This window comes from Cricetulus griseus, chromosome X, assembly GCF_003668045.3.
Source record: "Cricetulus griseus strain 17A/GY chromosome X, alternate assembly CriGri-PICRH-1.0, whole genome shotgun sequence".
In the NCBI taxonomy this organism is placed as follows: Eukaryota; Metazoa; Chordata; class Mammalia; order Rodentia; family Cricetidae; genus Cricetulus; species Cricetulus griseus.
The window spans coordinates 78,402,757-78,474,845 of NC_048604.1; the positions used below are offsets into that span (position 1 = coordinate 78,402,757).

Sequence of the window (72,089 nt, forward strand, 5' to 3'; positions counted from 1 at the left end):
TTATGATTCAGTTTGTGTTTCCCTAATGAGGAATGACTCTGATCACTTTCTATATACCTGCTTGCCGTTTCTATGTCATCTTTGAGAAACACTCATCTGCTTTTTGTGGATTATTTGTTGTTTTCTGTCAAGTTGTCTGAATTCCTGTATATTTTGGAAGTTAATCCTTATTAGTAATAAGTAACTTCTTGCTAGCTGTTTTCTTCATTACTTCAGGTATTTGTCTTTGTTTTTTCATTTCCCTGTAAATTTCTTTAAATATTTTCAGTTTTGGTTCTTACATTTAAGTCTTTTATCTATTTGGGTTAAAATTTTATATTAGAGAAGATATGGTCTTGTTTCTTCATTCTGTATATAGACATTTATTTTCTCTGAGCCATTTATTGAAAATACTTCCCAATGCTGAATGTAATGGAGCTGAACTATATTAAAAATAGGTAGTTTATTAAAGGGATAGTACTCACACAAGGGCCAGTGACCAGCTTTACGCCAGAGCTGGAGTGACCCGCTAAGCCAGGCATGAGAGAGAAAAGAGAGAAAAGAGAGCCACATGCCTCTCTGCTACTTAAACCCTTGCTACGTCCCTCTGACCACACCCAAGCAGGCATGGTCAGCAGTACCTCTAAATAGGATTATCCCCTACAATTCCCCTTTTAGTCTAAAGAGGATTTAAACTTAACAGTTTAAGTTATCTATAATTATCATAAAGGAGAATTACAAGAGCATATAATAAACTACTAATATCACATCTTAACTATGTCTATTCCAACTAGACCCTAAAGTCATCTGAATGAAATGTCCAAGCCTGAACACCTCCTTCCAAACCCAACCCTAAACAATAGGAAACTAGCCCTAACTAGGTGTACATTATCCTTAGAGACAACATTGGAGAAATGGGCCTTAGTATTCTCCAAATTGCTTCCTGCTGAAAAGGGATGACAAAAGCTTCGTGGGCTCCTGTAGGAAGAAACTGTTACTGTAGTGAAAGTCTTGAGTGTATTATATCCAGTCTGTGTTTGATGGGAGACGCTTGATTGAAGATATAGGCTGAAGTACTTATCGTGATTGAAGTTTGTAATCCAAGCTCTAGTGAGGCAGAGGCAGGAGGACCGATGTGACTTCGAAGCAAGCCTGGTCTCCAGATCGAGTGCCAGGATAGGCTCCAAAGCTACACAGAGAAAAACCCTGTCTCAAAAACCAAAACCATAACCAAAACCAAAACCAAAACCAAAACCAAAACCAAAAACAAGCTTGTTTTACATGCCAATCCCAGTTCCCCCTCCCTCCCATCCTCCCTTGCCCCCTCACTCCCTTTCTGCTCCCCAGGGAGGGTGAGACCTTCCATGGGGCATCCTCAAAGTCTGTCATATCATTTGGAGCAGGGCCTGGACTCTCCCCTCTGTGTCTAGGCTGAGAGAGTATCCCTCTATGTGAAATGGGCTTCCGAAGTCCATTCATATACTAGGGATAAATACTGATCCACTAACAGAGGCCCCATAGATTTCCAAGGCCTTCTCACTGACACCCATGTTCAGGGGGGATCTGAATCAGTCCTCTGCTGGTTTCCCAACTATCAGTCTGGGGTTCATGAGCTCCCCCTTGTTCAGGTCAGCTGTTTCTGTGGGTTTCACCAAATACCAAGCAGAAACCAAGAACCAGGAGAGATCCTCAGATGAGTACCATTACACTCATAATTAGGTGGAAACCTAGGCACAGGTAGGTCAAACTCTAACTATGGCCTATGTCAATACCAGATTTGAGGGAAAGTGCACTTATTTCCCATAGTGTAAGGGAACCCATAGTTGTGCTGTTAGACTCATAAATGCAGCTCAGCTCAGCATCAACCATGGAAGCCAAATGACACTCCTCTGCACTTTCCAAAAATCCTTCATCTGCACCTGGCTATGATCACAGGTGAGTCTTGAGAATAAATCCAGTGCCAGGTACACATTTGCATCATGTTTCAGTGTACATTATTGCCAGTTGTTCTGTAGACCCAGTGTCTCCCTGCCACTGTATAAGCTTCATGGGTCTGAGATTATTATAAGTAGACCTAGCTTAGCTTAGTGTCAGTTATCATTAATGGCCAAGGGACTGAATTTACTCACACTAACCCCACCTCAAGTATCACATTATAGACCAGAAATACTATTACAAGTAGATCAGAACAGAAAGATGACAGTCTAGAACTTTCAAGAACCAGCTAGAAATGTGTGCTATAGTGGCATGTACTTTGGTTTAAATCTGCCTTACCACTAAGTGCAAGGTTTTATTTAGCTACTCCTTAACTGTGAGTTCCAGCAGGAGAAAATAACACTGCAGTTGTGTTAGAACACATTTCCCATAGAGACCTACAATCCAAGATAAGATAGTGGTTTATTCTCTCAGGTAAAAATACCTGATCTTGATAGAGTTTGTCTTGTTCTTCCCTTCTCTACAGTAGTATATCAGCTTACACAGTGATTCCATGAGATGAATGGATGTTAGCTTTACATTCCACTCAACCATAATTCTGGATCCATCTGAGAGATTATTGCTTCATGTGGTGATTTGGACCTCTGAACTGTAATACAGCCCCAATTAAATGTTTTGTTAAAGAGTTTCTATGATCATGGTGTCACTTTATAGCAACAGAAAACCAAAGTAAGAAACAAGTTGGTACCAGGGACTGGAGTATTGATGTGATAGACCAAACCACACCTTTGTTTGGAGGAATCTGTGACAGTTTGGGGATTTTGATTAGAAAAGCATTTGGGCAATTTAAGTAGGACTTTATGTGCTATATAAGTAGGATCACTGAAGAAAGTGGTGTTTAGGGTGATTGAACTGTAGGGGTCTGGCTCAAGAGGTTTCAGAGAAGAAGAATATTTGTATGTGGTCTGGAGACTTGTCATATTTTGGTGAAAAATGTGGCTGTGTTCACCCCTTGTCCAATAAAACCTGTCTGAGGCTAAATTGAAAAGTTGTAGATTCACAGCTTTGGCAGAGGACATTTCAGAACAGCCTAGTATTGAGTGTGATGTTTTGTTATTAGTGGCCATTATAATGAAAAGGAGCAAACTGAGCAAAGTAAAACTACAAAATGTGCAGTTGGAGGAGAAAAGCTTCACTAGGGAGTATAAAGGAACTAAGTCCTATGTACAAGGACTTAAACAGAATAAGAAAATACTGATGCTAAATGGAATAAAGGAAGTGGTGATGTCAGGGCAAGACCCCAAACAGTTAAGCTTCCAACTTGTGAAAAAAAATTAAAGTTTAGGGCTATAGTTGCATGCCTTTAATCCTAGTACACTGGAGGCAAAGGCAGGCAGATTTCAGTGTCCAAGGCCAGTCTGGTCTACAGTGTGAGTTCATAATTATGCAGTAAAGGAAATCATCAAAAGCAGAAAGCTGTTGAAAAAAATTTTTTTCGGGTGGGGGGGTTGTTCCATCCTCAGAAAGCAGCAGAAATTGTTAGTTTTGGCCACATGGTTCTGAATTTATACTTAAGGTAACAAGAAAGTGTTAATAGAATCTCTTTCCATGACTGAGGAAAGCTGCTGAGTCAGGGTGTGTAGCAGGGAGGCCATGTTCCAGCCCCTGTAAGCAGAAGAACTTGGCATCTTTGGACACATGGTTTGGGATTTAAGGATAGAAGAAAGGGGCTATGGAATTTGCCCTCAAGACTAAGGAAAGCCTCTGAAGCCAGACATGTATCAGGGGTGTCTGTTCGTGGAGGGTCAGAGAGGCCATGGAGTGAAGATGTGAAGGTGAAGCCTGGATTGCCTTGGAGACCCCAAGATGTTGGAGATGTACAATTGTATATTGGAAGTGTGTGATCTGTTTTTTTTATTTTTATTTTATAGGGATTACAGTTAAGAGATTGAGTGAGTATCAGAAGAGACTTAGAACTTCTGACTTTTAAATAGTGCTGATACTGTGATAGATTGGGAATTGAATGCATAAATAAGGTCATTAGATCTATGGGATCAGGGAGTACAATGTGGAGGTTTCAATGAAAATATCCCCCATAGGCCAATAAAGTGTGTCATAGTTAGGTGGTGTGGCTTTGCTCGAGTAGGTGTGGCCTTGTAGAAGGAGATGTATAGCCAAGACTGAGTTCTGAGATCTCACATGCTCCATCTGTGTGGCTCCAGTTATAGAACTCTCAGCTACTTACTCAGCACCTTGTCTGCCTGCATGCAGACATGCTTCCTGCCCTGATGATAATGGACTAAAAATTCAAACTGTAAGCCAGCCCCAAATAAATGTTTCCTTATAAGAGTTGCTATGGTTATAGTGTGTTCTTAGCAATAGAAACCCTCTCCATAAATAAGTAATACAAACCATAGAGTTTCATTCAAATCTTCTTTGGCAAACAAGCTATTTTACTAAATGAAAATTTACTTTACTTAAAAATGTTTTTCCTTGTATTTTTCTTCTCATTATCATTTACACAAAAGGAATAACTTGAAAAAGTAGAATTTTATTGATTGTATATAAAGTAATATTCTTGGATATGCTGCAAGGATAGGTCCTGAATATGCAGAGACTTCCTAATGACTGTGAATCTCTGTGACTACAGTCAAAAAGAAATGTTCAAATCTTTCCTTGGGGAGAAAAATCTGTAGGTTATGAAATAACTGCTTATTAATTTGTGTTTACTGCCAGTTGCATGGGAGAACAAATCAGAATTTCTGATTTAACAGCTAGTCAACTCACTAACCAATTTAGTAAAATATGTCCAGTAACAGTATTCTTCATTTGTGTATTAGTAAAAAGAAAGAGAATGATAACCAATTTATAGAAATTCACATTTGCATATGCTAAGTTATAATAATGTTAAACCTTTCATGAAAATATCTATCATCTTAATTCATTTTCCTTTTTCAAGTTCATTTTAGGGACAAAAAATTAAAATAATCACACGTTGATCATAATTATATTAGGTGGAACTGTGGACTATAATGAAAATTTAGACAGTTTTCCTAAGTACCATTGTAGAAAAAGTCTGTATTTTTCAGGTATATCTTAAATAATCTGATAAATATTTCCTTATCAAGATCAGAGTATGGGACATGTGAGGTCATTCAGCATATAAGGCTGTTTTATGCCAAGCCTGAGGAACTGAGTTTGATCCTTGGTAAACACATGGTAGAAACAGAATATTTAATTAGTTTTCCCCTGACCTCTACTTGTTCACTGTGGCATGGGTAGGCTCATACATACACATACATTCACACAAAAATAAATAGGATCTTAGAAATCATTTTAAAACTGCCAACATCCAGTTATGCCAGGACCATTTGTTGAAGATGCTTTCTATACATTGATAGAGGGAGACATTATAGGTTTAAAGAGAAATCTGGCACTAGGGAAATGTCCAGAGATCTACAAGTATGACCCAAACTAACAACCTGAGCAATAGTGGAGAGGTTACCTTAAATGCCCTTCCCTAATAATGACATTGATGACTACCTTATATACCATCCTAGAGCCTTCATCCAGTAGCTGATGGAAGCAGAAGCAGACACCCACAGCTAAACACTCAGCCGAATTCCTGGAATCCAGTTACAGAGAGGGAGGAATGATGAGCAAAGGGGTCAACACCAGGCTGGAGAAACCCATAGAAGCAGCTGACCAGAACAAGGAGGAGCTCATGGACTCCAGACTTATAGCTGGAAAACCAGCATAAGAGTGACTGATCCAGACCCCCTGAATGTGGGTGTTAATTAGGCCTGGGCCATCTATGGAGCCTCTGGTAGTGGATCAGTATTTATTTATCCCTAGCATAGTAATGGACTTTGGGAGCACATTCCACATAGAGGGATACTCTCTCAACCTAGACAGACAGGGGAGGGGCTAGGCCCTGCTCCAAATGATATGACAGACTCTGCAGATATCCCATGAATGACCTCACCCACCCTGGGGAGCAGAAAGAGGATGGTATAGGGAGTCATTGGGGGCAGGGGAGGAGGGGATGGAGAGGGAATTAGGATTGACATGTAAAACAAACTTGTTTCTAACTTAAATAAAAAACACAATGTCACAATAAAGAACAGATCCTTGGGCTGGAGAGATGGCTCAGCCTTTAAAGGCTAGGCTCACAACCAAAAAACCCTGAATAGATCCATGGTATTTTATTCTCTTGTCAATATTAATATAGCACACATTACCTAAATTAATTGGTTATCACAATACACGAGCATTCCTTCACTTCTAATGATATAACCACATTTTCTAAACTGAGTTCCCAAAGACTGAATGCTGCAGAAAAATCATACAAATATTAATATGACATTTATTATCATTATTATACACATCAAAGTTCCTCTATATTTTCATTGCAATTAAAATCTCATTCACTTTTATGACCTAATGTTTCACAGATATACATATTTTCTAAGCAGAAAATCTATGTTAAATAAGGTAACATTTCTTCTGTGACACTATTTGTGGGGAGACATGAATATTTGCTTACCCCAGGTAGGGAGCTAATGGCAGACAAAAGTATACATACCAGCAAAGTCTAACTTGGTAAATCATTAAGTTTTGTTGGACTTACTTAAAGGGATATAGGTGAGGAGTTACTTACAGTAATAGAAATAGCTGAAAGACAGCTGTATCACCTAAAAGCCCCTACCATCATTGGTGACATTTCATGGAATATACAAACCTGGAGCACAATATGCAATCTACAGGTGGCTAAAAAGACTGAAGAATTTTTTTCAGATAGCTCATCTTGTATCTGTTTCTTCCAGGAAGCTTGGCTGTCTTGAAATTGTTTCTCAGCAGTCCTACTGCATGTATATTCTTGGGGAAGGTGAGGCCTGGGGAATCTGGTCATTTTCAGGGACTTCCTGAAGGCTTTGGAGTGTTTACTTCCTGAATTTAATGAGGTTCCCTGCGGGTTAGAATGTTTTACTTTCTGTACACCATTTTGTGTCTTAATGATCTTCCTTGAAAGATGGACTGTTTCACCTCTGTTTAAAGCTTCTAAGATGGGCAGTTTTATCTTAGAGGAAATTACTACATAACAATTTCTCTGTAAACTACACACCCCGATTGAGTACTAATTTTCTTACACAGAAATTTTAACTGTATTGTTTCCACTCCTATCAATTAGCATCAAGATGAGTGAGAGTTGCATAATTAATAGGGCTAGGTATACAGAAGCCATTGGGGGAAAAGCATTCTCTCAAACTAGCTGATTACATATGGTTCTCTTGAGACTTATTTGGTAAACTGGAAGGAAAAAAAAGATTATATCAGCAAACCACACAGTGTTCCTCAAGTATTACTCTGTCCTGACAGGGTCTGTTTGATCCTGTGATGAGCTGTAGTTGAGTTATGAATGAGTAAAAATTACAGCAATAACTGATAATAGAAGGACTAAGCTCAAACTATCATGGAAAATGACAAATAAATTTCCAGAGCCGGGAACAACTGAATTCAATTTCTCCAGGGTGGTCATTACTGCTTTCTACTTCCAATCAGTAAAACTGAAAGAAGTGAAAGAATCCCCAAGTTCACCACATCAAAGATAAGCCTGACTTGAAGATGACAAATAAATACAAAGTAACAGTGACTTGAACAAAAGACTATATTTTTCTTTCAAATAATATTCCAGGCAGATGTCTCAGACTATGCAGCAACTGGAGAACCTATTTTGCTGTGCTTACTTTCTCGCAGGTGACTTTCTCTTTGTGGTCAGATGGCTGTTCTAACACAAACCATCTTGACTGCCTTCCATTTGAAAAGAATTCCATTTTCAGGGATGGATTCCTCTTTTAGTGATATATTCCAGGATTTTGGGGCATTAATGAAGGCAACATAAAGAATGTCTTAAAAACCTGGAATGCAACTGCATTGGTATTATACTCATACTTATCTTCCAATATAAACTTAATAGCCCAAGACCTTTAACTGCATGTACTTAGCAACCTGTTGGCAAATTGGGACCCCCATCAGAATCAGGGGGCACAGTATATCTGCTTTAAACAATGGAAATAATTATTCCACTGAACAACATCTTCATAAAATTCCATTTTCATCCAAACACATCCTGGAATGAGTCTAGGAACTATGGACAATGGACCAGAACAGGTTTGAGGTGCATGTGCTATAACGCACAGTGTATAAGTAAGTGTTTAAGGAGAATCTCTCATGCCGATTCACTACTGGACATAAATTATGGTTAAAAACAAATGTATTATGAAAAGGCACATTGTAAAAGCAAAGTTTGTATAATTTAGCCTATTGATCAAAGTAAAGAACCTTCTGCACTGAGCCCCTAAGCAATCAAACTCCTTTTCTTGAACCACATAAAGGGAAACCCATAACAGTCCTTGGGACCCTTGAATATCTTCAATTAAGTATCCTGCCTTCACATATTCCCTTCAAATATATGCTATCACTTTGATTTGAATGAAGTATTCCTGTTATTTTTGCTATCTGAGCCTTTGAATAAGAAGCCAAGAACCTGGAAATGCCTAGTCTTACCCTGAACCACTGGTAACAGGAGGAGTGTTAACAGTTCTAGACCACCTTGTAATACACACAAAAACACTGTGAAACAAACAAATGAAGAAATTAGGCATCACCTGCTTGAAATAAAGTTCACAGAATTAATTCCTGTTGTTCCAATAGTACCTTTCATTGTTCAGAACTAATGCGACCATGCCTAGCTATAAAGACATAAATATAGTTGATTATATCTATCAATATTAATAAGTTTTACCAGTATAAGAATGTGAATAGCAGTCTTTGCTGCAACCAAAAATATATAAAATTGCTGTGATTTGTTTTTGAGATCAAGACAGTATTATAGCAGCTGTATAATGCAATTTATAGAAGTTTATAGGCAGAATACAGCAATACAGAACAAACATGGAGCATTTCAAGGGAAACATCATTTTTCCTTAATGTTAAGCAGTTTGCAATATTTTGATATTAAACCCAATGCAATTACATGTGGAAGTTAACTGTCATCTTTGCATAATTAGTAGGAAACAAAACAAGACTTTAAGTAAGTTTCTCTTTCAAATTGCTTAAATTTTGCCTTTTAATTTTAACTTCCTAGAGAATTGTACCTTAGGATTTATTTTAATGAAGATGTGCTTTGAAAATCATATATGTAAACAATTTGAAATTTTCAAACTATAAAACTTCAAAGGTTTTTAGACTGTAATCAATAGCATATCTGAAGTATAAGCATCTGTGTGATGTAGATGGATGTTTCTGTCCCACCTGGGCCTGTAGCTGTTCAGTCCCAGATAATCAAACGAAGACTTATATTAATTATAATGTGTTTGACTTTCTCAGGCTTATTACTAACAAGATCTTACAATTTAAATTAACCCATAATTCTTATCTTTGTTTAGCCACCAGGCTTGATACCTTTTCTCAGAAAGTCATTCTCATCATGCTTCCTCTGCTTCTGGCTGGCGACTCCTCTCTTCCTTTTCTCTTACCATAATTCTCTTAGTCTGGTAGCGCCACCTATACTTTCTGCCTAGCTACTGGCCAATCAGTGTTTTATTAAACCAATATGAGTGACAAATCTTTACAGTGAACAAGAGCATTATCCCATATCAGTGTGATTAAAACAATGGCATTTCTTCCTTAATGAGTTGATCCTTTTTTATGTAACTCCCTTTTTAAATCTGCATACATATGCTTTCAAACCTACTGGCTCAGCCTTCATCCAATTGTAATCTGTCCTAAAGCATGGGATCACTTTTGAGTCCCATGTTCATTGCTGAAAAGAAATATCATTTCAAAATATATAAAATAGAAAATAATAATCACATACTACCTTGCCCTATAAAAAAATATATGTTTGATTTTAGTCTTTAAACTCTGCAACATAATTTTGTTCAAAATTATATTTCTCCATGTCCATAAAGTACTTTAGTATAATTTCACTGGAATTATTTTATTTAGTTTATTCTTCAACATAATTTTAAATTTTACAAAATCTGATTTGGTGATTCTATAAGGTGGTGTCCATAACACCACACTATAATTTACTTGAAAAATATGTCCACAGTTTCCTATTGAAGGTGTTTATTAAAAATTGACTCTTGTTAATTATACTTGATATCTCTCTACAAACCATGATTATATATTACCATAAATTTGTACTAATAGAGTTAATTTCGCAAAATATATAGTGTCTTAAAAATAATTTTAATGATTCATCTAAAAAAATCCATCTTCCCTAAAATTTTAATAATTGATTTTAGCAACAATGCAGGTCAGTAAGTGACTGATAAAGAGTTTCCTCATAAATAGCATGTATAAGCATTAATTAATAACGTTCCAATTTGATATTTGACAAAGTAATATTCTATTCTTACTTCAATTGACATTTAATTACTAGTCTTTTACATATGCTTAAATGTATCCTATTGTGAATTACCTTTTAAAGCTTATTCTCCTTCTCAATGTTGAGTATGTAATTTTATTTTGGATTTACATGATAATAGTATGCTGTATTTTCCAGTTGTAATAACTAATAAAGCACAAAACGTAGGTGTCATTATTAAGTTTTCTACTCTATAGATAAAGGTTACAGAATTGATAAAGAAAATCCTATGTTTATCTTCAGTTTGAGTTACTAAATAATAGACTTGCTTAGGCTATAGACATAAAAATTAATGTATTTTGTGCCTAATAAAATTATGCCTTAAGAAATTTGTATTAACTTATAATTTCCAAATATGTTGAATTACTTGAATTGTAATCAACTGAGTCTTTATATAATCAAACCCAAGCATTTGGTCAATAAAGAACTTAATAATGCATATTTAACACTTAGACTATAGAAAATGTGTCTGGATAGGTGTCTTAGGGTTTTGACTGCTGTGAAGAGACACTATGACAACAGCAATTCTTATAAATTTAAAAATTTAATGGGAGGTTTAGTTCATTGTTATCATGGTGGTACATGGTAGCATGCAAGCAGAGAGCTGAGAGACCTACCTTGATTGTCAGGCAACAGGAAGTGGTCTGAGACACTGAGAATTGCTTGAGCATATATAAAACTTCAAACCCTGCCTCCACAGTGACACACTTCCTCCACAAGACCACATCTACTCCAGAAGGCCACATCTCCTAGTAGTAGCATTCCCTTTGGGGGCCATTTTCTTTCAAACCACCACAATAGCTCATAATGAATTTGATACAATATAAATATATTTACTATCTATAGTTGGAATGAAGTTTTTAAACATGGAATTTTATTGATGGTTTAAAATGTATTAATAATTCTTCACAAATATTTAACTATGTACTCTTTGGCTACTATAGTGCCTTTGATAGAGTCCTATTTCATGTTTCTGGGCTGTGACCTCTGTAGGGGTTTAGAACAATCTTTCAGAGACTTTACTTTACACAGAAATCATCTGGTGATCATTCTGAAGTTGTTCTTGCTTCCTGGATCTGCAGTGAAATCTGAGGTACCTGATAATGATTAGTTTTGTTTTGTTTTATTTTGCTTGTTCATTTATTTGTTTCTTTGACCAACATTTGAATAGTAACATGCTAGTGTACTTCTAACAAATAGGACTCTATAAACTTTTTTGAAAGTTTTTAATAAAATATTATTTCTTATTTTACATACCAGCCCCCCATTCCCTCACCTTCCCATCCTCCCATGCCCGCCAATGGCCCCCCAACCCATACCCATCCACTCCCCAAGGATAATGAGGCCCTTCACAGGGTATCTTCAAAGTCTGTCACATAGTTTGAGGGAAGGCCTAGGCCCTCTTTTATGTATCTGGGCTGCAATAGTATCCCTCTGTAAGGAATGGGTTCCCAAAGTCCATTTGTGCACTAAGGATAAACAGTGGCTCCACTGTTAGAGGTCTCATAGACTGCTCAGGATTCCTAGCTGACACCCAGATTCAGAGGTATTGATTTAGTCCAATTCTGGTTCCTCAGCTTTATGACTAGGGTCTCTAGTGGGTTTCTCCAGCACAGTCTTGGCTCCTTTGCTCATCCCTCCTCCCTCTATACAACTTGATTCCAGGAGTATGGCTTTGTTTAGCTGTGGGTGCCTGTTTCTGCTTTGATCAACTACTGGATGAAAGCAACCAGGGTAGTCATCAATCTCATTATAATCACTAGTTTTAAAACCATTACTGTTCTATTATGTTTCTAAGTGTTTTGTCTGCATGTACATGTATGTACTGTATGCATGCCTGGCACCCACAGTGGCAAGAACAAGGAGTCAGATTCCATGGAATTGGGGCTATTGGCTACTTTAAGTTGCAAGTTGGTTGGGGAAACCAAACCAGTGTCCTATGCAAGAACATCAAGTGCTTTTAACCCTTAAGTCATCACTCTTATCTCCTGTAACAAAACTTTGCTCTTTGAGGAACTGAAGTCATTCAGTAATGTAACCAAATTCTTTAATTTCTTCATAGAAATAAGCTAATACAGTATTATAAAATTGCACCAGTATTGTGTTTGACATAAAAGAGTAATTTAGTTTTTTTTTTACTTCTGTGAGCAATATTTTAAAATAATAGTGTCTTATTGTTATAACCAATGAAGCTATTGAAATACTAATACCAGGTGATTCCTAGTCATGTATATTTTTGAGTTTTTAAAATTTTAAGTAGTAAATAATATTTGTACTCATTTAATTGATGGAGTGGGAGTGTGATGTTTCTGAACACAAGTACTGTGATTAAATTAGTATAATTAGCAAGCCCATGTATACACCAACCCCACCAACACATCAAGTTATTCAGACTGATTGAGAAGAAATGTAGCTAGTAATGTCTGGGACATAGATATTTAAAAAGATGTTATACTCAGATAACCCAGATTTAAACCATAACACAAGAGGGAAGATAACATCAATCCTTAAAGGTTAGGAACAAATTCAGTATTTGTTTTACTGTTATAAGAGTGTGAACATAGTGCCTATTTATGTTTTGATGAAAGCAGTTTAGTTTCCTCTTGATAAAACATTTTTATTAATATAATAACAGGAGATGTTATAGACTGTGCTGGTAGCCAGGTGCCAAAGAAATACTGGAACCCAACTTTGACCTTCTAACAGTAGCTTAAATTTATCCTGTGGGAATATATACTTATAAAATATTCCCTCTGAAGTTTTAGTATTCACCTTTCCAGTAACATTTGCTCTGGCAGAAGGCCTTTGTTTGAAAAAATGAAGTAAAATATGGCTTTTCCCGTTTGCTGAGAATGGATCTATTTGTCCTCATTTACTACAGTGCTATCATCAGTTTGGCACCTAGAATAAATAGAAATGATTTCTGAATATAGGCAAGACCATGAAATTTAGACAGGGAGATATCATTATGTAAAAGGCAATACATATAAACTTGGAAAATATAAAATATCATTATTCTCCATTTCATGGTTTATCAATCTAGTAGATAGTGAAAGGTGAACATATACATTAATGAACCATTATAATGAGGGACAATACCATTCATAGACTTGGTATTTCTTATTAGTGTCTTTAAATTATTTCTCATATGGATGCCTTAATTATAAATATAAAAAACACCATTCCTATAGAAAATGAAAACATAACTTATTTCACTGGCTGAGATTCTCATAGCCATGCTATGTGAGACTCCAGATCATAACTCCATATACATCTAAACTGACAGACTGAAACAGTTAAAAATATCAAAAAGAAGGATTAATTCTGTGAAGGATTAATCTAGGAAGCCTTTGTAGAGAAGTTGGGATTTATATCTGACTTTACAAAATGTTTTTCCCCTCAGAGTTAAAGGATTATAAGTAGAACCCCATAAGGAGTGCAAACTAAAGTTAAAACTTCAATATGGGCCACACCAGTATTCTTCTGTTTGGTGGTGTTTAGTGGAGTGCTTGCTTTAAATCCAAGCAAGAGTTTCCTATACTTGGTTTGTTTCAGGGAAGCCCCACATGTCATATGTGTACATATACAAATATTTACACACATGCATGTGCAAACACACATACTCAATGATGATGTTACATCTGCTTGCCTGTGTTTCCCTGATTTGACACTCAGTGCTAGCAGGGAAGAACTTACCTGTCTTAAGTATCTGTTTTCATCAAACAACATCAGGTTCCAGAGAAACCTTTTACACAGATACTATCTTCAAAACAAAAGGCGAATGCATTGAAATGACATAAATATTTAAGATTAGGATCATTTACATGCCAGAAAGATGTAAGTGGCAGAAACTTAAGTTAAGGAAAGACAATTAATTAACTGATTGGATTCATTCCCTAAGCATAAATGTAACTAAGTCCTAATCAGTAAAATATAATCTCCTAATAGCAATTCAAAATATCCTATTATTTCTGCCTTTAATGTCATGTTCTGCTTTTCATTGAATGCATATGATTTACAGTGGGGTTTTCCAAAGTTTAGCATGCAAATAGTTTGTAATTATTTGTAGCATTTATTACTCTTCAGTTTTCATTTGTGTAGACTTAGTATCACCATGGTTTACATTTACAAGCACATACACAAATTACTAGAACTATAAAATATAGCTATCCACAAAATACTCATTGACCTTCATAATTTGAAAAGTATATTTAGATAAATATTAATTTTTGTTTGAAAACATCACACATGTAGATATGCTTTCTAGTAGTATCCAACTCCATTTCCCTCCTTCCCAACATCCTCCCTATATCCTCTACTTACATTCATTCACAACTTCATTTTCTTTTTTTTAAACCACCTAGTCCCCTTAGCACTGCCTGTAAGTGCATTGGTGTGAAACTATCTACTGGAATATGTGCAGTCTTTCATTAGTTGCATCACTGAAGAAAATCAACTTTCTCTTCCACAGCAGCCATCAGTACCCATGCTGGGATTTAGGTTGTCTTGAACTCACATAGGTCTTTTGTACTCAGACAAAGCTCCTGTGAATTCATAAGTGCAATAACCCTGTCATGTTTCATTGCAGAGGTCCACTACCTCAGGTTCTTATAAACTTTCTGCCCCATCTTTTTCAATAATATCTGAGCTTTGGACAGGGAAACTGTGATATAGATTCCTCACTTAAAGCTGAACACAACAAAAAGAAGATTCTCTGGTGAGGGTTGAGAGACATATTAATCTATGAGTATAAATTAAGAATTTAGGGGACAATTTATTACTAGGTCTGTTTAGTAGAATGGTATTACTTTCTCCCCTAATGTCTGTGATTTAGCCAGCCATGGTTTTTTGGCCCAGTTAACAGTACCAGGAGGTATGTGTTTTGTCTTTTCAATATTGAGGTCATTAGACCCACTCAATATTAAAGGATTCTTTTAAATTTTAGTTGTATAACTCTGTGGTAGAGCTTTTGCCACACCCAGTCAAGAATTGAGCTTGATCTCTCAAGCAGTACAAAAGAAAAAGTAATATTTTTACATAAATGTTCATAATAATTCATAATATATTATAATGTGTTATTTAATTTTCAACGGGGATTCATATTTTGGGGGGGAATATATAAACATAGGTTGTATTTTTTACTCAATTTCTTTTTTTGGTGAAAGAGTTTTAAATTATGTAAACTGAATGTACTTATTTTTTTTAATTTCTTTAGTGTGATGGCTTGAATGAGAAACATCAACTGTAGTCTCAGGTATTTGAATGTTTGGTCTCCAGTCCGTGGTACTGTTTGACTTAGTAGGTGTGTAATATTATTGAAGAGAGTGTGTCACTGGAGTCAGGCTTTAAGATTTAAAAGCAGTTTACCATTCTTTATGTGATTTCTCTACTTCATGCTTGCATCAATGATATGAGTTCTCAGCATGATGGCTAACACAAAATTTATTACCATTTTATTCAACATGAATTATGTAAAAATACTTTATGGCACACTAAAAATTACTGAAAATGCATACAAATAAAGCTCTATTACATAATTACATAATACATATGGCTCTAGAACTCCTTAACCATTATCAGAACATCAAGACTTGTGCAAAATACTAATATGCTTTTATTAAAATTTGCTCATGTAAGCATATAAAGCATAGTTTTGTTAATATTTTTCAATAAATTGGGATATGAAAATAGAAATATAAACAACACTTTCTCTATTTTATCGCTTTATCTGTATCTTTATCTGTATGAGTTCATCACATATAGCCTCCATTTGTGTCCTTTTCCAAGATCAGAATAAAACAATTATGAAAGATATGTTGAAGATATTATCTTCTAAATAAATATATTTAAATTAATTCCAGGTTTAAATACTATTTAAAAAACAACTAATTGATCATACATAATAGGGCTATACAATATCATATTTTATTTTATAAAAAATGTACAATTCAGAATTTGTAGTGAACATCTGAAGAAGGAGCATAGACAGAAACAACTCTTTGTTGAATGGTAAATGTGGATGCAAATGTATATTAAAGTAGAATAAGGTTTATTTGAGGCACAATTCTGATGTTATTCCTCATTATGTATTAAAAAATGAATTGTAGCTTAATATAAAGGCATTAAATGAAAACCAGTTGTGCTGTGGTACCACATGCCTTTAATCTCAGCACTCAGGAGGCAGAGGTAGGTGGATTTCTGTGAGTTTGAGGCCAGCCTGGTCTACAGAGCAAGTGCCAGGAAAGGCTCTGAAGCTACACAGAAAACCCTGTCTCAAAAAGGAAAAAAAAGAGAGAGAGAAAGAAAAAAAGAGTGGAACGTTTTCAAGTGTTCACCCATAGCAACTGCATACCATACCATTATAACAGAAATATTAAGTCAAGTTCTAGTCTGAAGTTGGCTTCAAAACTTCAAGCATATTACTTGTAATCTTTGAGCACTCATCTCTTGCTTTAGTTTGAGAATAATATTAACACATGCTCAAATGGGAGATTTCAGGAATGTACATTGTGGATATATATGTTCTTAGAATCCTAAGCAGTATGGAACATACAAAAACAGTAAAACATACTATGTCTTCACAGCAAGAATGATCATTGTGAACTGTGATCATACTGTATATTTTATATTTAGATTCAAAATATTCATTGAAAGTATCTACTTGCAAGTTTCACTTTATTTTGGTAAAAAGATTAGGATCCTTTTGAATCAATAAATTCATTGCATTTCAGGATTCTAAAGGCAAGCATCCATGGCTACATGCAAGACAAATGTAATAGCTTTGTAAAGGAAAATAAAAAAAAGATTTGAAAAACTTTTCCTGAATTTTTGAATGCTAATATTTTAAAATCATGAGGCAACAAAGTATTTTTGTTCATACTCAATTTGCACAACCATTTATCATTTTCTAAATCGCCAGTAATACATGATTGGTCAGACCAAAGACAAAGCCACAGAGGTCCAAAGAAAGGGAGAAGCAAGAAGGAAAGGAATAGAGATTTTTGAAGCACATGTTCAAATCATATCAGTGTGTACTGAAGGAGTTTCTAAATTAATAAATAGGATATTTTTAGTGCTCAAAACTTGGGAAGTTTCATTTCCTTGATCAGAATTATTCAGATGGAAAAATTCATATCTACAATTCCCTGTAGATCAAACATAGAGTCAATGTAATCAAATATGCTGAATAAGAAAATTCAGTAACCAAATACTGGGCTTTCAAAGGTATATTATCATTAGATGAGACTTTGAGACACAATATGGGCTACTTGTTTTCATCTTAGCAGTTGACCCACTGAACACCAATTGAATGTAAAATCATGGTTGAAGTTATAAATTCTACTGCTGACATTTCAATAATGCACTTTTGAACAGCTATTAAAGTGCACCCTGACATGTACATAAGTAAAAATTCTATAATTTTTATATAATTTCTATATACACTTTCAACAATGTATACATATCAGAAAATATAGTGATTTGTTCTTCAAGAACATGATATTTTAGGCATAAATAAGTTAGTAACAAAAAATTCTCTAAATTCAAATTATTAATTTTTTTAAACAGTTGCAATAATATTTAAAAGATACTGCTTGATACACATGATTATGTGTATCTGGAGAAACTGCTTAGAAATTACAGACACTTGTTACTTTTGCAGAAGACCTAAGTTTTATTCCAAGTACCCACATGGTGGCTTACAACCTTCTGTAACTCCAGTTCCAGGGTATTCAACAGCATTTTCTAGTTTCTATGGGCAATGCAGGCATGTGGTACACAGACATACTTGCAGACAAAGCACTCATAATAAAAAATACAATTAGGTAACTTTTTAAAATATTGTGTATTAAATATATTTCTTTAAAATTACTTAATGTCAGTAACAACCCTAAAATATTTTGCATAAAAGATAGAAAAGTAAACTGAGTCTTAAATTTCAAGATACTGCAGAAACCTACAAGGTTCAAATTAAGTAAACATCCTGACATACTATTGCTTCAAGAATAAATGAGGATAGCAAGACTATACCTGATTATGACTTTGTCCTGGTTCCTTACTTTCATATATTTTAAAGTGGACTTTCATTGTTTCTGTAAAACGACTAGCTACTACTCCCATCAAGAAATTGTTCTTAACATTGGCACCAAAATTACCCTGGAATCTTAACTCAAAACTTTGTAATTTTTTATACATAAGTAATTATACACAATGCTTCTAGTTAGTTTTTTATTGCTAATACCCACATCCTGTAAACTTTTGCATACTCTACTAATATATCACTCTCAAATTTCTGTTAACTGCAAAAAGCCTTCCACTCTGTTTCCTGTATGTGCTTCTTTCCTGAATGTTCATGGTATAACTGAGAGTGCACACTTCATTAAGTACACTGCATCTCAAGGCAATGATACTATTTTCCACTGTTTGTGGAAACTTTATTACCAAAGGCATATACCGACAATATCACTGCTGTTCTTCCTTGCTTCAACCTGTTAATTTAGATATCCCATATTACGGATCAAAAGTCCAAGTATTGATAAATGAGATCATTTCATGCATACTTTGGTAGTATATCTTTAAAAAATGCTTACACAGAGTTTCTGATTTAAAATATTATACCAAAGAGAATTGCTCCTTTAAGGTAAAAAAATAAATAACCAGGTAATTTTCTAAATGGGAGATATACAATTGTAGATGCTCCAGAAAGGAAGGTGACAAGAGAATTCATATTCATTACTTTTTGTAAATCTGTTTGAGCTGAAATTTCCCATGTTCTGAACACTCCTTGGAAAAAACAGTGTTTGTGTTAGTAAAGCAAAAAATAATTCATGATAAAATAAATAACTTTTTATAAAGAACCAGTACTATTTTTATAGCTCCATCAGTTTATTTTTTTTAATCTTTTTCACTACTAATTAGTATTTCCACATGTTGCTAAAAGAACTTAGGAGATCAGTGTGCTTAATGAATAGAGTGTATTTTCACTAAGAAAATTTTCTTACTCATTTTTTCAAATAATTATTGCTCATACTATGCCTTTTCTCTTAGACATCAGAGAGTAGCTATGTCTGAGAGTTACAAAGGAAAATATGGGATATTTCAGAGTCCAGAAGAGATAAAAAAAAAACCTACCTGTGGTACTGTTAATTGATGAACTCAAGGAGTACATTTAAGTACACTTCTTGAATAAAAACAATGTAAAATTTCATAATTCATTAAATATATATATATATATATATATCATATCAGCAAACCTGCATTATAGTCACATTTATATGTAAGCCAATAAACATTTTTTCTGAATGTGATGATAAAAGTAATATTAGGATGCCTCTACTTGTAATAAAGGAAGACATAAGATTGTGAGATCAGGCAACATCTATCAAATGAGAGTATTTATGAGGTCCCTTAAAAATATAATGTTTAAAATATAAACTATAACTTGGATCCCTAAAGCTTACTTAAAGTATTTTCTAAACTTAATATATAGTATCATACATGTTTATTTTAATTTTAAGGAGATGTTTAAAATTTTTATTGTCTTTAAAAGAAACACTGGATATAATTAAAGGAAACCAAATTATGTAATTTTGGTACCTATTAGTATTTCTCTATCCACAATTTTATGATTGAGTACAAAATGACTGATGCTAAAAGTAAAGGTGGTTGGGCTGCAAATTGCTTAGATGAATAAAAAGCAAAAATATTTCATAAAAAACATGTAACTGCAGAGAATTTGCTGGTAGCTATCTTACAAAAGAAGAAGAAGAAAAGATGAGAAAGAAAAAGAAAGATAAAATAAATTTTAGCAATGAAACATAGGAGAAAATCCTACAATATAAGACACTTTTAGAAGAACAAACCAACACAATTGGTTGGTTTTTGTCAACTCCACACAACTTGAACATATCTTGGAAAAGAAGTATTAATTGAGAAACTTCCTCCATCGGACTGGCCTGTAACTAGGTCTGTGAGACATTTTCTTAATTAACTATTGATGTTGGAGGGACAAAATCGCTGTAGCCTGTGCCATTCTTGTGCATATAGGCCTGTTCTATAAAGAAAGCAAACTGAGAAATCCATGGGGGTCGAGTTAGTAAGCAACACTCCTCCAGAGGTTCTGCTTCCGTTTCTGCTTCCAGGTTCTGGCCTTGAGTTCCTTCATTGACTTGCCTGAATGATTAACTGCAATCTTTAAGATGAAGTAAATCCTTTCTTCCCCAAGTTTCTTTTGGTCATGGTGTTTTATCACAGCAATAAAATTCCTAACTAAGAGAAAGACTAATTTTTAAGTCATAAAAAGAATGGGGAAAAACTAACTTTGGCTTCATGAAATAACAAAAACTGTCCAGGACCATTTACAGGAAAATGTATTTAAATTAAAAGGAAAAACAAAACAAACAAGCCAACCAAGCAAACAAACAAAAAACTACAAAAATTGATTTGGGCCAAACATACAGAATTTTATTTTTAGAAAGGAATGTAGGAACAGAGTAATGATATTTTGTCACCAAGTCATGATAAAAATACATGCATTCAAACAAAATATTCACAAAACAACTTATATGCTAGTCTAAATGTAATTAAGTTAATGGTGAAAATATGAAGTAAAATCTACTAGTTCTTGGCTTGGAGGTATCTGGATAGGAAGAAGAATTGCAAAACAAATGTAGCAACAGAAACAAAAGTTGACAAATAGAACTCTATCAAAATTATGAACTCTGAATAACAAAGGAAATAATCAACAAAGATCAACCCACAGAATGGCAGAAAGAATTCTTTTAGCAAAGATAATTCAGATTATAGAAACAACTCATAAAGCAAATAAGTCAGTTGAAAATGGGCAAAAGATCTGAATCCACATTTCAAGTAAAGATTTAAAAATGTTTAACATATGAAATATTCTTTATTTTATGAGCTATTGGGGAAACCATAAGTCAAAATGAAAGTGAGATTACATGGTTATTTTAGAATGCCCTTTTAAAATTTTTCAATGCTGGAAACAAACCCAAGGTCCTAAGCAAATGCTCTACCACTGGGGTATACCCAGCTCATTGCCCACAATGTCTATTATAAGAACCTTCCAAACAAAACACAAACCTTTATAAAGATGTGCTGTAAAGTGAGTTATTTTTCTACAGTCATGGTGGGAATGTAAAATTCATAAATTATCAAGAACAAAATGAAAATTTCTACTAATAGTGAAAACAGAACTATATGATTGATCCTTCATCCAGCACAGATTCATAGGAAATTAAACCAACTACCAAACAGACAACAACATATCCATGTTTGATACAGCACTAGTCACTACTATGAAATAGAATCAACTTTGATGACAGTGAACAGATATGGTATGCATATACAAAAAGCATTGCTTAACCAAGAAGGGCATCTTGGCCAAGTATGGTGGCATATGCCTTTAATTTCAATAGTTAGAAGGCAGGAGTAAATAGAACTTTATAAGTATGAGGCATACCTGCTCTACATTGTATTTACCAGTCATTGGTATATACTGAGACACTTTCAAAGAAGACAAAAATAAGAGAAAGAAGAAAATAGAAAAAAAGAGAATGAATTCATGCCACAGAGATATTTGTTCTACTATTTTTCACCAAAATAGATAGAATTAGAGGGTTTTATGTTAAGTAAAATATACTAGAACCTGAAAGATAAATACATGTTATTTCCTATATGTGGAAGCCAAAAAAAGTTGATTGACATGTATAATAATGGTTAATAGAGCTTGGGACGGGTGTGCTTCCCAGGGTAAGGGGAGAAGGTGAATCAAAGAAGTAAGAACATTATATACATATATATGTATATTTTTGAAAATATCATACTGATCCTGTAAATATGAACAATTAATGCATGCTACTAAAAGAAGCATTTTACAAATGAAGGAAATGGGGAATATAGATATATATATTAATTTAATATATATTAAAATAGTAATTAAAAGTCTTACACTCCCAAGTCAAGTGATTTTAAAATTATTCTGTAAGAATCTTCAAAAATTAACTACTAAATATTTTGAAAGTGTTTATTTACTACAGGAAAAAATAAACAGAAATTGTTCACACTGAGATATAATTTTGAAGTAAAAGAAAAAATAAGTGAACTCTGAATGAAATTCTAAGTCATATCTAAGGGAATAAATTGTTATCAGATTGTATAGCAACAATGTCAAAAGACAGTATACATCACTATTTGTTATACTATAAAAAAGAAAAGGTGAGCTTTGAATTTTATATTGCGACAACAAAAAATTAAGATAGGTCCATAAACAATGTTCTGAATGTTAAGTAATTCTGCAATGCAGTTTCACTGAGATTTCCTAGTAGAATACATTTAAAGAATTTTGCAAAACCCAACTAACTGAGGAATTAATTGTGGCCTAAGACAATAGCATAGTTAATATGCATGAAAATATTATAGATTTGGCTGTATTTTCTAAACACAAAGATGTGCTCAGCTATGATAAAAAGAAAAATAAGAAGATAAAAATGGAACGTACTTATTATGTATACATTTATTTTTTCTTTTTGAGACAATGTTATATTATGTAAGTCTGGAAACTCACTATGTGGACCAGGCTGAACTTGACTCACAGGACTCTGCCTGCCTCTGCCTCAAAACTGCTGGAATTAAAAGTGTGCACAAATATGCCTGGGAAATGTAAGTCTTTTAATGATACATTTTATTTATTTATTTATTTGTTTGTTTGTTTGTTTGTTTATTTATTTATTTAATTTGTGTGTGTGAGAACTGGCCTGTGTGATTATAGATGAAGCACCTGTATGCAGGAGTCCAGAAAAGAAAGAAAAAGATACTGGGTTCCCTAGAAATGGAGTTACAAGTAGTTGTTGGTTACCTTGTGGGAGATTATATCCAACCTCATGTCCTCTGCAAGAGCAGTAAATGGTCATAATTGCTGATCCATGTTTCTAGCCCCAGCATGTTAAATCTTAAATTGAAAAAAAAAACAATTTTATTTCAAACCTGATATTCAGAAAAATAGAAGGCATTGGAAAACTAATGTTAATAACTAAAACTAAGACTATATCCAAGAACAAATAAACAGTAAAATAAAGAGCATAAAGAAGGTTATTGATGAGCATCATTAAGATCATTGAGAAGGTAGCAAATTCAAAGTTTCCCTTGTTGAAATGATATGACAGAGGATGAAAATGAATATAAGTGAACACACAAATACATTACCAATAATATCAATAACTGTAAATTGGCTGAATTCATCTAGTACATACATACATGTATATTTATATGCACATATACGCACACAACACACACACACAAGCACACACAATTGGATCTGTTTAAATATCAGCCGACAATGCTAAATCCATTAGACACAAGGTCAAAACAGATTTCAGATAACTCAAGAATTGAAATGTAAGAAAATAAGAATGTACAATTCATGAGATTATCTATGAATTTTCAATTTTCTTTTGGCCACATATAATACAAAAGAATCCAAAACTTGTATAAAATGTATTAAAACAATTAAAAGCATCCTGGTCCAATTACCATTGTCAGTATATACTGAATAAACATTCTTTAAGATAGCACAGTATATAAAAATTCCTAGGTTCTATTAGTCTGATACAGAGATAGAGTTTTTAGAATGTACTTCTATTTGTAATATATTCCCAATTATATTTCTTTTTGATGGCAACAAAAGGGTTTTCATGCTGTTTCATTTTGTTCAATAGAATTCTAAAGTAAACATTTTATTATGATAGGATAAATGCATTGCACCATTAATAATTGCAGCACTGTCACTAGGATGTGACTAGAAAAGAGACAACTGGAAATTAGAAATATTGTAGAGGGTAAAAACATAATATTTATGAAGCTCATTTTAAAGACATCATTCTGTAAATACATTTACCTCTCTGTTATGTCTTAAACAAACATCAAACACATCAATAAATGTCAGCATGTCTGAAAATTAATATTTCTTACACAATTTCTAAATGATGGTATCTAACACCCATCTTTCATTAGCGCATTTTAAGGCTTAAGAATTAAAAGAAACCGAGAGAGCTTCGCTCTTAGCCTGGACACATGGGGGAGGGCCTAGGCCCTGCCCAGAATGATATAACAGACTTTGGGGATCCCCCATAGAGGGCCTTACCCTCTTTGGGTAGTAGGTGTGGATGGGGTGGGGGACTGGCAGGGGGTTGGGGAGGAGGGGAGGCACGGGGAGAAGGGATTGATATGTAAAGTAGGCTTGTTTCAAATTTGAAATAATAAAAATGTTATAGAAAAAAAGAATTAAAAGAAACTATTATGGATGACCAGTTCATATTTTTATTAAACAATACCAATTGGGCAAATCTTCTAGTAACAAGATGTTTCATTTGCAACCTAATTATCATTTTACAGTATTTTCAAGTTTTCAAAATGCTTGTAGTGATGCTTTGTTTTATAATATATCAAGTCATTTTTGTTTAGTAAAATTCCTCATTATTATTCTGATTTTCCTGTACTCTGAGGCTCTGTCTCTCTAGGTTTCAACTTTAACATTACCTCCTCTGAGGTCTTTTTGTTTGCTTATTTTAATTATCAGCTCCTGTTCATCCAACCAAAATTAGTCCTCTACAATAAAATCTTCCCTGGGATTCACTAGTACTTTTCAGCAGATGGCACTGTTATTTAGGCTAAACAATTTGTCACCAGGGCAAAGTAATTATTCTTGTAAGATTTTTTTCCAGAACAATAAGATGTCTGTGTGTATAAAATTAGCACCGACTTTTTCTGAAAGTGGAGATTGAAGTAAAGAAATTTCTCTGTGAAGATGAATACACTAAAATCACAGAAATATCTAAAACATCCCAAAATATACAAGTGAAATAAAATGTTCAGTTTTCATTTTATATATATTCTTATTTTGCAAAATGAACCTTAATACTCAAGCACTTCTAAATAAATCTTTTTAAATCCTGTTCATTTGCTGTTAGAGTTAAAAATATTCTCTCATTATCACTAAGTTCATAAGAACAGAAAATTGGCTTTATATATTTTGTATGCTCAAATAAATGTCTTTCATTTACCTAGATTTTGTAAGTGAAGAATAGAAATCAGATTTCTATTTGAGTAGGGGGTTGGAGTAGGGTGAGTGCCTAAATCAATTAACACCTAAGCAATTACTTTTTCTCCAAGCAGAATTATGCCTTTTTGGGTTTCAGCTACATTTACAAAATACATTAAGATGGTCCTGAAAATGTAGTATTATAACGAGAAGTGATAGTGTGCATAATTATTATTTATTGACTAGCTAGCTCTACTAAATAAGAGAAGAGAAATTGAAGAAATATAATAAAAAGAAATACACTGGACTAAAGATATAGCTTAGTAGTATAATGATTGCTTAGCATGCACAAGATATTAGGTTCAATTTGCAGCACCTCAAAGCATAGTAAAACATATTCTATTTTCTAAGAATAAAAATATTTTATACATATACTTTTTGTGTCTGCCTTACCTCCCTGCAGAACACCAATGATGTCTTTGTAGGGCTTTATTTCTATGACAACTGAATCCATCTCCAACTAAGTCTGAATGTGATTCCAATTCATTGTGTTACTAAATGAAGGATTTTCATGATTGTAGAATCCAACTCTGTGTGTGTGTGTGTGTGTGTGTGTGTGTGTGTGTGTGTGTGTGTGTGTGCGTGCGTGCATGTGTGTGTGTGTCTATGTGCATCTGTATGTATGTATGTATGTATGTATGTATGTATGTATGTATGTATGTATGTATGTATGTATGTATGTATGTATGCTGGGCCATACGTGACTATAACCTATGTCTGATAAACACAAAGTCAGCCATCTTGCTCCTTCAGTGGGAAATTTGTATAAATTATGTATATCAACCACTGAAACCACTTTGATGTTTGTTTAGATTATAGAAATCTATAATAATTAGTATTAATTCAGTAATACCCAGGAATGGTAGAATAAGAAGTTAGGGGGTGGGAAGATGACTCAGTAGTTGAGAATACTTCCAGAGGACCTAAGTTCAGGTCCAAAAATCATACTGAATGACAAACAACTGACAGAAGCTCCAGCTATTGGTGAATCCCTTGCCTTCTGGCTTCCATGTGCTCTGTACTTACACACACAACTCCTCCACAAACATTATAACAAATAAAAATTAGAAGAAAGAAATTATGGCAAACAAAAAATATTCTATGGGAAAAACTAGCAAAGTCATCTATGATGACTATATCTGACTCTATAAAAGTTTCACAAATTAGTATGTTTACTAGGCCATATACTCATATAGCAAACATTTTTTGCAGAAAGCAAAATAAAATCACTGGATAAAAAGTTATTCTCAAGCTGAGATAAGACTTGCATTTCTAATTCAATCCACAAAGGGAATATTTTACTGATTTTAAATATAAAAATAAAACATACTGAGATTCTATTGAATATAATTTTCAATGTGAAGTATGGATTCTAAAATTTGGCCTAGGATTCAAGGAACACCTTCAAAACCCTCTCAAGGGATGTTTGAGTCACACTATTTTCATAAGATATTACTTGCCTTCTTCCCATCTCATTTCCTGACAAGCATTCCACTCCAGCTGCCCAAATGTTTTAGAAAGATTATATTGTTAATAGGACCAAGATACATATGTGACGTTAACAACTTTCTCTTAAGTAACTTTTTTAAAATATAAGCATGTAATACAATGCCATATCTCTGTGCTTATGGGAAATGTAAATTTTTAAAAACCTTTTCTTTTCTTATTTTCATTTTATATGTATGGGTGTTTGGCCTAAATGTGTGCCTGTGGAACATGTGTATGCCTGATGCCCAAGGAAGTCAAAAGAGGGCTTTGGCTTCCCTAGAACTGGAGTTATGGATGGTTGAGTGCTAGGAATGGATCTCAGGTCCTCTGTAAGAACAAGTATTGTTACCTGTGAGCTATCTTTCTAGCCCCACAACTTAATATTATAGTGTTTAAGATAGATGGATGTGTTTGAGAACTGCTGATATAAAAACATCACTATTTTCATTTTTTGTCTAAAACTGGTATAACTTATGAAAATACTTAAAGGATTTTGATCTTATTTAAAGAAAAGAATGATCCAGTTCCACTACTTTAGAATGTGCCTTAACAAATGCAAGTCAAACTGATTTTACACAAAAACAAGAAATTTCAATTATCAGGAACACTGTTGGCATTAATTTTGGGTGAAATAGTAAGAAATAATACTGAGAAGAACAGAAATATTTTTGTCAGACAAAATGCTTGAGAATATTTACTTATCACCCTTAGCTATTTCTTGAAGCATACCACAATGAATATATATATATAATATATATATATATATATATATTATATATATATATGAGATGCTCATCAGTTAAAAGCACTTATTACTCTTCCAGAGGGCCCATTTTTGATTCTCAGCACCTGCATGGATGCTCACAACTGCCTGTACTCCAGTTCCAGTGGATCTGATGACCTCTTCTGACCTCTGTGAGCTGCTGCATGCACATAGCACAAATATACGCACTCAAGCACACACACACACATAAGTAGAATAATTCTATATTAATATTCCAATTAAAATAATATCAACTCAAGCTTTTCTTGCATATTTCTTGCTTTTTGATAATGGGAAACTAAACCAATTTACCAATATAATTCATAGGATAATTAAGCAATGGCATGGCAACCAATTTTACATGATTGCAATATATGTTCCTTTCTAATTTTTTCTCAAACAATGTGGAATAAAACTATTTTTTATCCCCATGTTCTGAAAAGATATATACATTTTATTCTGAAATTGCTGGTTTAGGCTGGGATTCCTTCTGAAAAGCACCTGCCAATCAAGTGAAGTTGTGTGATGGGGCTTATCAATCCTTTACCACAAGCAATTAGAAGAAAATGACCTACAGCATTTCCATTTGGACAGAGAATACACAGGCCTTTCTCAAAAGGTGAAAGGCTATTTTATTAAGCCATTGCTGACAGAGAAAAGAGCCCCTTTTGATGGGAGTTCAGTCCATAAATAATGTTGTCCTAGAAGTAAACAGCAGGAATTTTGCCTTGGGACTAAAAGGAAGTAGGGCAAACATACTAAATACTGAGCAGCAGAATATATAAATTATTACAAGAAATAGCTGGGCATTTTGCTGATTTTTCATTCCAGTATAGCATTTTGGTAATCAACTCCATCACATAAATGATGTATATGACTTTGATTATTTTAGTGTTAAACTAGAACAGAGGATTATTCAAAAGTACAAACCTAGTGTTTTGTATTTTTGATGACAAATACAGTTTTTTCCACTTAAACCAATATAAATGGGAGAATATGCTTTCAAGATTATGATATCCTAATTTGATAATGTCAAGTACTAGTATATTCTTTATTTCTTTTTGCAAAGGGAGACAAAAATTGAGTTTAATACTTGAAATGTACTGAATGTCAAGTGAACATGGACATCATTGAAAATCCATGACTCCCTAACAAATTTCATAAAACTGTGCAAAGAATTTCCAAACACCCATTGTGATAAGTTTGTGGTAATTGTATATACCTTTTTGGTTCAACATAAGAAAACATGGCTTAAAATAAACAAACTACAATGTACAAAATGGTATCTCTCACATATACTCCAAAGAATTGCTCTGCCATAAGTGGAAACTATGTCTGAGATTAAGACAATTTGACTTGGAGGAATGTTTTGAGATTCAAAAGAGCTTTCTTTTGTTTGTTGCTCTTTTTTTGCAGGTATAGTATCAAAATATATAGTCCAGGGTGGCCTAGAACTCATTACACAGTTCAGGCTAGCCCAGAATTCATACTAAACTTTCTGCATCAGACTCTCATGGTGGGGCAAGTCCATCTGTGTATGATTATCTTATTGGTTGTTGAATAAAGTACTGTTGGCCAATGATGAAGCAAGTTAGGCGGGGAATAGGAGTCAAGGAGGATTCTGGGAAATGTAGTAAAGAAAAGTCTTGTGATCCAGGAAGGAAGTGACATAGCAGGAAGACTCAGAATATAAGCATGAAATTGCTCTCTTGCTCTTCCTCTTCCTCCTGCTCTCTGCTTTGGAGTTGCCATGTGATCCCAGCAAGACAGGAAGCATTCCGCCAGCATCCTCCATAAGATAAGTCTTATAATTATGGTTGATAATTAATAATTATGGTTGATAATTAAGACAGCTAGCAGAAAAGAAATCTTAGTCATTGTCCAACAGCATTGTAAATAAGATAAGACTGTGTGTTATTTTGAGTGCCCATGTGGCATCATGGCTCAGGCCACTGGTGGAAAGATTTATCGTAACACTCTCAAGTGCTAGAGTTATAATTGTGATGCACCATGCCAATTTTCAAAGGTAATTTCTTATTGATCATAGTTGGTAAAGTACCTGTGACTTACTGAATGTGAAAAATACTATGTTTGTCGTTTTGAATTATCTTTAAGTGATTTTGTATGTATTTATATGTCATGAATTTGAGCTTACTGATATTCTTATATTTTATGAACAAATTATCTAGTATTCTTCCATGATTTCCCTACTAAAATAGTCCAACAATTTCCTAAGAAAGCTTACCAGTGTTAGACCAATGACTCTAGAACCTCTTAAGTTTATGTTCTCTGGATAAGAAATTTTTCTTCTAGTTTTTACTGAGGCAGAGCCAAATGTAGACTGAAGGAAATAAACAGAGGATTCTTTGCTATGCAAATGGCTGGATATCTTTTCTCTTCTTTGTTACAGTATATTTTGAATAAATTTTGTTTACAGTTTGGCTATCCTGACAGCTATAAGGCTACTCTGAAGGAAAGTATTTGTATAATATAGGGTGCCCTTTTTAATGTACTAATTACTTACAAAGATTTTGCAAACTTAAACATTGTAGCTCATTAATGGCTTAGTTGGGCAGTATCTGACAGTGTGGCTGTTGGTCAAATTGATTTTAGATATATGCATGCAATCAGGCCATGAAAAAGAGGAAGGCAACATTTTGTGAGAGACAAGGAGTGGAATTGATTGGACCTATGGAGGAACTATTTTCAAACCAGAGTGCCTTACATACCTCATATATTCCATGTAATCTTCCCCGTATATTTATTTGTTGCATTGAGGACTGAAGCCAAGGATTTGAACATTCTAGATGAGAATCTACCACTGAGCTGTGTTTTCAACCCAGATCAACTGATTTAACATGAGGATATGAAACCATGTGTGAACAGGTGATAGTGGAACATAAAAAGGAAAAGTGAAGTTTGGGATATGATTCATTTGTGAAGCCTTAAACTAGCATGGAAAAAGGATTGATGGCTTCCATCTCCAGCAGCAAAGAGAGAAGAGGTGATTCTGTTGATACATTTTAATTGATTTGTTTTTAAATTTGACTCCTTGTTTACAGTGCAGTGTATAAAAGAAGTTGATGCTCTATTTTTCATTTTTACAATATCATTTTCATTCTCATCTCCATGTAGTTAAGATGTGCTTTTACCACATTATACAAAGAAAAGACTTTGTGAATTTTTTGACTGTTGATCCTTCCCTCTCTCTCCCTTCCTGGTTCTTTTGAGATGGCCCGTAGACTATCATCCAAAGTTCATGGTACCTTTGTCTTAGCTTTCTGAGTACTATGGTTAACAATATCAAGCCTGATTCCCCACTTTTCTTTTCTTTTCTTTTTTTTTCAGAAGAAAACCTTAGAAGGTAAGGTGATTCTTACTGTTTTGATTGTTTGTTTGTCTGTTTTGATTATTCAAGTTGTTATTATTTAAAAATCTCATGACTAGAATTGATAATCTAGTATCTGAGGACATGAGCTAGAAACCTACTGCAATGGAAACTCCCAGGAATCTATGAAGGTGACCTTAGTTAAGAATCCTAGCAATGGGAGTATGGAGACTGACGCCATCATCTCCTGTAACTAGACAAGGTTTCCAGTGGAGAAATTGAGACACAAACCCAGGAACAAAACCTTAGAGCTCAATCACTCCTTCCTGGAAGATGTGCTGAAGTGTAGGTGGTGCAGAAATTGTGGGAGTGGCCAACCAATTACTGTTCCAAATTGATATCCATATCACCAGAGGGTCTACCTATCACACTGTCTGGAGGACCAGGACTGACCCAGGGACCTAAGATAGAATGTAATATAGAATGTAAAAAATAATAATAATAAAAGATTCCTAATGATACTATGTTATACTCATAGATTGGTTCCTAGCCCAGTTGTCTTTTGAGGGGCTTCATCCAGCAACTGATGGAAATAGATGCAGAGACCCAAAACATTAGACAGATGTCAGGAAATTCTGCCGAAGAAGGAGGATTATAGGAGCTAGATGAGTCAAGACACTACACAAAAACCCACAAAACCAACGAACATGAGCTCATAGGGGCTCACAGAGACTGAACTGACTACTGGGGATCCTGCATGGGACTGTCCTAGGGCCTTCACCTATATACTACAGTTGTAGGATTCCTAAGAGTAGAAGCAGGGGCTGTCTCTGATTCTTTTGGCAGTTTGGGAGACTGTTTTCCCTCATACTGGGTTGCCTTGTTCAGCCTCCATGTTTAGTTGATATTCACTGGAGGCATGTCCTCCTCTCATAGAAACAGGAAGATTGCATAGGGTGGGGGAAGAAGGAAGATGGTGGGGGGGAGTGGTGGGAGAGGAAGGAGGGGAAACAGCTACAGTGGTCAGGTTGTAAAATAAATAAAATAAAAGACAAAAAGAAAAAACAACACAAACAAAAAGAACTAGGCAGTAGAGGCCCACTCCTAATATTCCAGCACTTGGCAGACAGAGGCAGACAGATCTCTGAGTTGGAGGCCAGCCTTGTCTATGGGACAACCAAGGCTGTTACACAGAGAAACCCTGTCTTGACAAAAACAAACCAATACAGCTATAGAAACTAGTGACCTTGAGTAACAATGATGAGAGCTTCTATTTTCAGCCAGTTATCTAAGGTGAAAATAAACTGAGAGCTGTCTGTTAAATGCAATTACTTGCTAGGTCTGTTGCTAATTTTCTGTGGAAATTTAAGGCATTTTGGAACTAAGTTAAAAAGAAAACAATTCTAATAGGCTTATTCAAAACAATAGGGATCCACCTCTATAATCAAGGCTGGCTTTGAACTAACTAACCTTGGGCTCTGATCTTCCTGCCTTTGCCTCCTAGGATAACATCATTCTTTGCTTCCAAGATTCTCTTCTGACCAGTGTCATGAGGGATACTATAATATTGTATCTGCCAGTAGCAGCCATCTTTTCCTACTGTGTGACAACAGACTGCTGAGAATGAAGGCAGCAGGAAGAAACAGCACAAATCCAGAGACATAGTATCCAACCTGCTCCCAAACTACGTAAGGAAGATATCTAGTTCTTTTTTTAATTAATTAATTTATGGGGGCCCATACATGCCATGGTTTATGGTGTATTTGTGGTGGGAAGCACCTGTATCAACATTTTTTAACTCTATTCATTACGGAATATCTCCCTACCATTTCATGAAAACGTGAATGAGACTGTGCTACACTTTCCAGTGTAACAACCACAAGTTCACCAATCTACTAAATACAAACAGAAAATCTTAATATAGAAACATAAATTTGAGTAATGAGAGATTAGAGGAACCAGAATTTGATAAGTATGATCAAAGAGAGAAGGGAAGTATCTTGTTTTCAATGCTTGAGTTTGTGGAATCCGTTAAGAGACAGAAGGGCAGCTGGGCAGTGGTGGCGCATGTATTTAATCATAGCACTCAGGGGGCAGAGGCAGGCTGATCTCTGTGAGTTCAAAGCCAGCTTGTTTTACAGAGCAAGTTCCCAGACTGGTTCGATAGCTACTAAAAAACCTTCTCTCCAAAAACCAGGGAGAGGGAGAGAGAGACAGAGACACAGAGAGACAGAGACAGAGAGGCAAGAAATAAAAAGTTGGAAGCATCTAGATAGATGCATGAGCAGAGCCAAAAGGAGATACATGGGACAGGAGTTTAGTGAATTCCAAAGATAAAGGTCTTGGTAATCAAGTTAAAAAGAGATTATAGACCAATAAAGAGCTACAGCGCTACAGTTGTGGAAATGGAGAAATCCATTAAATGAAACTGCCTTTATTGAGAATAAAGCAAGCTTTGACTTGGTAGAATATATGATAAAATGAAATAAATGCATTACATTCTGTTTCATCTCACAGAAACAAAATTAACATTTAAACAAATATGGTTATCATGACCTCTGAATAAACTCATATACCACTTATGGCAAACTAAATTTTTTAGTCTGCACTAGGAAACAAGGAATATGTAATTGCAAGAATGTGCCTAGTATTGTACCCTAAAGTACTAATTTTTTTTTCTTTTTGGTTTTTCAAGACAGGGTTTTTCTGTGTAGCTTTGGAGCCTATCCTGGCACTCACTCTGGAGACCAGGCTGGCCTCGAACCCACAGAGATCTGCCTGCCTCTGCCTCCCGAGTGCTAGGATTAAAGGCATGTGCCACCAACACCAGCCTAAAGTACTATTTTTAATAGCAAAGGAATGTGAAACGAAATGAAAAGCATATTAACTATGGCACTCCAGTTGCTAAGAAATTATTAGGGAATAAAGATGATCTATTTTATGTTTATATGTGAATACATTCAGGACATATGCTTATTTTTAAAAAGAGTAACTTAGGTATAAGGATAATGAGTTTGAAGCAAGCCTGAATTACACAGAAAGAGTGTCTTTTTAAAAAATGCCCCCAAATTCTAAGACAAGTATCCATTGTATAGCTCTATACAATACAAAAGAATAAAACAATCTTACATAATAAAAAAATCACAAAGTAGTTGCAGGAACAATAGCAATTCCTCCTAGGACATATTTCTATATTTGCCATTTGAAGAGTATCCATATTCTACCAGTTACAAAATACATTTAAATAGAATGCAGCAATGAAATGTCAAAAGGTATGCTAACAAAAAAGCTGTTTTCTATTAGTTCCCTCAGTTTTTAGTAATGAAGTTGTCTTACATTATCTGTGGTGTTTTTCAATAATATTCTATGTTTCCTTATGTGATAATCAAAATACATTATTCTGGCACCATTGGTAACTGGGGAGATTTGGGGCAGCAAAAAAGGCAGAAGATTATGATGTTGTATCAAAATATGGAGGGTTGTGAACCTAAATATAAAGATATAAAATATATCTTTTGAAAATGCAATATTAAATAACATTATTGCAATTCATATGAATAAATTCATATTCAATTTATATGAAAAAATTTGGACCAACACTAACAAGGAAACAATTTGCTTTCCCCTTTACATTGTGATTCCTTCCTTCCCTCCTTCCTTTTTCCCTTGCTTTCTTCCTTCCATTCATTTTTTCTTTCCATAATTCATTTTTTTATTTTTACAGTACTGGGCACTGAACCCTCATCCATGCTCAGAATATAGTAAGTCCTCTGCCACTAAACTATATACAATGGCCTCTTTTTAACTTGTTTTGATACTGGAGCTTCCTTACACAACAAAGTTGACCTTGAACATAAACTATGACACAGACAGGCCTTGAATTTGGGATCTTACCACCTTATACTCCCAAGTAGCTGTATTACAGGTCCCTGCTTGAGTTTGGTTTCTAAAGTCATGTTAATAGGAATTAGATTCTTTGAAGAAATGGAAGATTTTAAATATGGTACAGAAATATGTGTAGACTAGGTCATCTTGTAATACTGGAAAAAAAATAGAAGATTTCAAAATTCCCTGAGGCTCTAAGAAAGTATCTGAGCAGCAAGTTTGAATCACATTAAACTAGTCAAGAACTGCCAATATTTAAGCAAAAGTTAAATATCATTGAGAATTAGAATATTTCAAGTGTGCTTACCTTCAATAGGTTATAAAAGCATTCAAGGAAAATAAAGCCCATTGGTCTCTTTTAGAGGGTGCTAAGTAAATAAAATCCTATTTGGAAAGTAGTAAAGACATCAACTCAAGAGTGTCTCCTACTTATTTTATGAACTGAAGTTTAGAATAATAAAGGAGATACTGAAAGGAAGATTCTCTGGTAGTAAGCTAGATTTCAGTAAGCTACAACATATAAGACCCCAAATATTTTGGGTTTTCAACTCATTGTTTATTCCAGGGAAAGATATAACCTCCCTGAATGATTAATATTAGCATGTGTTGAAGCTCTAACATTCCTCAGTTAGTGAGTTTGGAAAAGCCAGAAGCGTCACTACTTACATAGTAATCCTGGATAAATAATCCACAACTGATCTACTGATCTAACTTGTCTCCATGTAACAGTTAGGTTTTTTTGGAAAACAAAGACAAAGGTACACACATACACACACACACACACACACACACACACACACCACTATATAGAAACCATCAGCCAAGTAAGTTTTATAGAAAACTTTGCTAAAAAAAATTTCTTTTACCATATAGAAAGAAAAAAAATGTGGGACTATGAATGAAATATATGTGAAGGCATATAAACCAATTAGGATTTATGGATTTTATGGGAATCTTGTACAATAAATTAACAGTTAAAATTGTATACAGATATTAAGGAAATTGAGATGCCAGATCATAGTTTTGTAATTAGGTGAGTTAATGTTATTGAAATTGTAGTAAATATATTCAATTTCTTAGATGTACTAATTTAGAGGGTTCATATTAAATGAGCTAATTCAAGACATTCAGTGGGGTGAAGAAATGATGATGATTCTTTTAAAGCCAGAATATATATGACTTCCATGATTCTTTCTTTTCTGTCAAGATTTCTTAAATCATACTATGTGAAGGAAAATATAGAATGTTTAAAAATATCCTAGAGTGCAGTTCAAACTTCATCTTGGTATTAATAATATGACCCTTACTTCTTAATGACACCATATTTTACTCAACACTACTGAACTTGGCAAGGCTGGCATATTTTTCCTCATTCAGTCCTTTTACAAATCATTTATTTCTTCCTGCATTCAAAGACAATGATTATGCAGAATTTTTAACTGGTTGTGACATTGTCATGATACTCTACAAATGGTAATGGTCATACTGGATAATATGCTGAATTCTGCTTAATAATTTATTTTGTCCAATTTTTCAAGTGGAGAGAAAATATTTCTACATAATATTGAACATTTACCCTGAGCTAAATTACCATCTCTCCCATGAAAACCTGTGAAATGGCTCTGCCCTCTTGTAAAAGAAATCATTTTCATATGAAAGATTCTTGTAAAGAAAAAATATTCATACATCTCTTTTATGTGAGGTAATGCTGCATATGCATGGTTATGATTTTATGTAGTGTGCAAATAAAATACATAGATTTAGCACAAGGAAAACTCAAAGTACATTCCTTACTTTGTGATGGATTTAACTACCTTGGCATTCTGAAGTCAAAATGAGTGGAAAACATGTTTACTGCAATAGTGGCATACAAATTTATTTTCTCAATGAACACTCTAAACAAAGGTATAATTAGACTTTAATTTTCATTCAGTCTACAAAAAAGTGTCCAGATATGATATTTAGATGGGGTTTTATCTACTCACATTATGGAAAGTTCTAAAGAAGTACCTAAGACTTTAGCACTCTGGTACATGCATTTGCTAATGTCCCTGGAGATGATTATATTGTGCTATATGACACACCCGAATTTAAGATGTGGAGAATGTCTAGAGATGAGCTGATCAAGTCACACAGGCCATTTAAACTGTGGTCTAAAGGTCGGACTCAGAGTGATGTGGACATTTCAACAGTGATGGGAGATTTTAACTTTTTACATGGTGAGAATTGCACTATACGGAGTAATAAATCCTCTAGGATCTCAGAATGAGCAGTAAGAGCTCCCAGGAATTCTGGCCCCTTCACCCAGAAGGAAGTAGATTTCACTGCCCTGAGTAAACACAAGAGACTTATTTCCATGGGAGAAGAGGCAGTGGACATCTTGATTTTAGCCTCCTGATAATTCAAGATTAAACCTTGACTTCCACATAACTGTAAAACAATAAAAGGGGACCAATTTAAGCAAGTCATTCTGTGTAAATCAGAAAATAATCATAGTAAGCATAATGTAAACATAAAGACAGATTAAAGCCCCAAGGGATGAAAATATCATGATAAACCAGTTAATTTTTACATGTAAATATACTAATAATTAAAAAATAAAAACTTTTGTTGGGTGATGGTGGTGCATGCCTTTAATCCCAGCACTCGGGAGGCAGAGGCAGGTCGATCTCTGTGAATTTGAACCAGCCTGATCTACAAGAGCTAGTTCCAGGACAGCCTCCAAAGCCACAGAGAAACCCTGCCTTGAAACCGCCCCCCAAAATAAAAATATAAAAATATAAATCTTTTGGGAAGAAAAAGAAACCTATCTTTCCAGAAATAAAAATGACTTTATCTGAAATAAGCCACAAGGTTACAATCAAACATGTTTTCTATGAGTGCAATGTTAACGACATTGGCAAGATAACAACCACAGCATTTCTAATTGTCCATGCAACATAATGATATTTCCAAGCCTACTGAGTGGCTCACTTTCTAGCACACACCTGTGGGTTGCAGTCTTTACTAGCAGTACCACATGGCTTCCTCAGAATTTGAGGCTTCAGGGTGATTTCTACAATTAATACAGTTCTTTGGCTTTAGCTTCATTTTCCAAATGTCAAGTGTACATGGCAGAAATCTAATGGCTTACATCTCTGGGGATATATGTCTTAAGTTTCAGAGCAATGGTAAAATTTTGTTTAAGAAATACGCAGTCAAGAAAGTCTTGAGATAGAAAGATGCTCTTTAAACAGTTTTGTAAACTACCTATCTAACTAAGAAATTGTTTGTGGAGGCACAAAGAATATATTATTGTTTTATTTATTTATTTATTGTGTGTGAGAGAGAGAGGGAGACAGAGGGTGAAAGAGAGCAAGAGGAGTCAGTTCTTTCATACCATGCAACTACTGGAGATGGAATTCAGGACCTCATCAATGTTAGTGGCAAGCACATTTAACTGCTGGGACATTTTATGGCCCTAGTTTGGTTTTTTTAAGAACAATTTATTGCCTGGTCCATGGAGAATCCCATTTTGCACTTTGGATTGCCAGTGTTCAGGAAAGAATGTAAGATGAGTTTTCTTCAGAAGCTAAAAATTACTTGTTACTAAAGCTTTATTTATATTATGGGTGCAAAGAAATAGTTATTCATATATTCTGTTTCTCATATTTATCTCTTTGTATTTTGAGTGTGAACAAGTATTATTTTCTTCAAATATTTCTTTATGCTACTTCTGATTTAAAATAAAAATACATGTGTAATGTATTCATGCACCAAAATATAAACATGTTCTTTCATCTTTTCCCCTGTCATTCCTTACTAATTAGCTTTATCTTTTCATTTTGTTTAGATACATATGATAAGTGGAGGACATTCTACTGAGCCATCAACTAAATCACTAACTTTTATCCTCATAATTTTTCTAATGAAAACAAATGTTACATCTCCAACTTCAATTTGTTTTTGAAATTTGACATTTACAATTTTTTTTAGATTTAAAGCAATCTTATCTATTTTTCTTTATGATGCTTTATCTTTATCCAAGTCTCTACCAAATACATGTGGCTTATTACAAGGCATGCTTTTACATTATTATAACACTAACTTGTAACCTAAAAATATATTAACAAAAATATCCTTTGGCCTTTAAACTCATCCATAAGTTCTTCTATCTGCATAGCCTGTAGAAAATCAACCTTAACTTGATTTCTTAACCTATATATTTTCTGCTTCAGAGACAAATTTATGGAATTAATATTATGTGAATCATTTCAAGATTCACACATGAAAACCCTCCCCTAAATGTGAAGGCTTGGTTAGATTTTACCATAAGGGACATTTGGCTGTATATTGTAAGGAATACATATTTATAGCTCTTTTGTTTAAATGCTGGTTATTTTAGCTGAAAAAGTTATTTTTACCACTGAGGTTGCCTGGTATTTTTTGTTAATGTGTTTAAAGATATAAATAGTTTACTATAGCAGTTAAATCCAAAGGTCAAAATGATACACACATAAAAGGAATACATACATACATTTTCAATCCTTTCTAATCAAAAATTATGTGTCACTAGTATCTTGCACCTTCTGAACCCATCAATTGTTAGATTAACTTTAGTGCAGAGTATTACATGAATCTGTGTGTCTGTAATAACCTCGTGTTACTTAAATCTTCATAAGAAATGGTGTTCTGTAATGGTGTTATATTCCTATATTTAAGCTTTATTTCATTGTCTTTTTTATATGTATGATGTGCTAGCTCGTTTCATATCTATTTCACACAAAGTAGGTTCATCTGGGAAGAAAGAATCTTAATAAGAACATGCCTCCATAGGATTGGCTGGTACATAAATCTGTAGGGCATTTACTTGATTGGTGATTGATATGGGAGGGCCCAGTTTATTTGCGCATTGCCACCCTTGGATAGGTGATCCTGGGTATATAAGAATACAATCTTAGTAAGACTGATGGAGCAAAGCTAGGAAGCAGCATTCCTCTATGACCTCTGCTTTAGTTCCTCCCTCCAGGTTCCTACCTTGAGTTCCTTCCCTGACATTGCTAAATGACGGACTGGGATATGGAAGTGTAAGCAAAGCAAACCTTTTCCCCAATTTGCTTCTGGTCATTTTTCCCCCCAAATCATAGAGACAGAAACTCTATCTGAAACATATGATTTCAATCATGTTTCCCAAATAATTCATATTCAAAAATACATATTTTCAGTAAGAACTGGTAATATATTATACAGATAAAAAATTCTACTTCTTTTTCTGTAGATAGCACTTCAGTATACTAGGACAATTGGAAAACAAATCACACACACACAAACACACTCACACCCACTGCTCTTAATAAAACAAAATTACTAGCTGGGTGTTGGTGACACACACCTTTAATTCCAGCACTCAGGAGGCAGAGGCAAGCGGATTTCTGTGAGTTCAAGGCCAGCCTGGTCTCCAGAGCGAGTGCCAGGATAGGCTTCAAAGCTACACAGAGAAACCCTGTCTCGAAAAACCAAAAAACAAATTACTAGTTTTTATTTGTGTTACCATTTTGCCTGCATGTATGTGCGTCAGATGTGTCAAGTACTCATGAAAATCTAAAGAGTGTGTCAGATCTCCTGAAACTTAATTTATGTCTGGGTGTGAGAACCAAACCTGCAATAGCCTCAAGTGCTCTTAACTGCTGAGCCATCTCTCCAGCACCAACATACAGCTAGTTCTATAAGAGCAGTTTGATAACAATGTTATATGGTCATGTAGACACAAAACTTTACTTCGGTTTTTAAAAGAGTTTAAATAGACATTGATATCTGACCTGCTAAGAAAAAGAGGTATCGCATGGCAGAATTTAACCTTGTACTCAAATTTAGAGGAAAATCACCCATTACTTGATTGTGAAGGATTCTATCCTACTAAACCATCTCTTCTGCTTCTCTGTCTTTACATATGATGGGGTAGTCTAGACATTCACAAGGCTGGGTATATTATAGTGTAGCAGTCATTAGTATTATATCGCCACAAATATTTTCATTCACACTTCCTATTTCACTTAACATCCCCCCTTCTAGAATGAATTCTGGAATGGCATCTTCATGGTCCCAGGCACCCATGTTATTATGTGTGTAATATAAACATGCCATGTCCAAAGGAAAACTGTGAGAGAGGAAAGAGGTATTTTTCTATTTTTGTTTATGAGCCTAGCCTTTAATCGCTTAGCCATATCTCTAGACTTTAAATTATTTAAAAATATATTAATTCTCCCTAAGTATAAGGACACAAGTGAAAACAAAACTAATAGATGGTGAGATGATTCAGTGGGTACAGCCTTCTCTCACCAACCTTGACAAACTTAGTTCAAAACACAGGTTCCCGTGGAAGGAGAAACCCAACTCCCACATATACTCTAATCTCTATATGTTACACACACTGACATACACTCATTTGTCCATAAGAACAAGTAAATACCCACAATCACTTATCTACTTGTCATGGTTTGTTTATGTGCAGCTGTGACACATAGAAGATACTTTTAGCAAGAGCATGGGTACATTATGGAATCAGGAAATGACTATAAATTAATTCCAAAAGCCTTATTGTTCAGACTACTTCATAATTATGGAATTTGTGTCTCAATTTTGCTTAACACTAAAAGGCAGAGTATTGCTAGATCTATACAACTTTGTAACAATTTAGTAGGTAATTTTGTGATGCTGATAAATTTGGTTTGCTCAGTGCATTTAGGATCAGTCACTTTGGCATACAGTATTTAGAAAATTTAATAACCAGCTAATATTTTAAAAGATAACTATGTTACTAAATGTTTGCATATTCTCAAGAATAGCACATACTTATTATTTTTAGTGCATTTGATTGCATTAACAAGGGTACCAGGAAATTTTGATTGCTAAAGGTAATTCATAGCACTAAGCAATATGGCTTATTAATCTATAGTTTACTGCAGGAAAAGCATTAGAGTCAGTTAATATATCACAGTTGAAGTCTAGTTTACACTAAGGGCAGTTATAAATAGAACTGGCTCTAGTACCCATTTCTGTCTTTTAGTTGTGCTATAACAAGAGTCTCAGCTAGATTTTCTCACACTCTGCTGTTGTCACGAGCCATTTTCTTGATATCAAACTATTTCTAATGTTAGAGCCTGCTGGAGGTGATCAAGTGGGCAAGTCCTCTAAAATAAGTGTAAACCATTAAGCTTTACGTAATTTTTAACTTATATTGTCGATTTGGTACATACAATTCCCAAACTCCCCTTGAACCAATACTGTTAACTAATATATTTTACATATTCCATATTTTAGCCATTGGTCAATATTGAGAATGTACATTTCTTACTTTAGCAGAACAACTCTAGGCAATTTCTACTCTGCTACAATTAACCTTCACATCACAAATGACGGAAGAATTCAACAGTTGAAAAATATGCATCTAACAATAATATTAATAGCAATAACAACTAACAATACCTCTCAAGTGAGGTTACATTAAAAATTTCTAAAGCCAAATGAAATATTTTTCAGACACAAACTTGCTAGATATACTTAACTATATAATGTGAAATCTTAGATTTTTTTGTGTTAATACTTAATATACTGTGGCTATTCATCATCTATATTGGTTTTAGGACAACTTTACACATTAGAGAAAAATACTCTGAAGATTTCCCATTAGAGGTTTCCTTTGTATGGTGGTCTTAGTTAATAATTAACATATTTGAAACTTAAAACAGAAAAGCAAAAATGTTTTAAATACTGAGGAGTGGATCTGGGGGAGAAGGGAAGTGGAGGGTGGGGATTGGGATAAGCAGAGGGAGGGGAAACTGGTAAGGATGTCTTGAAAACATTAAAATAAAAATAATTTAATTACTTTTTATGAAATACAAAAAACAATTAGAAGAAAGTCACTGCCTTATATATGTGCAATTTTTTCAAAATATTAACTTAAATCTGGCAGTCAGATTCTCATATATTCTAAATGCATTCTATTGCAATGTGTTTCTGTGGTAAAACCATATGAACAAAATACTTATTTTGGCCAGGCGTTGGTGGCACAATGCCTTTAATCCCAGCACTCAGGAGGCAGAGGCAGGCAGATCTCTGTGAGTTCAGGTCAGCCTGATTCCCAGAGCAAGTGCCAGGATAGGCTCCAAAGCTTCACAGAGAAACCCGGTCTCGAAAAACCAAAAAAAAAAAAAAAAACTTATATTGATAAGTATCTGATAAAAGAAGAATTATTTTCAAAATTTTAAGGATAATTTTGGATATTCTTTAATACTACACTGTAATTTCACAACCAACCATTTCATAAAAGATGCCCTGTGGAATCTGAATCCATTATTAATGGATTTTTGTGGTGTATTTTGTTAAGATCCATCAATGTGTCTGGGTATTTTGAGTATCTTTTCCACACTTGTGATTTTGAATTAGTTACTGGAAATTTTTGGTTCATTGGAACTTAAGTATATAATATGAAAATATTTTGTCATCGGAAAAATCTTAAAGTAACAGGACAGATTCAATTTAAAAAAAAAAAACATTGGTAGGGTTTCCAAAGTTTATACTTTTGTATGAAATCTCATTTTTCCCATTGGTTATAGATGTTGTTAGCTGTTTTCCTTGAAGTGTCAGGATCACCTTAGGACATTTTGAGAAAATGTCTTCCAAATACCCAATACTTCTTTCAAGTGAAAATAATACTTCCCCCAACAGCCTCATAAAAATAACAGAACTCCAGTTCACAAACAACTGCATAAATGCTTTTCCTTGAGACAACCACTGTAGTTAAACATAAAGTATGGTGCTGCATATTTACCAAACATTTCCACATAGGAAATGCTAAAAGATATTTAATCAAGATTTTTCTTTTGTATTTAAATGAGAAACAAGCTTCTTTTACATGTCAATCTCAGTTCCTTCTACCCCCCTGTGCCCCACAGACCCCCTATCCTAATCCTTTTCTGTTCCTCAGGGAGGGTGAGGCCTTCTGTGGGGGATCTTCAAAGCTGTCATATCTTTTTGAGCAGGGTCTAGACCCTCCCCAGTGTGTCTAGGCTGAGAGAGTATCCTTCTATGTGGATACAATGTTCATACTAGGGTTAAATCCTGATCCACTACCAGTAACCCCATAGATTGTCCAGACCTCCAAGCCGACTTCCTCCTTCAGGGGGTCTGGAACAGTCCTATACTGGTTTCCCAGCTATCAGTCTGAAGTCCATGAGCAAACACTTGTTCAGGTCAACTGTTTCTGTCGGTTTCTCCTGCCTGGCCTTGACCACTTGCTTATCACTCCTCCTTCTCTGTAACTGGATTCCGGGAGTTCAGCTCAGCGTTTAGTTGTGGGTATCTAAGTCTTCTTACATCAGCTACTGGATGAAGGCACTAGGATGGCATATAAGGTAGTCATCAATCTTATTATCACAGAAGGGTGTTTAATGTGGGAAATTACCAATAAGGTGTCAGGTAAAAACATAAGGGTATTTATTAGGGAAAAGCCTTACTTACAGAGTGACATAACCAGCCGGCAGGGCTGCAGTAAGTACAACAAGCCAAAGATGAAACAGAAAATGGAAGACCACATGTGCTCCCCTCACTCTTAAACCTTCCCTACATCACCCTGACCATGCCTGGCAGGAGTGGTTATGGTGTCCCCTACAGGCATTTAAGGTAGTCTCTCGACTATTGTTTAGATTGTTAGTTGGGGTCAACTTTGCAGATCTCTGGACATTTCCCTAGTGCCAGATTTCTCTTTAAACCTTTAATGGCACCCTCTATTATGGTATCTCTTTTCTTGTTTCTCTCTATTCTTCCCCTGACTAGATCTTCCTGCTCCCTCATGACCTCCTCTCCCCTACTCTCCCATTCTCTTTCTTCTCACTCCCTCTCCCCTACCCCATGTTCCCCATTAACTTAGTTGATCTTGTCCCTTTCCCCTTCTTTGGGGGACCATGTATGTCTCTTTTAGGAAGCCTATTGTTTCCTAGCTTTTCTGGTGCTGTGGATTTTAGGCTGCTATTTTTTGCTCTAGATCTAAAATTCATATATGAGTGAGTACATACCATTTTTGTATTTTTGTGACTGGGTTACCTCACTCAGGATCATTTCTTCAAGTTCCATCCATTTGCCTGGGAATTTCGAGAATCCCTTTTTTTTTTCTACTGAGTAGTACTCCATAGTATAAATGTTCCACAATTTCTACATCCATTCTTCAGTTAAGAGGCATCTAGGTTGCTTCCAGTTTCTGGATATTACAAATAATGCTGCTAAGAAGATGGCTGGAAAAATGTCCTTGTTGTATGAATGTGCATCTTTTGGATATATGCCTAAGAGTAGAATTGCTGGACCTTGTGGTAGATTGATTCCCATTTTCCTGAGGAACTGCTGCTTTAAACAAGTTTTTTCATCTTTTTTTTATTTGAATTAGAAACAAGATTGTTTTACATGTCACTCCCAGTTCTCATTCCCTCCCCTCCTCTCCGACCATGCCCCCCCCCCAACTAAAAAGCTACCTATCACATATCCTTTCTGCTTCCTAGGGAGTGTGAGGCCTTAAATAGGGGGTTATCAGATTCTATCACATCCTTTGGGATAGAGCCTATGCCCACCCCCATGTGTATTGGCTCAGGGAGTATCCCTCTATGTGGATTGGGCTCCCGAAGTCCACACCTATGCTAGGGATAAGTACTGAACTACTACAAGAGGTCCCGTAGATTTCCGAGGTCTCCTCATTGAAACCCATGTTCCTGGGATCTGAATCAGTCCCATGCTGGTATCCCAGCTATCAGTCTCAGACCAAGAGCTCCCCGTTATTCAGGTCAGCTGTTTCTGTGGGTTTCACCAGCCAGGTCTGGACCCCTTTGCCCATCACTCATTCTTCTCTGCAACTGGATTCCAGTTCAGTGATTAGCTGTGGGTGTCTGCTTCTACTTCCACCAGATGCTGGATGAAGGCTATAAGATGGCATACAAGACAGGCACCAGTCTCAATATGAGGAGTGGGCATTCAAGATAGCCTCTCCTCTTTTGTTTATATTGTTAGTTGGTATCATCTTTGTAGATCTCCAGACATTTCTCTAGTGCTTGATTTCTCTGTAAACCTAAAATGTCTCCCTCTATTATGGTATCTCTTTTCTTGTTTTCTCCTATTCTTCCCCTGACTCAAACTTTCTGCTCCCTCATGTCCTGTTCACCCACCTTCTTCTCCCATTCTGATTTGCCTAGCTCCCTCCCCCCTCCTCCCTTGCTCCCAATTCGCTCAGGAGATCTTGTCCGTTTCCCCTTCTCCAGGGGACCATGTATGTCCCTCTTAGGGTCCTCCTTGATTGTTCGTTTCTCTGGCAGTGTGGATTGTAGGCTGGTATTCCTTTACTCTATGTCTAAAATCCACATATGAGTGAGTGCATACCACATTTGTCTTTTTGTGATTGGGTTACCCCACTCAGAATGGACTCTTCTAGTTCCATCCATTTGCCAGCAAATTTCAAGATTCTATTGTTTATTTTTCTGCTGAGTAGTATTCCATTTTATAATTGTAACACATTTTATCTATCCATTCTTCAGGTGAGGAGCATTTAGGCTTCTAGCTTCTGGCTGTTGCAAATAGTGCTGCTATGAACATCGTTGAACAGATGTCCTTGTTGTATGAATGTCCTTCTTTTGGGTATATGCCTAAGAGTGGAATTGCTGGATCTTGTGGTACACTGATTCCCATTTTCCTGAGGAGTTGCCATACTGATTTCCAAAATGGCTATATAAGTTGGCACGCCTACCAGCAGTGGAGGACTGTTCCCCTTTTTCCACATCCTCTCCAGCATAAACTATCATTGGTGTTGTTTATTTTAGCCATTCAAACAGGAATAAGATGGTATCTCAGAGTTGTTTTAATTTGCATTTCCCTGATGGCTAAAGATGTTGAACACTTTCTTACATGCCTATCAGCCATTTTCGATTCCTCTACTGAGAATTGTCTATTTACTTCTGTACCTCAATTTTTAATTGGATTTTTTGGTGTTTGGGAGACTAGCTTCTTGAGTTCTTTGTATATTTTGGAAATCAGCCCTCTGTCAGATGCGGGGTTGGTGAATATCTTTTCCCAGTCTGTGGGCTGCCGTTTTGTATTACCGATTGTGTCCTTAGCCTTACAGAAGCTTCTCAGTTTCAGGAGATCCCATTTATCAATTATTGATCTCAGTGTCTGTGCTACTGGTGTAATGTTCAGCAAGAGGTCTCCTGTACTAATTAATTCAAGGGTATTTCCCACTATCTTCTAATCGGTTCAGTGTGGCTGCATTGATGTTGAGACCTTTGATCCATTTGGACTTAAGTTTTGTGCATGATGATAGACATGGATCTAACTGCACTCTTCTACATTCCAGCATCCAGTTATGCCAGCACCATTTGTTGAAGATACTTTCTTTATTCCATCGTATAAATTTAGCTTCTTGTCAAAAATCAAGTGTCTGTAGGTGTGTGGGTTAATATCGTGGTCTTCAACTCTATTCCATTGGTCTACCTGTCTAGTTTTGTGCCAATACCAAGCTGTTTTCAGGACTATAGCTCTGTAATAGAGCTTGAAGTAAGGGATGGTGATGCCTCCAGAAGTCCCTTTATTGTACAGGGTTGTTTTGGCTATCCTGAGTCTTTTGTTTTTCCATATAAAGTAGAGAATTGCTTTTTGAAGGTCTGTGAATATTGTGTTGGGATTTTGATTGGGATTGCATTGAATCTGTAGATTGCTTTTGGCACGATTGCCATTTTTACTATGTTGATCCTACCTATCCAAGAACATGGAAGTCCTTCCATTTTCTAGTATCTTCTTCAATTTCTTTCTTTAGAGACTCAAAATTCTTATGGTACAGGTCTTTCACTTTTTGGTTAGTTTTACCCCAAGGTATTTTATGTTATTTGTGGCAATTGTAAAAGATGATGTTTCTCTGATTTCTTTCTCCACGAATGTATCATCTGTATATAGTAGGGCTACAGATTTCTTTGAGTTAATCTTGTATCCTGCCACTTTGCTGAAGGTGTTTATCAGCTGTAGGATTTCCCTGGTAGAGTTTCTCGGGTCACTTGTGTAGGCTATCATATCATCAGCAAATAGTGAAAGTTTGACATCTTCCTTTCTGATTTGTATCCCCTTGATCTCCTTTTGTTATCTTATTGCTCTAGCTAGAACTTCAAGGACAATCTTGAAAAGGTATGGAGAGAGTGAAAGCCTTGTCCCTGATTTTAGAGGAATTGCATTGAGCTTGTCTCCATTTAATTTGATGTTGACTGTCAGCTTGTTGTATATTGTTTTTATTATGTTGAGGTATGTTCCTGTTATCCCTGATTTCTCCAAGACCTTTATCATGAAGGTGTTTTGGATTTTCTCGAGGCTTTTTCAGCAACTAGTGAGATGATCATGTGGTTTTTTTCCTCAGTCTGTTTATATGGTGGATTCTATTGATGGATTTTTGTATATTGAAGCATCCTTGCATCCCTGGGATGGAGCATACTTGATCATGGTGGATGATTTCTCTGATATGTTCTTGGATTCCATTTGCCAGTATTTTATTGAGAATTTTTGCATCAATGTTCCTGAGGAATATTGGTCTATAGTTCTCTTTCTTAGTTGTGTCTTTTGTGGCTTGGGTATCAAGGTTATTGAAGCCTCATAAAAAGGAGTTTGGCAAAGACCCTTCTGCTTCTATTGTGTGGAATACTTTGAGGAGAATTGGTATTTGCTGTACCTTTAATTTCTGGTAGAATTCTGCAGTGAACCTACCTGGCCCTGGGCTTTTTTTGGTTAGCAGACTTCTGATGACAGCTTCAATTTCATTAGGGGTTATAGGTCTATTTAAGTTGCTTATCTGTTCTTGATTTAATTTTGGTAAGTGAAATCTATCCAGAAAATTTTCCATTTCCTTTAGATGTTCGGACTTTGAGGAATACATGTTTTTGAAGTATGAACTGATGATTATCTGGATTTCTTCTGTGTCTATTGTTATGTCCCCACTTTACACCTGATTATATTAATTTGCATGGTCACTGTCTGCTATTTGGTAAGTTTGGGTAAAGGTTTGTCTATCTTGTTGATCTTCTCAAAGAATCAACTCTTTGATTCATTGATTCTTTGTATTGTTCTCCTAGTTTCCCCTTTATTGATTTCAGCCCTCAATTTGATTATTTCCTGGTGTCTACTCCTCCAGGGTGTATTGGCTTCTTTGTGTTCTAGAGCTTCAGTTGTGCCATTAATTGTCTAGTGTGATTATTCTCCTGTTTCTTCATGTGGGCACTTAGTGCTATGAAGTTTCTTCTTAGCACTGCTTTCAAAGTGTCCCATAAGTTTGGGTATGTTGTGTCCCCATTCTCATTGAATTCTAGGAAATCTTTAATTTCTTTTTTATTTCTTCCTTGACCCAGACATTGAACAATTGGGCGTTACTTAATTTCTATGAGTGTGTAGGTTTTCTGCAATTCATGTTGTTGTTGAATTCTAACTTTAAAGCATGGTGGTCTGTTAAGATACAGTGGGTTATTTTAATTTTTTATACCTGTTGAGGTTTGCTATGTTGCCAAGGATGTGGTCAATTTTAGAGAAGGTCCCATGTGGCACTGAGAAGAAAGTGTATTGTTTTGTATTTGGATGGAATGTTCTATAGATGTCTGTTAAGCCCAATTGGGCTATAACTTCTAATATTTCCTTTGTTTCTTTGTTAAGTTTCTGTCTGGTGTTCCTGTCCAGTGTAGTGTTAAGGACTTTTAGTGTTTCCTCTATTCACTTTGCCATGTCTATTGTTGTCATCCTTGTTCAGCTCATGTTTAGGCATTCATAGTGGTAAGTCTTTATGGTGTCTTCTGGCTCTTATAATATTTCTTCCTGCTCTACACACATAATCCCTCAGACCTAGGTGGATAGTTGTTTTATAGATGGGATCAGGCTCTACAATTATTCATTTTGATTGGTTGTGATTTTATGTAGTGATCTTTGTCTGTTGCAAACAGAAGTTGCCTTGATGAAGGATTGGGACTATACTTATCTGTGTGCAAACGATAAGTATTTGGATTGTAGCTATAGTCATTATGCCAGTCATAAATATGGTGATTGAAGGTTCTTCTTTAATATCCAGGACTTCATTAGCTGTGGGTAGGTGGCTAGGTTTATAGTAGTAGGCATGGTTTCCCTCTTGTTAAATAGGTCATAAGGTCAACTAGAGAGTTGTTGGTTACACACAAGGTATGTGTGCCACTACTACACTTTGAGGGATCTCTTGCCATGCTGGTCATTGTGGTTCATAGCTATGATAGCTTAGTAGATTGTTTGTTGCTTCCCTCCTTTACAGAAGACACCATAAATGCTAGTCTTCATTAAGGAGGCTTTCTGTTCAATTCAACTCAGGAGCCTCTAAGCCCTGTGTCTGAAGTGGACAGTGTTTTGGGTAATAGATACTTAATTTCTACCTATGAGTGAAAACTAAGGACAACAGCAATAGGCTGTATGTGTTGGGAGTCTCTCTGAAAATGATGACCAACAACTCACAAGAAAGGTTCTCTCTCTCTCTCATTCTTTCTTTCGGGTTGCAACCTCTGGTAGGTTAACCACACACCAGAGCAGACCCAACTCCCAAGAATAGTTGTCCAAGACAAACTGTACTAGAGGAGAGAGAGAGAGAGAGAGAGAGAGAGAGAGAGAGAGAGAGAGAGAGGTGGAGGGAGAAAGAGAGAATGTATAAAGTTGACTATGTAAGGTGCTGGGGTGGATCTGAGAAGAGTTGAGTGGAGGAGAATGAACACAATAAAAATATATTGCATAGACTTCACAAATTTTATTCTCAAACCCTGTTTTGTAATTAAACAAAAATTCACACAATGCTGTATCAAATCTATGAAATCCAACTTAAAATTGTCATTCATAATTGAATGCTAGTTGTACTGAAGGAATCTAGACATGACTAAGTAACTAATACTTGACATAGAGCCATGTAGTTTTGTGGCTTACAGAGTAACTGAAAATTTGAATGTGTAAAGAATATCATCCTAACTAAGGTGCATTTCAGAGAACTTACAGGAAACACACAGACATGGCAAACTGAAGGGTAGTCACTCAGTTCCTACTGTGGTTAAGAAGCAGAAGCCAACAGGCTAAGGTGATTCTTATAACATATAAAGACAGAATATAAAAGTGTCCAAATGTATTATTTCAAGGAACTCTAAATATTAATTGCATTGGGCAGCCATAACAAAGTGATACAATGAACTGCCTGGACTAAAGCCACAGAATCCTATCTTCTCAGGTTTCAGGGATAAGAAAACCAAACTCAAGGTGTCAGAGTCACTGCTGTCCTCAACAGACTCATGCCTGACAAACAGCAGCAGCAAACACTTTCTCTTAGTGAGAAACTCTTGAAATAATGCTGCATACAATTTGGCCCATCTCAGTTGGTACTTTGAGTGTGCAAATAAATTGATGTCTATTCCACAAGTGTTTGTAAACAGACTTCGATTTTTCTCATTACTCACACCCTACATAAATTGTTCCAAAACTTGTCTACACAGTAGTCACCTGAACGTGTTTTAAAAGTATGAAGCCATGATCAATCAAATTTGAAAAAAATCTTTATGAAGCTTTCCATGAAGTTTTCAGAGCTTAAAAAAGACAGGAGAGCTCCAAGGCTCTTATGATATATTAATTACTTAATTGACAATCTGTTCATTCATTAGCAAATGATTTACAAAGTACAAGTTTTACATTAATTGCTGGAAGAATGTCATGAGAAAATGAGCATATCAAAACATTCTTATTGTGTCCTCAAGCAAATATCAACCCACAAAAGTAAAGGGTAGAATTAGTAAGTCACAGAAATTATGTACTTGTTTGTAGCAGTGTTGTCAGTTGAAGGTTATTTTTAAAAAGAATATTTTATTGACATAATTAAGATCTAATTAGTGGTAGATAAGATTAGAATCATACTTGTAAATAGTCCCACATGTAACTAAGGGGTAAAATAAGACGAAATTGCAATAGGAACGATAGGCTGGCAATGCTTTGTGGCTGGTTTCTTCCAGACGATGAAAGAAAAATGCAGATACACACAGAGAACATAGATGAGAAATGGAGACTACGAGTAAGCTAGAGAAAGCATTGAAGGAATTATAAAAGGAAGAGAGTATCAGGACACAGAAGAGCTGATAAAAACATATGGGGCACATTGTCATATACAGACTTCAGAAAGAGAAGTTAATCTCTTTAATTTTGGTTTTCAGTTCTTTTTCAAATTATTTTTATTTAAACAAAACAATACTACTTTACATACCAATTCCCTCTCCCTCTTGTCCTCCCATTTCCCGCATCATCTCCCCATGCTACACCTCATCCATTCCTCATAGAGCGTGAGGCCTCCCATGGGGGAATCAGCAAAATCTAACACATAATTTGGGGCAGGACCTAGACCATTTTCCCATGTATATAAACTGAAAGAGTATCCCTCCAGAGGGAATGGGCTACAAAATAGCCAGTTCATGCACTAGGAAAAAATACTTTTTCCACTGCCAGGGGCCCCATATACTGCCCAATCTCCCCAATTATCACCCACATTCAGGGAGCCTGGTTTGGTCTTATGCAGGTTCCCTAGCTTGCAGGCTGGAGTCCTTGAGCTCCCATTTGCTCAGACCAGCTGTTTCTGTGGGTTTCCTCAGCACTTACTCGACTCCTTTGTTCATAAGCTCCCCCTTGTTCAGGTCAGCTGTTTCTGTGGGTTTTATCAGCTTAGTATGGACTCCTTTGCTCATCACTCCTCCCTCTCTGCAACTGGATTCCAGGAGTTCGGCTCAGTGTTTAGCTGTGGGTGTCTGCTTCTGCTTCCATCAGCTACTGGATGAAGGCTCTAGGATGACATTTATGATAGTCATCAATCTCATTATAATGGAAAGGCATTTAAGGTAGCCTCTCAACTGTTGCTTAAATTCTTAGTGGGGTTCATCCTTGTGGATTCCTAGAAATTTCCCTAGTGCCAGGTATCTTGTTAAGCCCATAACATCTCTCTCTATTAAGGTATCTCTTTACTCGCTCTCCTCTGCTCTTCTATCAACTTGACTTTCCTGATCCCTCGTGTTCTCCTCCCCTCTCCCCTTCTCCCTTCCTCTTTCTACTACATCCTTCCCCCACTCCAAATACTCCAAGTTTACTCAGGAGAACTTCTTCCATTCCCCTTCTCAGGGGGTACATGATTGTCATTTTAGGGTTCTCCTTGTTTCCTAGCTTCTCTGAGGTTGTAGATTATAGGCTGGTACTCCTTTACTCTATGTCTAGTAGCCACTTTTAAGTGAATACAAACCATGTTTGTCTTTCTGTGTCTGGGTTACCTCACTCACTATGCCTTCTTCTAGTTTCATTCATTTGCCTGTGATTTTCAAGACATTGTTTTTTCTTTGTTTGTTTGTTTTTGTGTGTGTTTTTGTAACCACTGATTAGTACACCAGTGTGTAAATGTACTACATTTTCTTTGGGTATATGCCTAAGGGTGTAATTGCTGGATGTGAGGAGCCGCACTCACATTCGCCATTACAAGATGGCGCTGACATCCGCTGCCGGATCAAGTAAACAACGTTGGTATGCATGTGCTCAGTGTTTTTCCACTGCCTAGCCCCGCCTATTCCATGGCATCATATAGGGTGACGAGTCATACACCTATCCCAGCTGTACACGCATCGCTCAGAGTTTGTGAGCCTTTATTAGGGGACGGGATTCTTGGCTCGGGGTCTCCGCTCTGGTAAGCTTATGCTTTCCTCTCAAGACGCATTAAAGCTTTACTGCAGAAGGATCTGAATGTCCTGTGTTGTTCTTGCCGGCAAGATAATCGAGCGGGACATCTGGTGCCGAAACCAGGGAACTTGTTAACATCGCCGGCATCGCAGAGACCCCTCGGACGGGGCGGATTCAGAACTGCAGGGTGGTAAGTTCGGAGAGGTATGCTTTATTCTGACACCTTTTTTGACTTTGTTTTTAATTTGTCACCACTATGGGATGGAAAAGCCTTAATTCTAGTCTTTATTCTTCTTTTGTTCACATTGGTCTTATATTGTGCCCACCGTGGCTGGTGTTCCAGTTCGAGACCAAGCTTACCCCAGGTAGCCTCCAGCATAATGGGCTCTTCAAAACAGAGAGACCTAATTAAAAACTGTCTAGAGATTGAGGCTTGCCGTCCCATGGTAGCAGAGAGTCAAAAAACGCTTAAAGAGGTACAGGATAATATATCAGAAACCGAATGAGATGAGAGATTAGGAGCTCAAAAAAGGAAGGACATGTCTAAGGAAAAAGGCCCTCCCCAGGATACAAAAAAAGGGGGAGAGAAAATAGGGAATAACCGGTCACACCCCGGTAAATTTAAGAGAAATAAAGACTCAAAACCTAGCCTCTACCCTATGGTGAAACTAGAGGCCTTGGAGCTGAGCAACTCAGACTCTGAGATTTTATTAGACTCTAGCGAGGAAACAGAGGACAGATACCACCCCGATAGATATCGGCTGCCCAAAGTGAAAGCAAATATGAGGCCACCGCCTGTTAATCCAGCGGGTGTACTTCCATCAGCACCCCCATTATTTGGTACCGACTCCTTTTTACCATTAGAGGAGCGAAGGAAATTGCAGATGGCTTTTCCAGTCTTTGAAAATGAGGGGGTGAGAGTACATACTCCTGTATACTATAATCAGATTAAAGAATTGGCTGAATCAGTCCGGAAGTATGGGGTCAATGCCAATTTTACAACAATACAAGTAGAAAGGCTAGCCAACTATGCTATGACACCCACTGATTGGGAGACAACAGTAAAGGCAGTGCTCCCCAATATGGGACAATATATGGAGTGGAAGGCTCTTTGGTATGACGCAGCCCAGGCACAGGCAAAGGCCAATGTCACAGCAGAAAATGAAAATCAGAGACAATGGACCTTTGAAATGCTGACAGGACAGGGGCCACATGCCCTCAATCAAACTAATTACATTTGGGGCGTATATGCCCAGATATCAGCTGCCGCCATTAAAGCATGGAAGGCACTGACAAAAAGGGATGAATCAGGTGGACATCTTACAAAGATAGTCCAGGGGCCCCAGGAGCCATTCTCAGACTTTGTGGCCAGAATGACAGAGGGATATTCGGTATTCGGTGATGCAGAACAAGCCATGCCTCTGATTGAACAATTAGTCTTTGAACAAGCAACTCAAGAATGCCGAGCAGCCATAGGCCCCCGGAAAAGTAAAGGCTTACAGGACTGGTTAAAGATCTGCAGAGAACTCGGAGGGCCACTTACTAATGCAGGCTTCACCACAGCCATCTTACAAACCCAAAGGCGCCGAAATATGTCTGACCGAAAAGCCTGCTTTAACTGTGGAAAAACAGGGCACCTTAAAAAGGACTGTAGAGCCCCTGAAAAGACTAGGGAAATGGAGCTGTGCAAGCGCTGTGGAAAAGGGCCAGCGAATGCAAATCTGTGTGGGACATAAAAGGTAGGCTTTTACCCCCTATGGAGGAACCTAAAGCATCCCAACCAAAAAACGGGCCATGGGGCACATGGTCCCAGGGCCCTCAGAAATATGGGAACCAGTTCCAGAAAAGCAAGTTGGAGAAGGAAGGGACTCCCGAGGACACTCCGGAGTGGACCTGTGTGCCGCCTCCGACTTCTTATTAATGCCCCAAATGAATGTTCAGCCGGTCCCAATCCAGTCTCCGGGACCTTTACCCCCTGCTACCATTGGGCTCATTTTGGGCCGCGGTTCCTTGACCATACAAGGACTTATTGTGTATCCTGGAATTGTGGATCCATATCATAAGGAAGAATTCCAGGTCCTCTGCTCCAGCCCTCGGGGCGTGTTCTCCATAAAGCAGGGAGATAGGATCGCACAATTAGGGCTACTGCCCTCCCTTGGGGATAGAGAGACCTGCACCTCCCAAAAAAGAGACATGGGGTCTACTGGTAATGATTCAGCATATCTGGCCATACCCCTAGATGAGAGACCAACTATGAAATTATTGGTTAACGGAAAAGAATTTGAGGGGATTACAGATACAGGGGCGGACAAAAGCATCATTTCATTGCATTGGTGGCCGAAATCCTGGCCTACTGTGGTTTCATCTCATTCTCTTCAAGGCCTTGGATATCAATCCTCTCCAGCCGTTAGTGCTGCGGCCCTGGTCTGGCGGAGCACTGAGGGCAGGCAGGGACGCTTTATCCCTTATGTTTTGCCCCTCCCAGTAAATTTGTGGGGGCGAGATGTGTTACAAGCCATGGGCATGACCCTGACCAATGAGTATTCCCCTCAGGCATCAGCTATAATGACAAAAATGGGCTATATACCAGGAAGGGGCCTGGGCAGAAGGGAGCAAGGTAGAATAGAGCCCATTGAACAAAAAGGGAATCAAAGTAGAAAAGGACTGGGTTTTATTTAGGGGCCGTTGAGGCTTCACGACCCATACCATGGAATACAGAGGACCCAGTATGGGTCTCTCAATGGCCATTATCCTCTGAAAAGCTGGAAGCAGTCACAAGACTTATACAGGAGCAAGAACAGTTGGGGCATTTAGAAACTTCCACTTCTCCCTGGAACACCCCAATTTTTATTATCAAAAAGAAATCTGGAAAATGGAGGTTGCTCCATGACCTGCGGGCTATTAATAACCAAATGCGCCCTCTGGGCCCTGTCCAGAGAGGCCTCCCTTTGCTCTCTGCACTACCCCAAAATTGGAAGCTTATTATTATAGATATTAAGGACTGTTTTTTCTCCATCCCCCTCTATCCTCGGGACCGACAAAGGTTTGCCTTTACTGTTCCCTCACTCAATCACATGGAGCCAGATAAGAGATTCCAATGGAAGGTGTTGCCACAAGGCCTGGCCAATAGCCCAACTATATGCCAATTGTATGTTCAAAAGGCATTGGAACCTGTTAGGAAGCAATTTACATCCATGATTATGTGTAGGGAGCTGCAGAAAACCGCACCCAAAAGATGGTGCCGGTTTCCGCCCTCCGCCACCCGACGGAGAGCGCTCTCTGTGGTAAACAACTCCAAATTTGGTAAAGGTCATGTATCCTCTTAATTCTGCTTGGAGACAACCTATCCTGGCATGCCACGTAGGGTTAGGTGATTGGTAGATGTAGACTATATCAGGCCCCGTCTCCCTCGGCCCGGGGCCACCGCCATTATACATTGTACAAAGCAAAGAGGTTCCCGATTAAACTGTGTTGAAGAAGATTCCTCGGTGTGGCGTCTTTCTTGCTGGTCAAGGGTGGACGCCGCAATTATGATTCACTATATGGATGATATTTTTATCTGCCATAGGAAGATAGAGGTCCTGCAACAAGCCTTCCCCATGCTGGTAGCTGAGTTAAAACAATGGGGACTGGAGATAGCGTCAGAGAAGGTCCAGGTCTCAGATTCCGGTCTCTTCCTGGGCTCGGTAATTACCCCAACAAAAATAATCCCACAAAAAATAGAAATAGGCAAGGATTATCTGAGAACCTTAAATGACTTCCAGAAACTCTTGGGGGATATAAATTGGCTGAGACCCTTTTTAAAGATCCCCTCTGCAGATTTAAAACCCCTTTTCGACATCCTGGAAGGTGAACCTCATATTTCTTCCCCCAGAAGCTTTACTCCGGCTGCTTGTCAAGCCCTACAAAAGGTGGAAAAGGCCTTACAGGATGCACAATTGCATCGCATAGATGAGACATTGCCATTCAGCCTATGTGTCTTTAAAACGGCTAAGTTACCGACCGCCGTCTTATGGCAGCATGGGCCGTTGCTTTGGGTTCACCCAAATGCTTCCCCCGCTAAGATCATTGATTGGTATCCTGATGCTGTCGCACAGCTCGCACTTCGGGGAATAAAAGCAGCTGTCGCTCATTTTGGCAGGGACCCTCATCTCTTGGTTGTACCTTACACTGCTGCACAAATTCAGACTCTGACAGCTACATCTAATGACTGGGCGGTGTTGGTTACCTCCTTTTCAGGGAAAATTGATAATCATTTCCCAAAACATCCAATCCTACAATTTACACAAAATCAGGCTATAGTGTTTCCACAGATGACAGCAAAGCATCCAATCCCGAATGGGACGGTGGTTTATACTGATGGTTCCAAAACCGGTGTAGGGGCTTATGTTATATGGAATAAGGCAGTTTCTAAACAATTCGATGAAACCTCACCCCAGATCGTTGAATGCCAAGTGGTGCTGGAAGTCCTTGAGGCCTTTCCGGGGCCACTTAACATTGTGTCAGATTCCTCCTATGTGGTTAATGTGGTCAACCTCCTTGAAACTGCTGGTATAATACCACCCTCCAGCAGAGTTGCAGGTATCTTTCAAAAAATACAAATTACCCTATCAAACAGGAGGTTCCCTGTTTTTGTCACCCATGTTCGAGCACATTCGGGGCTCCCAGGACCTATGTCCTCTGGGAATGATTTGGCAGACTGGGCCACAAAGTTGATGGCTGCTGCCTTGTCTACCCAGATACAAGCTGCACAAGAATTTCATCAGCGCTTTCATGTGACGACTGAAACCCTGCGCCGTCGATTTGCTTTGACAAGGCAGGAGGCTAGACAAATTGTTACTCAATGTAAAAACTGCTGTGAATTTTTACCTGCACCTCATGTAGGAATAAATCCGTGCGGCATTAGGCTGCTGCAGATGTGGCAAATGGATGTTACACATGTTGCCTCCTTTGGAAAACTCCAATATGTTCATGTCTCAGTGGACACCTGCTCAGGCATAATTTGTGCCACGCCTTTGACAGGGGAAAAGGCCGCGCATGTGATTCAACACTGCTTGGAGGCCTGGGGTGCCTGGGGAAAGCCTCATATCCTAAAAACAGATAATGGGCCGGCTTATACCTCTCAAAAGTTCCGGCACTTCTGCAGACAGATGGAGGTTACCCATCTGACTGGCCTACCTTATAACCCTCAAGGACAAGGCATTGTGGAACGTGCCCATCGCACACTTAAGTCTTATTTAATCAAACAAAAGGAGGGAATGGGAGCATCCTTACCCTCGGTGCCAAGAGTTGCAATATCCATGGCACTCTTTACCCTTAATTTTCTAAACATTGACGCTCAGGGCCATACTGCGGCCGAGCGCCACACCTCAGAACCTGAAAGGCCAAAGGAAATGGTAAAATGGAAAGATATCTTAACTGGTCTTTGGAGAGGCCCGGATCCTATTCTCATAAGATCCAGGGGAGCTATATGTGTTTTTCCACAGGATGAAGAGAATCCCCTGTGGATCCCGGACTCACCCGAAGAGCCCCTTCGGACCTTCAAAAGTCGGAACTCCACCCTCTCCCCGGGAGTTGAGAGCCGCTATTATCCAGATTAACTCCATGCACCTTGACCTGTCCTTGACGGAGGGATTGTCATCATGGATCGCTTCAGCTGTCTCCTATTTTAAGAAATGGGTGGGGGTGGGACTTTTTGGCACAATTCTCTGCAGTGGTGTGGTGTTTATGCTTGGGACTGTGTGTAGACTCAAAACCCAAACAAAAAAGGTAAGGTAGTGGTTGCACAGGCACTTGCTGCCCTAGAGAATGGAATCTCTCCCAGCATTTGGCTAAGCATGTTGAGGCAATAGGTTGCCGACTGCTCAGCTCCTGCACCTCCGGAGGCTTGACCTCATAGCACAGAATAGAGTGAGCAAGGTTCGGCAGGTCAAAAGAGTTGTAAGGCTAAGCACTGCACAGAAAGGGCCTGCGGCTTTTCTTGTGGCTCTTCTGGGAGATATGTCATCTTGCATGAAGGTTATATGTCATAATGCCCTTCCCCCAGAAAAAGACATAAGGACGGGTCTGGGCCTGCTCTGGACACAGAGTCTGGAGTCCTGCTCAAGACAAGGTCTGCATCCAGTTTTGGGGAGTTGACCTCTATCTCCACTCTGCATTTGGCTGGCCTATAGCCTCTGTGTTTCTATATAATTATATAGGGGGAGATGTGAGGAGCCACACTCACATTCGCCATTACAAGATGGCGCTGACATCCGCTGCCGGATCAAGTAAACAACGTTGGTATGCATGTGCTCAGTGTTTTTCCACTGCCTAGCCCCGCCTATTCCATGGCATCATATAGGGTGATGAGTCATGCACCTATCCCAGCTGTACACGCATCGCTCAGAGTTTGTGAGCCTTTATTAGGGGACGGGATTCTTGGCTCGGGGTCTCCGCTCTGGTAAGCTTATGCTCTCCTCTCAAGACGCATTAAAGCTTTACTGTAGAAGGATCCGAATGTCCTGTGTTGTTCTTTCCGGCAAGATAATCGCGCGGGACAGCTGCATCTTGAGGTAGACAGGTTCCCATTTTCATGAGAATCTGCCATACTGATTTCTAACCTGGTTGTACAAGTTTGCATTCCTACCCATGATGGAGGAGTGTTCCCCTTTCTCTACATCCTCTCCAGCATAATTTGTAGCTGGCATTTTTGATTTTAGGGATTCTGACAAGTGTAAGATGGTATCTCAGAGTTGTTTTTATTTGCATTTCCTTGATGGGTAAGGATGCTGAGCAGTTTCTTAAATGCCTTTAGGCCATTTGAGATTCCTCTATTGAGAATTCTCTATTTAGATCTGTACCCCCATTTTAAAATTGTATTATTTGGTCTTTTGATGACTAGCTTATTGAGTCCTTTATATATTTTTGAGATCAGACTTCTATTGTATGTGGAGTTGGTGAATATCTTTTCCCATTCTCTAAGCTATCACTTTGTCATGTTTACTGTGCCCTTTGCCTTACTGAAGCTTCTCAGTTTCAGGAGGTCCCATTTATAAATTGTCAATCTGATTGTCTATGCTACTGGTATTATGTTCAGGAAGTGATCTCCTGTACAAATGCATTCAAGGGTACTTCCCACTTTCTCTTCTAAGAGGTTCAGTGTGGCTGAATTTATGTTGAGATCTTTTATACATTTGGACTTAAGTTTTATGCATGGTGATATATATGGATCTATCTGCATCTTCTACATGTCAGCATCTAGTTATGCCATCACAATTTGTTGAAGATGCTTTCTTTTTTCCATTGTATGATTTTAGCTTCTTTTTAAAATATCAGGTGTTCCTAGGTATGTGGATTATTATCAGTGTCTTTGATTTGATTCCATTGGTGTACCTATCTGTTTTTGTGCCGATACTATAGCTCTATAGTAGGGATAGTGATGTCTCTGCAAGATCCCTTATTATACAGGGCTGTTTTGGCTATTCTGGGTTTTTTGTTTTTCCATATAATGTTGAATATTGTTCTTTCAAGGTCTGTGAAGAATTTTGCTGGGATTTTTGTTTTGTAAAGGAGTGAAAAAGCATTTAGAGACAGGTGCTACATTTTTTCCAAAGATCTAGGATTTACTTTGAGTATGTTTTGCTAGATACTATTATGATAGTAAACCTCAAACACTGAAATTTTTCAGAACTCAGAGCAGTGATCACGTATCTTTCAACTTTACATTTATTATATTAGGAATTGAATGCAGACCTGCAGTTATAAACTTGTCCACATGCTAGTTGTTAACAAATTCCTAATGATTTCAGTCCTGTCTTACAATTTCTTTGGTTGAATTTTGAATAGTCTACTTGATATTCATTTCTCCAACTGATAATTCAAACATCTGATTTCCACAATTAGGGCTATTTCTCCCATACCTGATCTTCCTTTGCTTTTCACCTTCCTGTTCAATTACAACCGTAATCCTGCTGTGTTTTTCATTGAACCTATTAACAGGATATGTTAATAAATATATTTTATAAACCATATCCAAAGCACCGTATTCTTTTTTTTGTTTTTCTTTTATTTTAAAAAAATCTTATTTTACATATCAATCCCAGTCCCTTATCTCTGCCATCCTCCCATGCCACACAATGACCTCTCCAACCCATCCCCCACCCACTCCCCAAGGATAGTGAGGCCTTTCTCGGGGGATCATCAAAGAATGTCACATCATTTGCAGGAGGGCCTAGGCCTTTTTCCATGTATCTGGGCTGCAATAGTATCCCTCCTTAGGGAATGGGATCCCAATGTCCATTTGTGCACTAGGTATAAACACTGGCTCCACTGTTAGAGGTCCCATAGACTACCCAGGCCTTCTAGCTAGCACCCACATTCAGAGGGCTTGGTTCCATCCAATACTGGTTCCCCAGCTTTAAGACTATGGTCTCTGTGCTCTCACTATGTCAGGCCAACTGTTTATGCAGGTTTCTCCAGCTCCATCCAATGTTGGTTCCCCAGCTTTATTTTTTGATATGTTGTTTATGATTTTTATTTAAGTTAGAAACAAGCTTGCTTCACATGTAAATCCCAGCTCCCTCTCCCTCCCCTCCTCCACTGACCCCCACCAACCCCACCCCACCCCCCACTCCCTAGGGAGTTGCAATTCTGTTACAATCAGGTACAATTTTGAAATCAATATAACCATCAACTTAGTAGATACTGATAAAGTAATGTAAAAGAATAAAATGAAAGTTTGGTTATTATTAAATCTTTGTAACAACATGGTCAAATCACTTGAAATCATTATCAATACCAACAGAAGACAAGTAAGTATCACCAATCCAGCACCACCTAGGATCCTTACTGAGTCTTCATTTAATAATGAACTTGATTATTTCATAGATACTTTTAATATTTAGCACAGGGTCAATGAATTATTACCAAGTTTGTACCATAAGAATGGATGTACTCCTTTGTGACATAAACAGCATTGATACAAAATAAATTCATTAAGAAAGTGTCCAAGAAGAAAAATTATGGTGAGCATAATTTCTTCTCTTTCATCTTTTGATGTCTGCCATACCTGAAACACCATGATGATAGTCCAAGAGAAAAAGCACCCCCAAACTAGGTTGTCTGGTATACTCAGTGTTAGTGTATATAAGGGAAATATTATCTATACATTTATACAATAATGGTTCTTTTCATGTTATTTCATAAAGCAAGACACATAAGAAATCCTAGAGGATTTTTGTATGAACTAGAAATTTGGGCAAAGTAAATGACAGAAACAAAAAGCACCATAAGTTTGGAAACCTGGGTATGAGCCTTCATTAAAATTCTACTTCCCTATGATAATGGGAGTTTTTGAGTGTTATTTCAGCTTAGAGGAATTTTAGTTACAAAATTCATGTGACAAATTAAAAACACTCATTTGGTTAATCAATGATTCTCACCCAGTATAGAAAACATTCTATTTTTAGTAAGTCCAGCAAGAATCAATAAATTGTTCCTCAAATGCAAGAAACAAGATGTCAAGAATATTCCAAAGACTTTTATGTAAGCTGAGCATAATTTTTTTTGTTTTTTTGAGACAGGGTTTCTCTGTGTAACTTTGGAGCCTATCTTAGCACTTTCTCTGGAGACCAGGCTGGCCTCGAACTCACAGAGATCCACCTGCCTCTGCCTCCCAAGTGCTGGGATTAAAGGTGTGTTACCAATGCTAGGCTGGCTGAGCATATTTTAATCTACTTATTTCTTATATAAATTCTGTCTCATTCCCAGTTCACATATATCAAATTCAAGTGTGAGAAAATTATCTCAAATATTCCTTGAGTGTAAGACAAAAGATAGTCATATACTGCTGTGCTTCTGCAAAAATCAAAAATCTTATAAATTGGACAGGTTGCCAAGTCATTTTCCTGTATGAATTTTACCCTAAAATAAAAGGGGGGAAGATAAATTTTTATTTCCTTTACAGTAAAGAATGGGTGTGAATGCTACTTTTTGACTGAAAAGGAAAAATCTTTGTGGGTGTTTGCTTTGTCATTTTGCTACTAGTGCAATAGAAATAGCACAGCAGTAAGGATTTGCTTCTGTGCGTGCAGTAACTTAATTATAGGCAATGCCATTTCCATTCTTTCCCCCTTTTCTATGAAATTGGGGTAAATTGCCACTTAACTTCTCAAGGATATTGATATTAATGAGTGACTGGCTTTAATAGGATTTGAAAGTTTAGAGGAGAGGCAGTATGCAAGAATGAGTCGCAAATTGCTTTGCTTAGCACTTTCCACTCTTAGAGAAAATTTAAAACTCTTTAACAAGGCAAAAAAGCACTGATAGAGCAGGGAACAGGAAAATGTTATGTCTCTACATAAGCAGCAAAGTATAGGCCTCTAAATGAAAGTTGTCACTGTCTTGAGAAATACATAATTGCATCTTTGGAGATTTTAGAGTTTAAAAAACTGTCTCTCTTCTAATATACCTTTGTGGGAACAAAGTTACATCATTTGCCTGCTAGTTTACTAGATAGATCATGGTTATTTGATGATTCTATTAAATCAAATGTGTCTATATTTATAGTAATAGAGAATGTTATTATTTTACTTGTTTAGATATTTGTAACTCAGAGATGTTTGTTTGTATAGAGTTATTTTTCTGATTTATTTGTCTCTAATCATGTGTTTAATCTTTTCAGGTCGGCCTGACCACTAGATGATTTTACAGACATACTAAGTTTCTAAATATATTCAAATATTTTGAATATTGTTAAGCAGTAGTTATAAATGGTACATGATTCCTTCTTAAGAATCTGTAGATCTTTCTTTTATATTTCAGCTTTTAATTAAATGTGTCCTTTTGTTGTCTCTGCTGTCTTTGGAATCCAAATGTAAAATTACTCAACAATTCAAGTTCAGTTTTGGAATGAAAACCCACAAAGGTAAATTTTTTAAGTTTTTTTCAAATCACTAATGTTGATATCTGTGAGTCACAAAATGTCTGGACTCGCAAATATGCCAATAGCTTATACTCTGTAGTTTTCATATATAGTAGATAACACAGAAAAGGATAATTAAAGATTTAAGGTAAGTTATAGATGATCTTGTGTAGGAATAACACAATACACTATATTGGAAGGTTTCACAAAAGTCCTTGCAATTATGCAAGGATGCAAGAGAATCACAGATGCAGAGATTATGTGATTTTGGAATCAGTCACTGAGTGAAAGCCACTAGCTTATGGTAGGTCTCAAATGATTCGACTATTCTACACACCTCCTTTCAGTAGGATGATACAGCATCGGTACTTCTATAACTGGCTTATTTCACTTAGTAAAATGTCCTCAATGTTCATTCTTGTGTGGCATGTGTCAGTGGACTTTTATTTTGAATGCCCACAATTATTTCATTATATGTATGCATATTGTACATTCATTTATTCATCTTTTGATGGGTTTGCTTCCATCTTTTGCATAATGTTAACCATGCTGCCTTTAATACCAGCACTTGGTAGGCAGAGGCAGGTGGATCTCTGTGAGTTTGAGGCTAGTCTGGTCTAGATACTGAGTTCCAAGACAATCAGGGCTATAGAGAGAGACTTATTGTTAAACAAACAAACAACATACATTTTGAAGAACTTTCATATGGATTGCCACAGTGATTACAGCATTTTACATTTCTATCAACAATAAATAAGGGTTTTAGTTCCTTCACCTTATCATGAGTACTTGACATGTTACTTGAGTTAGACCTTGCAATACCTATACATTTTTCCAACATTACCCCGAGTACACATGAAAGGTAATTTGGGGTGAGATTAAGATTTAAATTGGCAAATGTTGTAAGGCAGATTATCTTCTTTAATTTAGGTGGGTATCTTAAATCATCTTATGATTGGCAGAAGACAGAAAAGATAAGAGGCAACTGCTTCCCATGATAATTGAAACTGTACACTAGCTACTGGTCTTTATCAGCATTAAACTCAAACTGAGACAATTAGCTCTTCCTGAGCACTGATGCTTCCAACTTTGGAATGAAATTCATACCTTTGGGTCTCCTGATGATCAGGCCTTTGGAGTCAGACTCATGTGATGCTACTCAATGCCCAGATTTCTGTTACTAGATCTTAGAACTTCTCAGTCTCCATAATCACTATGTAAGCCTTATCATTTTAATTTTCACTTCCCATGTATTTCTCTCCTCCCCTCTCCCTCATGTGTATATATTAAAACCTTCATTAACATACCCAGTGTATCTTGCACATGAATATTTATAGAAACTTTAGCCTATGAAAACTTGAAAATAGCTGATATGCTTACAGTAGGTGAATGGGTAAGTTATAAGCTATAATGATCCAGACAATGGAAATATATCAATTAATAAAATGTCTGTTGAACCATGAAAATACATAGAGAATCTTTAAATTCTTTTTGCCAAGAGAAAGAAGCCAGTTTAGAAGTAATAATACTTAATGATTTCAGCTGAAACACATCTTGAAAAGGGAAAATCAAGGTACAAAAATATCAGAGGTTGTCATGGACTTTAAAGTCCAGAGAGAAAGATCAATAGGTACACGGAACTGCTTCCCATATCCTCACCAAAATTCAGCTGTTTGGGATGATTTTAATAACATCTACTGAACATAGTAAAATGATACTCATTGTTATATTTTTTGTTACATGGTTTGTTTTATTCATGTACTTGATAGGCATTTGCATGTCTTCTTTTAGGAAAGGTCTGTATAAATGCATTACAGATTTTTTAATCAAGATGGTTAAGTATTTTAACTGTGCAGCTTTTGACATTACTGCATTATGATGAAAAATATCAGTGAAATTTGACACCTATTAAGTTACGTATCATATATATTGATTTGCTTAATGTTGAATTATCCATGTGTCTCTGGGTTGAATCCCACTTGATCATATTCAATAACAATTTTTTTAAATCTTGTCAAATATGGTTTATTGCTGCTTTGCTGAAGATGTTAACTATGTTCATCATGAACATAGACCTATAGATTTTCTTTCAGTTTTCTTTTTCTTCTTTCATTCTTTCTGATGTCATGTATTTTCATCTGGTTTTTATGGTAGATTGTGTTAGCCTTATAGAATGAGTCTGGAAGGGTTTATTCCTCCTCAATTGTTTGAATAATTGAAAAGGAGTAGGCATTAATTTGCTGCTAAATATTTTGGACAATTTGTTGTTGGAAAATCTGTTATTAATGACTAGTGTTGCTGATTATTTTGAGCATGTTCATGTTTTTTTCTTTATCTTTGAGGTTTAATTTTTGTGTTATATCACTGTTCAGGAACTTAACTATTTCTTTTAGGTTTTCCAACTTTTGGCATTGTTAATAGGACTCTATGAATCTTTACAGATGCTCAATATCCATTGATATATCTCATTATGCACCTCTAACATTTGAGTTTGCTCTCATGTTTTATTTTTACCTTAAACAATGTAAATGTGTTATCTTTCATTTTGAAGGTCAGAAGCAACAGCATTTCATTAGGCTGAAATTAAGTCATTGGTAGAACTGGTTTGTTTTTCGAATGTTCACTGGAGGAATTTGTGTCCTACACATCTTTATGTGTGGTGCTTTCCTTCATCTCAACTTGAAAATATCTTCTTTCCCCATGCTTTTACTCCATGAATACACCACCATTTTATGGGTATAGGAGTGTACATGTACATGTAAACAACCGTGTGTGTGTGTGTGTGTGTGTGTGTGTGTGTGTGTGTGTGTGTGGCAGTCAAAGGACAACTACTGGTGTTCCTCAAGTGTCTTTAAACTTTTTAAACTATAATTTTAAATTTATATGTAATTATATCATTTCTTCCTCCTCTCTCATCCCTCTTACTCCTCATATGTCTGACAGGCACATAGCCAGCCTCCAAAATCATGGTTTCCTATTTTTTAATATACATATAAATTAATAAACTTAGGAATACAGCCTACTTACTCAATTTAGTGTTGTGTAGTTTTCGTGTGTGTGTGTGTGTGTGTGTGTGTGTGTGTGTGTGTGTGTGTGTGTGTGTAACTGGCTATATAGAATTGGCTAACCAATCAGGGGTTCATGCCTTGAAAAGACTAATTCCCACTTTTATCAGCAGTTGGTTATTGCCTGTAGCTCTTAATCTAGGGTGGGCTTTATGAGATTTTCCACATATACATTGGTATGTCAGCTGTTGTTGGAATGACCTGAATGGTCTTCTTTTAGCGGCAATGTTGTTGTGATTTCATGAGAGCAGATTTGCTGTGATGACTAGAAAGCAGTCTGACAGCAGACTTCCTGTTGCTCTCACCTTTTTTCCCCTTCTTCTTTGATGTTTCTGAGTTTGGGTTATAGGACGTCTGTGGTGGATATATCAGTTAGATCTAAGAAATACATTGTGAGATGCTCTTTGTATTTTAACTAGACATGGCTTTATGTATTTGCATCCAAATATTTATATTTCTAACCACAGGTAAGTGCAGATATTATCCCTAATAAAAGAAACTTTTTTTGTGGCAGAAAGAGTCTTATCTTTTTCTTAATCTAACTAATTATTTGCAGTTTTTCTTTAAAACAAGACAATTAATGGGGCTAGAGAGATTGATTAGTGGTTAAGAGCAGTTTATGCTCTTGCAAAGGATGTGGATTTTATTTCCAGTATCCATATGGTGGCTTACAATAGTCCTTAACCCCATTTCCAGAGTATCAAGCTCCCTCTGGTGACATTTATCTCACCATTCATACATGCAGTGCACATACAAATATCCAAGCCAAACAAACACTCATTCACACAAAATAAGAGCAAATAAATATTTAAAGTAAACCAATGGATAAGTTTTAGTAAAATATTTCTCCAATCTTGTTTCAATGTAACTCATTTTCTCTTTTAACTTGTTTTTCAGCATCATGTTGTATAATTTCCGATCATTTATGTAATTTCCAGAGCTCCTTTGATACTGAATAATAGTTTGCTTCATTATGGCCAGAAATGATGCTTCTTATAATTTCCTTAAAAATTCTATTCTGGACTGTATTTCACATATAATTGACGATTATATTCTTCTTGATTCATTCTACTTATAAGGCTTTCCTTTCATTTTTCTAGTTGAGTTATTGGGTTTTTCTATTTCACCTTGTGTCTTATCCAATGTTTCTATCTCTTTATTGAATTGTATTTTCAAGTTCTGTGTTGTCTTCATCACTTCCATAAGGTTTTGTTTTTCTTGTGTATCACTCATGCATTTATTCTCTTTAAAATCTTTCTCTTTAATCTCCTTCAGCTGTTTCTTTGTGTAATCTTTTAACTCCTTGGATTCTGTGATGATATTTATTATTGTTCTTTTAAAGCCTGTGCCCTGTGAGTCATATAGGTTATTCTCATTGCCAGACATTTCCTCAGGTATGTTTCAGAAAGACAATACTAGCTTGGTATGTCATATTGGTATTCTTGTGATGGGATCTGGGCATGCAGACACTTTTTGTTAGTTTTAAATCTGATATCAACAGAGTAAGTTTGAACAAAAGAGATAGTGTATGGGCAGGATGTGCCTAGAAGTTGGAAATGGGTTGAATAGAATGAGATCAGGTGGACAGAGGGGACTGGCCTAATATACAGTCTGTGTCTCCTATTCCATGCCTCAAAGGTGAGGATATATCTGGCTGGGTAGAAAAGTTGGATGTGGCATAGTATAGGCCTGTGGATTGGGGGTACAGGTAGGTAGAGTCCTGGATAAAGCCTAGACATTGGTTGTAATACAGAGTGGTTTGGCCAGACTAGCCCACAGCACTGGATGTGGGATTTAGACTGGATCTGGATGGTTGGGTGAAGACATTGAAGGGAAGGGTCAGGGATACTAACCAAGCTAGATTGTAGAGGAGGATCTAACATATTTTAAACATTGATGCTGTTCTGAGTGACTTAGAGACTATCTGTATCTCTTTTCTTTATGCCTTTTGGTTTCTTCCTTTAGCCTCCTTGGTGTTATTTCTTTAATTGTACCTTAAACGAAACAGGGAATTTTAACTCTTTCTGAAGTCATGGTACTCAGTGCTCTCATTGTTGGATGAGAATTTTATAACACAGTGATTCTCATTGTATTATCCCCTAATATGATTTCCAGTTGCTTTTTAAATTGGAGATAATAACAAAAAGTAAAATATCTAACATTTGGTAAGTACCTAATAGATACATAGAATATTAGCAAGCACTGTTAACAATCTCCAGAGAGAAGCATTACTATTATATCCACATTGAAATAATTTTTTAATACAAGGGTAAATTTCTTTATGTTGCTCACTGGGAACACTGGCAATTCAATTATGTGAAACAAAAACATTATCATGTAGCTTCTTATTTAAAGATAGTTGGGAACTAGATCATTGTTAATCCTTTAGTTGTTCACTTACTGACCTGCATAGGAGGCTATTCTGTTATGCTTTTCTGTGGAAATGTAGGGTCAGGACATATAGGCATAGTTATAAGGTTGCTAGCATAATACTTACATAATATATATTTATCATTTTAATTATACAGTTAAACAGTAGTACATAGTACAGTTAAACAGTATCTTCCAAGAGCATATCAGCAATAAAAATGCAAAATGATGAAGCACATTTTTATTAAACTGTGAACCAGAAATTTTAATAATACCTGTCATTTTCTTATATTCAGTATTCAAATCTTGACTTTTACATGATTGATTTATTTTAAGGTTAATTATTCCATACGCAGCAGGGTGTCAATAAATAATCTTGATGGGCAGATGGCTAAATGTTAGAATATGCTTTATCCTTACAGGTAAATAAACACCTGATGATTGATTATAGTCAAATATTGTTGAAAATATATTTTGTAGATGTTTCAGAATAATTACTTGCTGTAGTCAATTCTATATTCAATGTGATTTATAACAATAATTATTGAATCTGATCTAGTTTTTAATCCCAAAATAAAATGCTTTAGTATTATACTACTTGTTATTCAAAATCAACTAGTTTATTTTCAAAACTCTCCAAGATTACACTGTCTCCTCTCTGTCTGTCTCTGTCTGTCTCTCTGTCTCTCTCTCTCTCTGTCTCCTCTCTCTCTCTCTCTCTCTCTCTCTCTCTCTCTGTGTGTGTGATATTGCTGTAGTAATTTGTAGAGAATAGAAATAAAAATCATTTTCGGCTTTTGTCAATGAAAAATCAGCATAATCCATATACATTTTTAAACTTAGGAAGCCAGACTTTTTAAAAAGGGGATGTAATATTTTGATCATTCTAGCTAACATTTTTCTAAATGTGTCAATCATTCCTTCAGCCCCCTACTCTTTAAAACACTAGGAACCCATTAACTCCATATTATGTATATAATTCAAACACATGTAAATGTCTTTGTTCAAATGATGCACCTCATTTCTTCCAGGATGCAGAATTCAGAGAAGTGATATTTGTGTTAAAAATAACTCCATGATCCTGCCTAAATTATAGTTATCCAAATTTGAAAAGTACGCGAGGAGTAAATGTTAAAAAATGAATGATTTGATCCATTCGCAAAAATATTTTAGGTGTTATTTTCTATTGTATTCAATTGTATTTTTTTCAAACATCTTCATGATTCACAAAAATGAATTTGGAGATTAAAACACATTTTGTGATAGAATTTTGTTTTAATCTAGAATCAGATAAGATTTTTTATTAGATCTAAGTTTTCTTCTGCTGTTTTAAGACAGACTGTAATGTAGACTGGTTTCTGGATATTATGGATAAAGCTGCAATGAACATGATAGAGCAAGTGTCCTTGTGGTGGGATGCAGCATCCTTTGGGATTATGCCCAGCAGTGGTATAGCTGGATCTTAAGATGGATCAATTACGAATTTTCTCATAAACTGTCATGTTGATTTTCAAAGTATCTATAAAGCTTGCACTCCCACTAGCAATGGAGGAGTGTTCCTCTTGGTCTATATCCTCTCCAGCATGAGCTGTCACTTGTGCTTTTTAAACTTAGCCATTCTCACAGGTGTAAGATAGAGTATCAGAGTCATTTTGATTTGCATTTCCTGAATGTTAGGGATGTTGACCATTTCATTAAGTGCTTCCCAGGCATTTGAGAATCTTCTTTTGAGAATTCCCTGTTTAGATCTGTACCCACAATTTAAATTGGATTATTTGGTTTGTTGCAGTAGAGTTTCTCCAGTTCTTTATATAGTTTTGGAAATTAGCCCACTGTCAGATGTGGAGTTGGTGAAAATCTTTTCCCATGCTGTGGGCTGAATTTTTGTCCCATTTGAAGTGTCCTTTCATTGCTGAATCTTTTCATTTTCATGAGGGTACACTTACTTATTAGCAATCTTTGTGCCTGCACTATTGGTGTTATTTTTAGGAAGTATTCTGCTGTTCCAATGCATTAAAGGCTATTTCCCAATTTCTCTTCTATAGGGTTCAGTATATCTGGTTTTATGTTGAGGACTTTGATACACTTGTAC

At 36.4% G+C, this 72,089-nt stretch overlaps 1 long non-coding RNA gene across 2 annotated transcripts; it reads left to right on the forward strand.

The window, feature by feature from the left end:
• The first annotated feature begins 29,525 nt into the window (after window positions 1-29,525).
• On the forward strand, window positions 29,526-53,811 carry LOC107979247. Of its 2 annotated transcripts, none has more exons than XR_003488336.2 (4): window positions 29,526-30,715; window positions 31,060-31,075; window positions 32,544-32,727; window positions 53,750-53,811. It is a non-coding gene; the product is annotated as an uncharacterized LOC107979247 (long non-coding RNA). The 2 variants fall into 2 exon arrangements; XR_003488338.2 differs by lacking the exon at window positions 53,750-53,811 and adding an exon at window positions 34,764-35,711.
• Window positions 53,812-72,089: the final 18,278 nt, after the last annotated feature.